A 72,089-nucleotide genomic window follows, 5' to 3' on the forward strand; every position below is an offset into this window, starting at 1 on the left:
TCAAGTACACTGACAACCTTGCTTCCAACAAGTTGATTCTGTCCCGCAGGAAGGCCAAACTTCTTTTAGTCTTTGAAAAACTGGATTTCTTGCTTTTACTTTTTTTTTTTTTTGGTGGTATTAGAGTTTGAACTCCGTTCAACTTTACTTCCGTGGCTGTGCTCAACTACTTAAGCCATGCTTCCAGTCCTGCTTTTTGCTACTTTTGAGATGGAAGCTTATGGAATTTTCTGGATCTTAGCCGACTGAAAAGCTGAAATTACAAGTATAAGCCTCCAGACATCTATAATATTGGTTTTATAATCAACATTTTTATGAGTATGCATTAGTTGAGCAAAGGGGTTTCCTTGTGATATAATCATGCAAGTATATAATGTATTTTGGTCATACTTGCTTCTGCTATTACATTCTTTTATCCTCTTCCCTGTTTTGCTTTCTGTTTCTTTTTTACAATTTTAAATGAGTGTCCTTATTCAACTTTCATACATGCATTATTTTTTAAATCAAATTTGCCCTCCATCATCCCCTTTCACCTTTCTCTTCACTTCTAGGTCTTCACAAACTCTTATGTCTTTTTAATCCATTCCAGTCTTTTCTTCATTTTATCAGGCTTAGATCATTCATAGAAGAGGAAACATACAACACTTCTCTTTCTTTATCTGGCTTACTATCCTTAACATGGTGACCTCTTTCTTCATCTGGCTTACTACCCTTAACATGGTGGCCTCTGGCTCCATTCATTTACCTGCAGATAATATAGTTTCACTCTTCTTTAGTACTCCATAATGTATGTTTTAATTTTTTCTTTCGGTCATGGGGTCTGAACTCTGGGCCTGTGCACTGTCTCTCACTTCTGCAGCTAAAGGTTAGTCTTCTACCACTGGAGCCACAGCTCCACTTCCAGCTTTTTCTGTTTCTGTGGTGATGAGGAATCAAACCCAGAGCCATGTCCATGCCAAGGCAAGCACTCTACCACTGAGCCACCTTCCCAGTCTCCAATCAGCTTTTATATTGCTTTCTGGCTCTTTTTAGGCTTGTTTTATGTATAAAGGCTAGAGTATTAGTTGTACTTTGTGGAGAAATCAGGAAAAGCACGACTTCCCCAATGAAGAAATGGTCCTGAGGAAGGTATTATTACTAGATGTAGAACTTCCATTTTAGAGAGGATGAGAGGGAAGTATAGAGAAAGATAAGAACTTGTCACTGGGAAGATTAGCTCTTCAGTGGCAAGATTGAACTCAGAGAATCTGGTGCCAGATTTTAGATTAATAGTTGGAATCAAATGAACAGGTGAAGTTCACAGTCTCAACCCCATTAAGCCTCGAAGTCACTACTGATCCAGGGATGAGAACAGATGGACTGTCAGTCCCACCAGCACTTGGGGCTGAAATTACTTTGCTGTGTTTTATCCTGGGCTGCGCACAGCTCTAATCTTCTCACCTTTGCTCTGTTGGTTCAGGATTGGAACACAGACTAGTATTCGCCCTTAAACTTCACTTTGTGATTTATAATTCAGCAAATCTGCAAGACTGACATGCCACAAGAAATTCTAACATCTAGCTCATCTTTGATAGTATTAATTCCCTACATACTTAATCCTGGGACTTTCAAGCCCCCCAAAAGGCCGTGATCCTGCTACAAGTCAGAGACATTAGTCAGAAGTCCTATCTAATCTACCATGCTGAATACCAAGATGGGGTGGGAGTCCTTAGTGATGTGAATTGGCCTAGGTAAGATCCCTGTTTGAGAAGTCCTTTGCCCAAGCATTTGACCCGCTGCTCTCACCATTTTCTTTCCCTGGGGCACACAAGAGAAATACAGCACTTGATTTTGGTTTATCTTCCTGCCCAAATAATTGGGCCCATTACACTAGATACCTTTATGCCACCAAATTCCAACCTATATATCACTGTTGGTTTTGTAATAAAGGCATAGATGGTCAAGGATAGAAAGAAAATTCTTTCATTTCACAAAAAAATAAGAAAAAGTTAAAGCCGGATGTCTGCAGCTCACACATGTAATCCTAGCTACTCGAGAGGCTGAGATCTGAGGATTGCTGTTCAAAGCCAGCCTGGGCGTGAAAATCCATGAGACTTTTATCTCCAATTGAGTACCAGAAAACCAGAAGTGACTCTGTGGCTCAAGTGGTAGAGTGCTAGCCTTGAGCTGAAGAGCTTAGGGAGAGTGCTCAAGCCCAGAATTCAAGCCCCACGACCAACAACAACACAAAGAAAGAAAGGAAGAAAGGAAGAAAGAAAGAAAGAAAGAAAGAAAGAAAGAAAGAAAGAAAGAAAGAAAGAAAGAAAGAAAGAAAGAAAGAAAGAAAGAAAGAAAGGAAGGAAGGAAGGAAAAAAAGAAAGAAAGAAAGAAAGGATGGAAGGAGAGAAAGAAAGAAAGAGAGAAAGAGAGAAAGAAAGAGAAAGAGAGAGAGAAAGAAAACTAAAGAAAAGATTAGTGGGTTTAAGAAAACTAACTACAATCATATTCAGATACTAGAGTTCCAGATACCTAGTAGCAACCTTTAATTTTTTAAATGTGCTCTCCTTATTAGAATGTTTCATCTCTTTATTCCTACAATAACCACAGAAATGGAATAGTACAATATCACCTATGTACAGTTATGTTAATATCACTTCTGAAATGTTTCTGCTTTTCCCAAGTCAGTATAATGTAATGATAAAGAGCATAAGATGGAATTTAGCCCTGAGTTCAAAGCCTGGTTTTCTTTCCATTCTCAGGGTCATTACTCATCCTCTTAATGGCAGTTTCCTTCCCAATTAATACAGCAATGACAGCTCCTACTAGAGGTGAGATTTAAATGATACATCTAGAGAAGTTTAGCATAATCCCCATGACTTACTAATGACTAAATAAAAAGAATTGAGTGGCAATGCCTTATATATATTTTCCCAATAATTAGCCTATGTTGCAAGCTTGAGAAAATAATTTACTATCCAAAGTGCAGTTAAGAAACACATATATGACAGTTGACAAGTGTATCTGCAGCCTTTCCACATGCATATTTTTGGTTATCACTCACATTTTCCATGTAGTCAATTATATTATTCCCATTTAGGGACACTAGCAATAGAAAAAGTGACAAGGCTAGTTTAGGCCAACTAGAATGAAAACTTAAGACAGGTGTTTTGAGTGTAACTCAACTATTAGAACAACAACTAGAATGAAGCATCTACTAAGAAATGTGTATTAAATAAAAACTCAAAATGTTGAAATGATTCTCATGTAACATTAAGTTCAATCCTCACTCTAATAGATTTCCCCAGTGATATTTCCTAGCATGAAGGGATTATTTTATCCAAAGGGAATATCTATAATTTATGATTTGCTTTAATCAATGTTTGGCCTTTAACAGATGCATGACAACTGTACTATATTATGTTCTGAATTCCAATTATTATAAGGCAGATGTCTGCCCTTTCTAACAAATCTCAGAGCTTTGTGAACTTTCACTGTAAATTACATCTTCAACTCATAAATGGCCATGTTTTATTAAGTGAACGAGTCTGTGCTGTGTATTTAATTTATTCAGCAAGCTACATAGTACTTGAGTTGGAAAAAATATCAAGCAAAGTGCACATATATTCAATTATATTTAGCATAGTGTTTTGACACTACAACATTATAACCATCAACACAAAAAATAAGAAACCTGAATTTTATCATTTAGTTATGACTGCCTTTTATCTTAGAAGATGGTACTTTTTTTTTTCTTTTTTTTTTTTTTGGGTCCGGTCATGGGGCCTAAACTCTGGGCCTGGGTGCTGTCCCTCAGCCCTTCAGCTCAAGGCTAGCGCTCTACCACTTGAGCCACAGCGCCACTTCCGGCTTTTTTCTTTTTGCTTATGTGGTGCTGAGGAATCGAACCCAGGGCCTCGAGCATGCAAGGCAAGCGCTCTACCACTGAGCCACCTTCCCAGCCCAAGATGGTACTTTTTGATGAAGATGTATTTAGCCCTATGACTAACTACAGACAAGTTCAACTATGACTCTATCCAGGGATATATTTTAAGCAAGTTAATTTTCTTGTTTCTCATTGTTCACATGTAACACTGGCTTACTATAAAGCAATGTTATATGTCCTTGCTATGCAGAAACATGAGAAAGTTTCCCATCTAATTAACACAGGACAACCTGACAGATAAATAGAATTAAACCATTATATGTATAAGGTAAAGACAATACATTCAGAGAACGCAACCCATTAATAGCTAGAGTAGCATCTTCACAGTGTCAATTCCATGGGCAATGGCAATTTTTATACAAATCTATTGAAACAGATCTAGTTTTAAAGTTGGGTGCCAGCACTTAAATTATATCCTAGTACTAGCACAAAGGCAAGTCAAGACGAAAAGAAAAAAGAAAAGAAACAAAGAAGGAAGGAAAAAGAAAGGAAGAAAGGAGCAAAGAAAGGAAGAAAGAAAGAAGGGAAGAGGGAGAGAAGGAAGGAAGAAAGGAAGGAAGAAAGAAAGAAAGGAAGGAAGGAAGAAAGGAAGGAAAGAAAAAGAGAAGTGAGAAAATAAAGAAGGAAGGAAGGAAGAAAGAAAAGAGAGAGACAGGAAGGAAGGAGAAAAAGAAAGAAGAAAGAAGGAAGACAAGAAGAAAAGTGGAAAAAAGGAAAAAGAAAGAAGGAAAGATGGAAGAAAAGAAAGAAATTAAAAAAAAGAAATGGAAAGAAAGAAAAAAGGAAGGAAGGACAGAAAGAAGGAAGGAAGAAAGGAAGGAAGGAAAGAAGGAAGGAAGGAATTCCACAAATAAGGAAATTAGCAAATACTCATGAACTTATTATCTAAATTTAGGCACAAGAGAAGATTTATTGAAGACCCAAATGAACTGTATCTTCAATGAAATAGTTCATAACTGCAGAAGAAATGAGATATTTAGCTCATCTCATTGGGGAAGACTTAGACTAATTCTGAAACAGAACTTATCATTTTTCTGTCCAGACTCACCTTTCTACTATTGTGTTCTTCAGTAAATGACTCTGGTAGTCACTTACTAAATGACTAAATTGTAAAGTTCGTTTTTCAACATGGTGTCTTCTACATCTCATGGTTACAATGGGTCAACCTGTATCCCTATTTAAACATTTTGTTTTATCCCCTCCCCAAATTATACCGACACCAAATACAGTGAAAACAGGGGTTATCCCGTCGGGGAGGAACAAAGAAACAAAAAAAATCACATGATATAAATACATTAGAAACAATAGCAAGAAAGAAATAAATCACTGGTGTCCCTATCTTGGGGTTCATTTCGCTTAACTTCATTTTATCTGGTCATATGTACATAGTTTTTGACCTTTTCTACTCTAGTTATTGCAAATAAGGGAAGCCATGGGACCTATGTTTTTTTTGGCCTGGCTTACTTCACTTAATATAATTTTTCCAAGTCTTTCCATTTCCTAACAAATGGAGCAATGTCATTCTTTCTGATGGAGGCCATTATATATACATATATATATATATATATATATATATATATATATATACATATATATACACACACATATATCACATTGTCTTGATCCATTCATCTACTGAGGGGCATCTGGGTTGGTTCCATATCTTAGCTATGGTAAACAATGCTGCAATAAACATAGTTGTGCTGGTAGCTTTAGTATGGTCTTGTTTGTGAACATTTGGGTAAATGCCCAAAAGTGGGATTGCTAGGTAATAGGGAAGCTCTATGTGGAGTCTTTTGAGGAACCTCCATACTGCTTTCCAAAGTGGTTAAACAAGTTTACACTCCTACCAACAATGTTCCTCACTAACCCATACAACAGATGAGGGTCTCATATCTAAAATATACTTGGAACTAAAAAAAATTAAATCCCCCAACAACAAATCCTTAAAGAAACAACTGCCCAATAAATAAGTGGGCTAAAGACTTAAAGAGAAACTTCTCTGAATAGGATATAAGAATGGCCAATACACACATGAAGAAATGCTCAACCTCTCCAGCCATAAAAGAAATGCAAATCAAAACAACATTGAGATTCCACCTCACCCCAGTTAAAATGGCTATAATCAAGAACTCTAATAACAACAGATACTTGGGATGTGGCCAGAAGGTAACCTTACTGAACACTACATTTATAAATCTGATGTTGTCTGATGAACATTTATAACAAGTATTACTCTCACATCTGTAAGTATACCAGGCCTTCTCAGAGAGCATCTGAACAGGTTTCTGGAATCCTCACTTATATTCAGCTTTGATAGCAAAATGCAGCCAAACATAATTCTCCCCTGATGGGGACTTACAAGAATATCTCTGCTCACAGTGCCAGTCTGGGCCCCAGATTCAGAAATAATGCCAATTTGTAGTCTCTCATGCCAGGTGGTTTTGTTTGTATCAACTGCATTGTACTTTTCGTGCAATCATTATTCCAGACTAAATCCAGAAAAGTTCCTATTTAAATCATTTGTAAATGGGGAAACTCTTCTAATAGCTAAAGCTAAGAATTTTGTGTTTTAGAGGAGTTGGGTGAGTATGGATAACATATATCCAGGAGTTAAATGCATCAAAATTGTTCTGTCTGTGATTTATATCACTTTATTCTCAAGACTTTTATTAAAACAAGACACAGATTAGAAATAACACACAGATTTGTTAAATACATGCATACGTGAGTGAAAAAAGTCAGAGAAGGAAAACGTTCATAAATCAAATCAAAGCAACATAAAGCTATATCGATGTAGCAATGAGGGAAGGCATTTTTAAGGTGTCATTTGAACAAGGCCCTCATAGCAAGAAAAAGTGAGCCCTGTGAACATTCAGAGAGGGACAAGAAGATGAGGCAGAATGTTGGGCTTGAGGTAGCATTGGGACCCTCAGCAGGACACGGAACATAATGGAGCGTAGTACAAGTGTGCTTTCATCATATGGTAGTAATTTTATTGTAGTAGTTTTATATTAAGTGCACAAGAAGAACTAAAGGATTTTTGGTTACTCTTTTTTTTATTTTATTGAGAAGATGCTCTGCAGAGGGGTTACAGTTACATGAATAAGGTAATGAGTACATTTCTTATCGAGCATGGTTACCTCCTCTTTGTTTTTCCCCTACTATCCTTTCAAGTGAAGAATGCATAAATGGAACTCAGCTTCTTATTCCTTTAATATAGGAAAGGGTTCTTAAACCTAAGAAATATGGTCAGGCTCAACAGTTACCATTCATGAGAGACAGGCAGAAGCGCAACAGACAGGCAGTCAACTGAAGGTGCCCTTCTCATCTGATTACTCTGGCTTAACATCTCCATGGCACATTCTGTCACATTATTGTATCTGTCACTCCCTTATCTCGTAAGCTTTTTGGTCCATATCTGCCAGAAGTCAGCAGAAGTCTGTACAATGATCAGGGCAGAAATATTTTACTTGTAACTAAGGTTCATTCTTGTCTGGAAATGGACCTTTTTCTCCCACATTTCCCCACTTTAATTCTGGTTTGAAATATTCTTAGTGATCTTCTGAATTTCAATGGTGTCTGTAGTGATTTCATTTTTTATGCTTAATTTTATTAATCTACTTTTCTCTGCCTTTGCATTAATTTGGTTAAGGATCTTTAAATATTGTTTGTTCTTTCAGTGGTAGTATCTCACTCTTAATTTTCACAAAATCTATAAATTATCTCTTACTTTTATTACTATGTCAGTAGTAAAGAAACTGGCCCAAGGTTGGGAATATTGCTTAGTGGTAGAAAGCATTGGGTTCAAGCTCCAGTGCTGAAACAAAGTAAACAAAAAAGAAGGAAAAAGAGACTGATCAAAAGCATTTAAGAATTTTACAAAATAATCAACAAGTAGAAAATAGACTCAAAATATTTTGACTTTAACTTTTTATTTCAGTAGAACATATTTCCACTATACACATTTTTGTATGTCTAAGAGTTTCATGGACATACTAATTATGACTAGTCTGAGGAATAGAAAAAGGGACTTAAGTAAGAAGGTAATACATCCAAGTAGTTCTACCTACTAGATTTTATAGTGTTTACTGAAGTAAGATTGCCATTATTATTAAATAGTAAGCTATTTCTAGATATACATTAATTCTAGAAAATGCAAATTAAACTTTTTCATTTAAATGATTGTATTCTGGGTGGCACAGGCCAATTAATTTGAACATTCTTTCTTCATCATCACCAGGCTAAACATTTGGAACAAAATTGTACACATAGACTCCTGGAAGCAGACTGACATTTACCTGAGACTCTAACTAAATACTAAATAAAGACCATTGGAACCAACAAGCAAAGGATAATTCAGTAAAAAAATGTTATAGTATTTTATTAATTAACAGAATATCAAGATTATCTTTTACTCTGTTCTTATTAGGATTGGACTGATTTTGTATAGATCAAATACTCTAATCTTTATGATAGTGTATGATTCAGGTGTGAACAGTTTTTGTACTGTGTGTTTAACATATGAGCCCAGTAATAAGAGGCAGCTCAAAGTGGAAAAAATAGCAAGTAAGACAACAGAATAAAAAAAGACTCATCCTGTCCTTTCAATAAAAATACATTATAGCCTGGTGCTGGTGGCTCACTCCTATAATCCTAGGTACTCAGAACGCTGATATCTGAGGATCACTGCTCAAACCAGCCTTGGCAGGGAAGTCCATGAGACCCTTATCTCCCACTAATCACCAGAAAACCAGAAGTGGTGCTGTGGCTCAAAGTGGTAGAGTACTAGCCTTGAGTTAAAAACTTAAGGACAGTGCCTAGGCTCTGAGTTCAAGCCCCATGACCAATGAAAAATATCTGTCTGTCTATCTATCCATCTATCTATCTATCTATCTGTTATAATGATATATAAATAAATTATTATATACATGCATTATATTATATGCATAACTAATTACACATGTTAATAAATGTATATAATATATAAAGTATAATTGATTATATATGTGTATTAATTAAAGTATATAATTAATTAATTGATACATATGTACATATGTATCCTTATAACAAAAACTCAAATGCAAATTTTTTGCCACAGCTCTGAAGCCCAAGTAAAAAGTTTAGAACAATCCAATAGAGATGGGAACAAGAAAAGATTTTAAAAAGACACATTTCTTTTTTTTCAAGTGGAGGTAGAAAGAACACTTGCTCCTTACCTGGGTAAGCTTTTTCATTGACACAACAGAGCACCAAAACAAATCCCTACAACTTATGAGTTGTCCGATGGGAAAATGAGAGTGAAATGAATATCTGACTTACTCAGCTCCAAAACAAATCCCCTTACCTTGTGAAATGTCCAATGGGAAATACTGAGTGAGCTGAGTATCTCTTCCCCAGCCTTTCACACAATATCTGAGAAGAGTTGGTTTGTTGCCTCACACTCAGAGCACTGAGGAAATATTCAGAATCACATAATGTGGTAGACACTATGAAAGAAGAGGGCATTGGCTCTCCAGAACCAGCATACTAACTTAACAATGAGTTATGCCTGCCAGCAACATGAAACTCAAAGCCCTGTATACATCCCTGACTGTTAGCTATTTCACAGTCTCTGTCTCTATTGACTAGTGAACACTTCATAATATCACACTACTAATTAAGACCTCATTGTAGAGAAACTTAAAAAGAAAACAGAGGGCATGGGTGCAATAGGGATTATCTAATGGATTTAACCATCCTAAAAATATATGCAGAACATTTCACCTAATAGTATCTGAAAGCTAGGCTAGAAAGTTAACTGCTTCTTCAAATATGCAGTCATGAACAGAAGCCTATAAGAACCTTCAAGAATCAGAGGAAAAGATACTACCAAGGGGACAAAATAAATTTCCAGTAACAGATCCTAGGGAATGATGGTGGTCAAAGCATATTATACATTATGAAGATATCACAATGAAATCTCAGATATTGTAATTAATATAAACTATTAAAGAGGAATGACTACAAAATACTCTACAAGTCTTATAAAAACTATTTTAAAGAAGCTGATGAGTTACAAGAACATATGGGGGGGGGCTGGGAAGGTGGCTCAGTGGTAGAGCGCTTGTCTTGCATGCCTGAGGCCCTGGGTTCGATTCCCAGCACCACATAAGCAAAAAGAAAAAAGCCGGAAGTGGCTCTGTGACTCAAGTGGTAGAGCACTAGCCTTGAGCTGAAGAGCTGAGGGACAGCGCCCAGGCCCAGAGTTCAGGCCCCACGACCGGACCCCCCCCCAAAAAAAAAGAACATATGGGTGGACAAAATAACTCTATTTATGTGTGTGTTTATGTATGTATAAATAGGATCTACATAAATACAGCCAATATTGACAGATTTGATGAGAAAAGAAGGCAATGATGTAAAAATAGTAGGAGACTTTAATACTGTACTACTAAAAGATCATTGGAAAGTAAATCAATAAGCAAGCAGCAGACATGAACAACACTGTAGACCAACAAATAAACTGAAAACCAAATATACATAAACTGTTTCACCCAGTAAGAAACATACTGTAAATTTTCTCCAAGCATACATAGAATATTTTCAGGGAAGATTTCAGACTAGTTCACTAAACAACTCTTAACAAAATAAAGATTAAAATCATACCAAACATGTTCTGGCTAAAATGGAATAAAATTAGAAATCAATAACAAAAGGAAAATAGAAAAATTAACAAATGTGTAGAAGCTAAAGCATAAACATTTGAAGAACAACGGGGCCAGTATTCAAAATGAAAATTAGACAATGTCTTTAAAAAATTAAACTAGAAATGCAAGTGGATTAAAACTTCTGAGATGCAGCAAAAACAATGAGATTAACAACAACTCCTATATAGTAATAAAAATTTAAATATATAGAATTACTTTAAATTTATAAGAAAAATTCTAAACTTAGTTCAAAGTAAGCATAAGAAAGGAAATAATAATGGTCAAAGAAGAAAAAAATAAAATGGAGAATGGAAAAGCAATAGAAAAAATAGTAAAAAAAAAAAAAAAAGCCTATGGTTTGTTTTTTTAAAGATACACCAAATTGACCATGTTTTAAGTAAATTCAGAAAAAAGACAAAAAACTCAAGATCATAAATGACAGAGAATATATTAAAACTGATGCAACAAAAATTTTAAATATAGCAAGGAATTCTTATAAACTATCATAAGTCAAGGGGGGGCTGGGATGTAGCTCAGTGGCAAAGCACTTGCCTAGCAAGTGCAACCTCCTGGGTTCGATCCCCAGTACCAAAAAAAAGAAAAGACAAAAAAATACAGTTAAAAAAAACCCAAACAACATAAGTCAAGGGGGATTTATCTAGCATGCAAACTAGGTTACAGATGTGTCATTCACTACATTTAAAAACTTGAAGGATAACAAACATGGGACATTCAATGCTGTTTTTGATTTACATTTCTTTTATGTCCAGAAATATTGAACATTACTCCATGTGTCTATTGGACATTCTTACTTCTTCCTCTGAGAAGTCTAAGTCATTAGCCTGTTTATTAACAGAGTTGCTGAGTGTTTGAGCATTAATTTTGAGGGGTTTATCTTTTTTGAACTCAAAATATATTTTAGATATGAAGGCCTGACTGTCTGATACATAGCTGGTAAAAAAAAAAAAATCTCCCATTGTGTCGGATTTCTACTTATCTTGTTAGCAGAAACTCTTTCTTAATATTTTTTATTGTACAAATACTGTACAGAAGGGTTACATTTATATGAACAATGTAATGAGTACATTTCCTATCAAGCATTGTTATCTCCTCCTTTGTTTTTCCCCTACCATCCCTTCCCTCCCACCTCCACAACTACAATCCTCCCTCCCCCTGCCTAAATTGTAAAGTTCATTGTTCAACATAGTGTTTTGTATATCTCGTTGTTAAAATGGGTCATCCTGTATCCCTATTTAAGCATTTTGTTTTTTTCCCTTCCCCTCCTCAAATTAGAGAAATATAAATGCAAGATGCAGGGCACCGACATCAAATACAGTGAAAACAGGGGTTATACCGTGGGCGAAGAAGAAACAAAGACAAAAAAATCACATGGTACATTATAAATACTTTCGAAACAATAGCAAGCAAGAAAGAAACTCTTCAGTTTGATGCAATGCCACTATTCGGTCTGATTTCTTGTGACTCTGGATTTTTATTTAGGAAGTTTCAATCTGTGCCTAGGAGCTTTAATGTTTCCTTTATACCTTCCTGTAATATTTTCATGGTATCTGGCCTTATATGTTCAACATCTCTGGGCATAAAAGAAATGTAAATCAAAACAACATTAAGATTCCACCTCACACCTGTTAAAATGGCCATTATCAAGAAAACTAACAATAACAGATTCTGGCAGGGATGTGGCCTGAAGGGAATGCTATTGCACTGTTGGTGGAGTATAAACTTGTTCAACCACTCTTGAAAAGAATATAGAGGTTCCTCAAAAGAATAAACAAAGAGAGCTCCCTTATGGCCCAGCAATCCCACTTCTGGGCATTTATTCAATAGAACACAAACCAGGCCACACTAAATTCACCAGCACAGCCATGTTCATTGCAGCATTGCTTACCATAGCCAAGAGATAGAACCAACACAGATGCCCCACAGTGGATGAATGGATCAAGAAAATATGGTTATATATACAATGGAATCCTACTCATCCATTGGAAAGAATGATATTGTACCATTTGCATGAGAATGGAAAGACTTGGAAAAAATTATAGTAAGTGAATTAAGCCAGAGCCAAAAAAACATAAACTGCATACTTTCCCTCATTTGTGGTAACTAAAATATGCCTATAAATCTACAAGTAGGTCTGGGAATATGGCTTAGTGGTAGAGTACTTGCCTCACAGGCATGAAGCCCTGGGTTCAATTCCTCCATATCACATAAACAGAAAAAGCCAGAATTGGTGCTGTGGTTCAAATGATAGAGTGATAGCCTTGATCAAAAGGAACTCAGAGACAGTGCCCAGGCCCCTGATTCAAGGCCCAGGACTGGCCAAAAAAAAAAAAAAAAAAAACTCTACAAGTAAACACACTGAACGGTTAAAACACAAACAAATAAAACACTGGAACATGAGATATTATACAGTTCTATAGACATTGGAACAGTGAGACCAAAAGGGGCTATACATAGGGACATATAACAAAGAATCAATTGCTATATTCATATAATCATATAAAATAATATTTATGAAATAAACCCCAAGAAAAAAGAAACAGGTGATTTTGTTGTTGTTGCTGCTGCTGTTTTTGCTGTCTTCCATTTGCTGTTGTCTTTAGTTAGTTTATTTGTTATTGGGAGGGTAAAAGGGAGGAGACACAGAAAAGGTGGAACAAAGGGTGAACAAATACAACAGTAGTACTCACTAGACACATGAGGAAAATGAACTATATATTTTGTTGCTGTGGTTGCTAGGGACAATGGTAGCGAGAGAGGGAAGGAGAGACATGGTTTAAATAGTCATGTACTCACTATCTGACTCATGTAACTGTAACCCCTCTGTATATAACCTTTACAAAAACAATAAAATATATATTTAAAAAGCACATACGCACAAAAAAACTACCACTAACAAAAAAAGGATTATGGGTCTATCTAAATAAATACATAAAATGAACTTTCACAATCAACAAACTATGAGTATAATAACTCATAACAAGTTAAGTATATGAATTAGGTAAATAACTTCAGTTCAACATGATATAAGCCACAGCTAACTTCAGTGGTGAAACTTGGAGAATGTTCACTTTTAGATAGAACATTGCAAGGGTGTTCATTTCACTTATATTTTTAAAATTATCTTTCAGTATTTCTACAAAAGAATTGCCTTTTAACAAGGCAATTTATAAAACCAGTGGTAAAATAAAGTCTTAGAGAAAGAAACTAGAAAAAAAAGAATTAAAAGGCATCTAATTGCACAAGAAGAAGTAATATTGTATCTTTTGTAAATAACATCATTTTTAAAATATAGTAAGTCGTTAAAGGTACCAGTCAAAACTATTAGAGTTAATAAATGAGTTGAGTAAAATTGCACAAATTTTACATGTAAAACCAATTGTTTTTCTATATATTAGCAATAAACGCAAAAAGAGACAAGAAACAAAGCCCATCGTAAGAGTATAAATATAACTATAACCAAGGATATAAAGATATCTCCTCTGAAAAAGAAAGTTGATGAATGAAAGTAATGGCTGGAACACAAAGGTGCAATACCTATGTGCATGTGATCATATAAAAAAATATTTATGAAAATGAGCTCTAGGAAATGGAAATAAGGTTTTATTCTTTGTTATGGTTTTTATTTTCTTTTCCTTTGTCTTGTTTGTTCATTCACCTGTCTTTGGGAGGATAAAATGGGGTACGGAAATGGAGGGACAAAGGGTGAACAAATGCAGCAATGATACTCACTAGACATTATGTTGAAATGAGCTATACAACTTGTGGGTGAGGACAGAAAGAAAACTGTGAAAGAGGCAGGGAAGGGGTGACATTGTTCAACTTGTACTCTTTATCTGACTTATATAACATTTTATAACTCTACAGAACTTATATACCTTCTATAACTATAACCTTTCTGTGCATTGCCTTTGTAATAACAATAAAAATGAATAAAATTTAAATTAATGAAAGCAAAAAGAAATGAAAAAGTAGCTAATAGATAACTAATAATTATGGTTTGGAATAATTAAAAGTAATTAATATATACATTTAATTTAATTCATTTGTTAATAAAATTAATTAGGTGAAATATTCATGCTACCCAAAGCAACCCACAGATTCAAGGAAAATCCTGTAAAAATTACAAAGACATACTTTTTCACAGAAAAAAAAAACAAACAAACACAAAAAGTCCTCATGATCTTCAGTCTCAAATGAAATCATAGAAGGTCCTGAATATCTAACACAATCTTTGTCAAGAAAAAAATCCAGAGATAGACACACTACCTGACTTCAAAACATCCTAAAAATCTACATTAATTAAAATAGCATGGCTGGTATAGAAATAGAATATATTGATGACTGGACTCAAATAGGCCAAAAATAAATCTATACATTTGTTGCCAACAGATCTCTGACAAATATGTCAACCCATACAACAGGGGAGGAATCTTTTATTAAGTTGTGCTGGGAAAAATGGATTAATCACATTAAGAATGATGAAATTAGACCTTCATTGAATCCTGTATAGGAGAAAGAATTTGAAATGGATTTAAAAGTTAAATATAACACCTGAAACTTTAAAACTTCTAGAAGTACAAATCTGGACAAAAACTTGTTGATATTTGTCAAGCCTGTAATGTTTGGTGATGATCTCAAAAGCAGCAGGAACCAAAAATGATAAATGTAATTTCATCAAACTACAAAGTTTCATCTTAGCACAGCTCTTTAAAACTTTCACCTATGAATAAACACTTTGGCAAATTATTTGACCTATAAGTTTATTTTCTCATCCAAAACATAGACATGATTATTTTAAGGATTAAACAGGAAACCATAAATGAAATGGTTGATAGTATCTGGATGGTACTAGTATCTAATGATTTTAGCTTTGAATATTGTTTACTAAAAATGGCACAATCATAAGTATGCCTAAGACATTTTATTCAAGTGGCCTCATCTGCATCAACTGTTTAAAAGTAATGGCTCACGCCTGTAATCCTAGCCACTAAGGAGACTGTGATGAGGATCAGGGCTCAAAGCCCCCTCAGGCAGGAAAGTCCGTAAGACTCTTACTTGCAATAAACCACCAGACAACTGGAAATGGCACTGTGGCTCAAGTGGTAGAGCTTTGAGCTAAAGAGCTGAGGAACAGCACCCAGGCCCAGAGTTCAAGTCCCACAACCACCATTACCAACAACAACAAGTTCAAGAGTAATTTGTGGGAGCTTTGAAATCAGGGCATCATACTGGTTAGACAAGCACTGTATCACTTGGGCCATACTCATAAAGCTTTTTATTTCAATGCCTTTTTTCAGAGATGGTCTCAAATAATTGTTCAGAATGACCTTAGACCTCATTTCTATTGCCTATACCTCTCAAATATCTGAAATTACAGATTTGTATCATCATACCCAGGTAATAGATTGAGATGAGGTCTTGCTAGTTTTTTTAAAATTTTTCCTGAGATAGCATCAAACTGTAACCTTTCTTTTTCTCTTTTAAATGTTATTGTTTTATTATCTTCAAATAGTTGTACAAAGGAGTTGTCACTTAACAAAGCAGTTAATGAATACATACATATCAATGCTTTCCATTCATCCATGCCTCCTTAACCCCCTCACCCATCCCTCTCTACCCCTTCTCCTACTTTTCTTAATTTTGTAGGATATACATTAATTTATCAACTGTATTCTCCCACCAACTACTCTTCATTTGTCTACCCTTTCCCCCTTGACATCAACCCTTTCAAGTACCCATTTCCTAGTGTTTATTATGTTGAACTTTGACTTTGGCTTTCTAAAGAATTACACTATTTGAATTTCCCCTTGAATCTACCATATTTCAATTAATACATTTATATAAACTTACATATCATCCAGTGTGTTTACATATAACTTTATATGCTAATTTCAACTGTAAACATTCTGATGTATACCTCCAAATTATCTTGAAGGATAGACATGTGTCACCACCCCTGGCCAGTTCAATAGTATTTTTTTAAAGAAAAATATGCGGCATACTGACAAATGTCATCCATACGAATCAGTTGAAAGTTGTGACATGTATCCTGAAGCAGAGTTGTGAAACATCATGTCATTTTTCCCCACATTCTATTTCGAAGGCTACTTTTTCTTATCCTATTGGCTCCTTAGACAGACTAGATCTTCCATTCTCTGATCACTGCTATTTTTTTCTTAAATTATCAGTTATTTTTGTAATTTTCAGGTAACAAGTACATTTCTTATTAAGCAGTGTTACACCCTCTCATTTTCTGCCACTTTTTCTCCTTAGACACCCCTCTCCCCACAAGTTGTAAAATTCATCTCCAACATAGTATCTTGTCAGTACCACTGTTGAATTGGTTCATACTTTGTCCCACCATTTCTGTGATTTCCCTTCCCTTCCGCAAATCAGATAAACTTATGTACAAGACAAAGAGTTCAGAAATAAAAAACAGTGATGTCAAGGAATAAACCATAGGAAAATAAGGAAAGAAAATAGAAATAACTGAAACAGTACAATGCAAAAAACTCTTGTTTCCATTTCTTGGAGTTCATTTTGATAAACATCATTTTATATGGTCATATACATATAGTTATTTATTGAGTCACTGTGATCCTTTCCTCAGAACATCTTGGGCATATTCTAGTTACTACAAATGAGGGAAACCATGGAGCCAATGTTTCTTTGGGTCTGGCTTACTTTGCTTAATATAATTTTTTCCAAACCTTCCCATTTCCTTATGAATGGGACACTGTCATTCTTTCTTGATCCATTCATCTACTGAGAGGCATCTAAGTTAATTCTATATCTTAGCTACAGTAAATAATGCTGCAATGAACACGGTTGTGCTGGTGGCTTTTAGTGCAGGCTGCTTTGTGGTCATTTGGATAAATGCCCGGGAGTAGGATTGCTAGATCATAGGGGAGCTCTATGTTTAGTCTTTTGAGGAACCTCCATACTTCTTTCCAGAGTCGTTAAACAAGCTTACACTCCCACTAACAGTGTAGTAGCATTCCCTTCTGGCCACATTCCCACCAGCATCTGTTAGTGATAGTTTTCTTGATAATAGTCATTCCATCTGGGGTGAGGTGGAATCACAATGTTTGGATTTGCATTTCTTTTATGTCCAGAGATGTTGAATGCTGCTTCATATGTCTATTGGCCATTCTTACTTATTCTTCTGAGAAGGTTCTCTTTAAGTCTTTAGCCCATTTAATAATTGGGGTGTTTCTTTGAGGATTTATTTTGGGGGATTTAATATTTTTAGCTCTAAATATATTTTTGATATGAAGGTCTTGTCTGATGCATAGCTAGTAAATATCTTCTTCCATTCTGTGTACTTTCTATTTATCTTGCTATCTATGTCCTTTGCCATGTAGAAACTCTTCAGTTTGATGCAATCCCATTAATCCAGCCTTTCTTTGAGTTGTGTTTCTGGATCTTTGCTTAGGAAGTTTTGACCCATTCCAAGGAGTTTAGTGTTTCCCTGATTCCTTCCTGTAATATTTTCAGGGTATCTGGTCTTACATTAAGGTCTTTGATTCATTTGGAATTGATTCTGGTGGATGGTATGATATGAAGATATTCAGTTTTCTCCATGCATATAGCCAATTCTTCCAGCACATTGAAGAGGTTGTCTTCTTTTCATCCCCTGTTTTGGGCTCCCTTATTAAAGAATAGGTGGCTATAGGTCTGTGTATTCATTCATTTCTGTGTCTTCTATTCCATTGACCCTCATGCCTAGTCTTCTGCCATTATCAGATTGTTTTTATTACTACAGCTTTGTAATAGAGTTTGAAGCTTGGTATTGATATTCCTCCAGGATGGTTCTTCCTGCTAAGGATCGTTTTTGCTCTCAAAAATAAGAATTTTTGCATTTCTTCTTCTATATCAGTGAGGAATGTTGGGATTTAACAGGTATTGCATTGAATTTGTAGATAGCTTTGGGCAGTATTGCCACTTTCATAATGTTAATGCTTCCAATCCAGGAGCATGGGAATTCTTTCTATTTCCTTAAATGTGATTTAATTATTTCCTTTTCCAAGTTTTAAATTTTTCATCATAGAGGTCCTTCTCATCATTGGTTAATTCTTAGGTATTTTTTTGAGACTATTACAAATGGAGTTGCTTTCCTGATTTCAGACTTGCTCTTCTCATTTTTGGCATACAGAAAAGCTACTGATTTTTGTGGGTTAATTTTCAACCCTGCTACTTAATGCTAGAGTTTAGATCAGCTCAAGTAATTTAAGAGAGGAATTAGTGAGGTTGTTTAAATACCGGATCATGTCATCTGCAAAGAAGAAGAGCTTTACTTCTTCTTTCCCTATTTGGATCCCCTTTATGTTTGTCTCTTTGCCTTATTGCTCTAGCTAGGAATTCCAATACTATCTTGAAGAGAGATCAGTGCTAATTATTTGAGACAGAGGAACAGATGCGAGGAGCATCCCTCTATGAGGAGAGTATGATCAGTTGAGAACCTCTGCCTGGGACAACTCCTTTCATGGATGGTCTCACTAGCAAGCAGGGAAACAGATAACAGAAAGCAGTTATATGCAAGAATCCATAGCAAGTACAATTTCTCTACATTGTTCCTTTCTTTGTGCTGGCTTCTTGTGAGCCAGTGAAAGTTCCAACTTCTTTATAGAATCATAGTAAAGCCCATGTGTCTAATTGGGCAGGAAGTAGATCACAGAGTAAATATTTGATTGATTATCCTAGAAGCTAATCCAAGAAACATTTATTTGTCTACAATGAGAAAGTAGACAGCACTGTAGGTAGGACTCAGGATAGAACTCATTTTATTACCATGCCAACAACTCTCATCATTCTAACTCCTGCAAAGAGACAGATTCATCCTTGGAGAAAACAGGAACATTTTCATGCAGCATGTAGATGAAGAGAGTCCTCTTTAAATCCCATGATTGTGCAAGGAACAAGTAAGCCATCAGAGCAGATATCTGTGTAAAAATACAAGGATTTTATATCTCCAAATGATTATCTATAAAAGGATTTCTGTGCAATGAATGTATTCAAGTTGTTAAAAAATGTCTGAGGAGAGGTGACAGGATAGAGAAAATGATCAGAGCCTTACAATTTGGTTGATAAAGACTAGTTCTTCTGAGCTGGAACCAGACAGTAACATTTCAGTTAGATGAAATTGAGATTTTGTTGTTGTCATTAGAACACAGTGGAGTGAAGGCATCAAATCATGTAAAATTTGGTAGTAATTTCTTTTCATGTGTTAATATACATATTTTGAATACGTTCTTAAATGTTTCTAGCCATTTGAATCTTTAAGGACTTTGAAGATTATATACATAATCCAAATATAAATAAATTCCTTCCTAATTTTATAAGAAAGCAAAGGAACCATTTCCAATCTAAAGCATTCTTTAGCATCATGATTCCTATGCCTAGAGTGTTAGCCCTTGTAGTACTTGCCTTTTAAAAAAATAAAGTTCAGGAAGTGGCGCTGTAGCTCAAGTGGTACAGAGCTCGCCTTGAGCTGAAGAGCTGAGGGACAGCGCCCAGGCCCAGAGTTCAAGCCCCACGACCGACAAAAAAAAAAAAAAAAAAAAAAAAAGTTCATTTCCTCTTTGAGTGATATTCAAGATACAGGAATCAGTTGGTGTCTGATTTTATTTTGGGGTTTCTGACTCTTAAATTTTAGTGCACTTTTCAGTGATAGTCTGCAAGGCCCTGGAAAAACACATTTTAAATTAATATTGTTGTCGTTGTTGATACTAGAGCTTGAACTCAGAGTGTAGGCACTGACCCTTAGCTGTTTTGCTCAAGGCTGGTACTTGAGCTAGAGCTCCACTTTTGGCCTTTTGATGGTTAATTGGAGATAAGACGTCAATAGACTTTATAGCCTGGTTTCAAACCACAGTCCTCCGATCTCAGCCTCCTGTGAGCTACTAGCATCTAAGTACAATTTCTTATTTGTACAGTTTACTACAGTACTTGGTATTTTTAAAGGAACAGCACACTTGGCAGATGTTCTTGAGAAATTTCTTAAAATCAGGTAGATTAGATTCAGCCTTAGCTCCTTGCTGCCCCCTGTTGATGTGGAAAAGCAACCGAGTGCAGCTGGTCATTATAAAAGTCTCGCATTTCCACTGGAGTGATAGGAGTAAAACAACAACAAAAAGTGATGTCCTACTATCATGAGCACCTTATAGGATAAGGAGACAATAGTTACAAGTTTTTGATAACCACATGAGATATTATGTTCAAGCTGATCATTTGAGTATCAAAATGAGCAGGCACTAAACATTTTTATTCTCATTTGACCCTAAAAGAACATAACAGTTCACTTTAGGCAGCAAGAGTAAGCATTTGAATCTACCTAGGCTTGATTTCCTTCTTATCTTTCAGAAACTCAGACAAGCAATGAAGTTGACTGACAATCTCTCCATGAACCCCTCAGAATTGTTCCATTAGGTGTTCCTTTTCCATTTCCATTTGTAATAGCTTACTGACAAAACCCTGAACTAGTTGAGTTTCTATTTCTGATATGCCGCTTCTATTCCTCCTACCATTCTCTTTCCCTAATTTCAGTCCAATAGTATGAATGATGCTAATGTCAACTTGGTCATTTTTGTTATATCCCTCCATTATTTTTTAAAAGCAAATAAAAGTGGAAGCTCATTACATTCTTGATTATGTTTATATTTCATATTCTGGTATTTAAAGTTTTTTTTTTTATAACATAGCCACAAAGTATGTTTCAAGTCTAATCTCTAAGCAAGAGCTTACATAAAACTATATGTCATTAAGGCCCTAAATATTCTCAGCACTTGAATTTTGTTCATTCTATAATCTTAGTGAGAGTTCCTTAATTTCCATTTCCATCCCAAATATTATTCCAAAAAGTAATACTCATTTGAAATCAGTATCTATTGTAATATTTACTGTGTACCATTCTTGCTGTTTTAAGTAAAATAATGCTTTATTTTGAATATTTTATCTTTGCTGAGTTGTATAATAATTGGAGAAACTGAGGCCTAATATGTATAAAATTTCTACTAATAGCTCTAGATATTTTACTTCAAATAATACATTTAACAGGTATAATGATCCTTTTGCTTTAAACCACAAATGAAGAAAGCGACACTTAGAGAAAACAAGTAGTTGCTGCAGTTTCTAATTTTTATAAGCAGATGTATGGTAATAAAATCAAGGCCAATCTTAATTTCAAGCCTTACCTGTAGTCCACATATGTTCAGCACAGGAACAATCACTTAATCTCTTAATCTCTCTTCAGACACATTAAGTCGGATCTGTGTGGTCTTTTCACATAATTCTATCTCCATCTATGTCTATAGATAGACAGACAAAACTACAAGTCAACTTGGGAAAAATTGCTTCAAACTTGGACTTTTTTTTTAAAGCTGCTCATTTAGAAAAGTCAGAAAATGGAGATAACCAGAGTTCATCTCACCTTTAGCTCTAGATGATAACTACCTCTCCTGGCAGATGTCCTTCAAGTAGCACCAATCTCTACTCTGCCTCACTCCAATCTGTTCTATTAGGGTACCTGTACATTTGCTATACTTTCCTTATAAGAGTTTATTTTCTCTGGCCAAGAGTCTCTCTCTCTCTCTTCTTTAATTATATATTCTTTTCAAATTTAATTTTGAAAGTAGATGAGTATATAAAAGCACAGTTTCTTAGTCTCATAGAGATCAATTTGTTTCTCCATATTTTTTCCACTAGATCATGGGTAGATTACTCACCTAATACTTGCCTCAGTTTCTCCTCAGTGCTAGTGTTTCTAATGTGTGTGCACACATTAGAAAATATGTGAAAAAATAATATAACTGGTGGGTAATAAGTGCTCAGTAAATATTAACTCTGATTGTGATGGTTATTTATTTCTTAAACTTAAGCAAGTTGAACTTATAAGCATTAGCATTAATAGAAAAAGCTAAAATGAGCCAAATAATAATTAATGGTCTGTCTTCCAATTGAATGGATCACGCAGAGCAATCTTTTTCTCTCCCTTCTCTTATTTTTCAAGGGAGAAAAAGTCAATCAGAAGCTGCTAGAGCAGAGAAAAGCAAATCACTTTGGCACCCAAACAACAAAGCAATGTTAGTTTATTTTCTTTGTAAAAAGTCATCTGTTCGCAAACCTCTTTTATGAAATACCTGTCAAAGTCCATTTTATTGAACGTTACTCACTCCGCATTCTTTTGGCCTCAAGGTCATTCCATTATCAGTTCCTGTATCACCTTCACTATTGGAAATGGACTGTGGGAGAAGGAAAGGAACACACACACACACACACACACACACACACACACACACACACACACACACACACACAAATACACAACACCCTCACCAGATGAACAGCTCAGATAATAAAGGTGATTTCAACCTATGTCAAGCAGAACGTGGATCTGTCTCTGCTACGGATGTAACTAGGACTGGTGACACTTAGTCACAGATCTGCAAAAATAGCTCCCTTTCCAGGGTGCCTGAAGCCAGAAAGCAGCTTTCAATCTGATTACCAAGTCTCATACCACATAACAAAAATATGTCGTACGTATTGCTTCTTTTTTAACCTATTTTTCAGTTTCTTTCATAAAAGAACAAAAGAGAGGAAGCAAACAAACAGCACTAATCACAAAAATATTCTGAATGCCTGTTCTCACTCTGAAGAGCAACCTAAGATTCTCAGCATCTTGTCTACTGTCCTGTCAGATTTTCAAAACCGTCATCTGTGGTTGTAATGGGCATGACTTAATTAACTACTTTCTCATATAAAACATCGGGCTGGGAAGGTGGCTCAGTGGTAGAGTGCTTGCTTTGCATGTCTGAGGCCCTGGGTTAGATTTCTCAGCCCCATATAAGCAAAAAGAAAAAAAAGCCAGAAGTGACGCTGTGGCTCAAGTGGTAGAGCGCTAGCCTTGAGGTGAAGAGCTGAGGGACAGCGCCCAGGCCTAGAGTTCAGGCCCCACGACCGGACCCCCCCCCCCCAAAAAAAATGAGAGTCTCATGTAAAACATCAGGAAACTTCCTTCTAAGGGATGACCAAAACTTAAAAACATATTAAAAATCAAATCTTGCTTTGTGGCACTCATCTTAAAAGAAATGGGGCCAGTTAGGTATAGTTTAATCATTCATATATCAGTATACACATATTCTCTCACCAAATTTGTAAACATCCTGTGATTTTTACAAACGAATCAAGTAATGATGATGTCAATGCTGAGCAGGAGAGATTAGGATTGTGATGGACAATAATGTGATGATGACTAAGATGACAATGGTGATATTACAATTTAGGAAATCAAGTCAGGCTGGTGGCTCATCATTTATAATCCTATCAATTCAGGAAACTGAAATCTGAGGATCAAAGCCAGTTCGGGGAGACAAATCCAAAAAACTCTAATGTCCAAATAACCAGCAAAGGGCCCAAAGTGGAGGTGTGTCTCAGGGAGTAAGGTGCCAGCCTTGAACAGAAAAGCCAAGGAACAAAGCCCTGATTTCAAATGAACAAACAAGCATCCCTTTCAAAAAGCCAAATGAGGAAATGGGAGCATACAAACAAATGAAGATCATACAACCAGTAAGTGTGTACCTAATATTTAAGTGCAGGTCAAACTCATATTCATCTTTAATTTTCTGTGCTGGGATTAAACTCAGGGCCTTGCATAAGCAAACTGTCATTGAGCTCAGGCTCACTTAAGCTAAGACCTATATGTCCATATGTTTTCTACACTCTTTCTATTTATTAAACATACTTTTTATCTGAAATTTTTATCATGATAATCATGTTAAAGGTCCTTGGAGAAAGAAAAGAATTGATGTATCTAGAAAGAATAACTGAATTAATTGCACAGGAAAGGTCAGGCACCTGTGCTTTATGCCTGCAATACTAGCTACTTAGAAGGCTGAGATATTAGGATCCAAGTTCGAAGCCAGCCCACACAGGAAAGTCTGCAAGACTCTTATCTACAGTTAATCAACAAAAAGTTTGAAGTGGAGCTGTGGCACACATGGAAGAGTGCCAGACTTGAACAAAAAAGCTAAGGAACACTAGGTACTGGTGGCTCACGCCTATAATCCTAGCTATTCAGGAGGTTGAGATCTGAGGATCTGAGCAAGGACAGGAAGGTCCATGAGACTCTTTAATTAACTACCAAAAACAAACTAACTAAAAGAACCCACCCCCCAAAAAAGATAAAAGAAACAACTGGAAGTGGTGTCTTATTTCAAATGGTAGAGCACTAGCCTTGGGCACAAAAACAGGGACAGCACCAAGTTCTGAGTTCTAGTCCTAGGACTGGCACCAAAAGCAAGCAAATAAGTAAACAAACAAATAAACCCCCCAAACAACTAAGGGACAGCACACAAGCCCTGAGTTCAATCACTAGTACTGGCACACACCTACATGCACACACACAGACACAGACACAGACACAGACACACACACACACACACACACACACACACACACACACACACACACAAATGCTTTTAAAACTCAAAAATAAATTCACATGAAAGATTGAACATTCTAAGCTCCTTTTCTCTCTACCTATATGAAAAGCAAAGCCAGGTTATAGATATCGAATGTGCACATTAAGACCCAGTGAGATCTAGGATCTATAGAAACGATCTTCAAAACAGCATGTGTGATCATCACAGGCTGAGTAATAGCAGCTGTGTGAGCAGACACGCCCTTCTTTTGAAGTTGTATCCCCCTGACCTGGTGCCAAATCTTCGCTAGGAAAGAAACATATGTCCTCAGGTACAGAGAGCCCTGAAGATCCTTCTTTCTTTCTTTTCTTTTTTAAATATGTTTTTATTTTTGCAAAAGAGGAGTAGCCTGTCAGTACAACCCAACCTGCTCACTAATTAGTGTCAAAATCAAAGGCTGACCACTATACAGTGAAAAGCCTCCTCCTTGTCACGTATCATAGCTAACAAGGTTGATGAATGATCATCCTGCCATCAAAGCAGATCCTTTTTTTATTAATGGCAGGTCTGTTTTGCAGTGATGATGCCATAGATCCAGAATATCTTCTACTTAATCTCCAAATTGTTCTTGGAGGAGAGAAACCAAATACCAGTGCTCATATCATCACACGACCCTGAAACTTCAATGCTTTTCAAAGCAAAACTGCCTAGGCATGCTTGCAATGTCTGCCTTCATTTAGACTGAAAATATACTTCGTCCATTTATTAATTATTTCAGTATCTTTGTGGTGATGAGGATCAAACCCAGAGGCTTGCCAGGCTAGGCAGGGACTATCTCAGGATCAAAGCTCTAGCTCCATTTATATATTAAAAAAAAAAAAACAAAAAACAAAAAAAAACACCGTTTTGCTACTTTGTCTTGATTTAACTGTGAAAGTACTAGAGTGAGACAAAGTGTTATTTTAAAAAAGTAATCTGTAATTCTTAGTGGGATACTCCTAGAAGCTTATCCTCAACCAGCTGCTAATGACAATAAAACTGAGGGTGCTGTCCCTCAGCTCTTCAGCTCAAAGTTACTGCTCTACCACTTGAGCCACAGCAACACTTCCTGCTTTTTCTGCTTATGTGGTGCTGAGGAATCGAACCCAGGGCCTCATGCATGCAAGGCAAGCATTTTACCACTGAGCCACCTTCCCAGTCCCCTAATTTAATTATTTTAAAAGAATTTGGTTGGCAAGGTATTTTTTATATAATTTTACTGTTATTATTAAGGTGCTGTACAGAGGGGTTACAATTTCATGAGTCAGATAATAAGTACATTTCTTTTTTTTTTTTTTGAACAATGGGACCACTTCATTCACTTTCCCCGTTTTCCCCTTCAATCCCTGACCACAAGTTACATAGGTCATTTTCCACATAGAGTATTCTGAATACATGATTGCATTTGTTCACCCTTCCTTCCTACCTCTCTATAACTTCCACATGCTCCACTAAAAAAGATGAAAAAAGCCCCAAAGTTAACCCAAACACTATCACCACCACCTCCTCCTTTACTCTCTGTGTGTGAATGTTTAGAGCCCTGTATAGGTTACCATGTCCAGTTAATCTAGCTTTCACGTAGGAGGAAAAGCACACACTATTTGTTTCTCTGAGTTTGACTTGCCTCACTTAAAATGATTTGTTCTAGGTCCATCCACTTCCCTGGGGTGAGATAGAATCTCAAAGTTGTTTGCTTTGCATTTTCTTTTTGGGCAGGGATGTTGAACATTTCCTCATGTGTTTATTTGTCATGCGTAATACTTCTTCCGACAAGTTTCTTTCTCTTAAGCTCCTTTGTTCATTTATTTACTGGCTTATGAGTTTCTTTTGTTTTGTTTTGTTTTTAGTGAAACATCATCTCATTTATTAAGTAAACATTTCAAACACCTCAAATATTTATTAAATCAAACATCTTCTGATCATCCCCAAAGCTCATGGTTGTCTTCCTAATGTGGAAGAAATGTAACTGGCTCTTTTCTTTTATATATTTTTTTGTAAAGATACTGTACAGAGGGGATACAGTTACATGAGTAAGGTAATGAGTACATTTCCTATCAAGCATTGTTACCCTCTCCTTTCTTTTTCCCCTATATCCCTTCTCTTTCCACCTCCCCCTCTACTCTCCTGTCCTGACCATATAAGATGATACTAAGCCAAATGAACCCCAAGATATGGACACAAGATGTTTCTTTCTTTGTTGCTGTTGTTTTCAGTGTACTGTGTGATTTTTTGTTTCTTTTCTATGTTCTTCCCCTATGGTATAACCCCTGTTGTCACTGTATTTGATGTTGGTGTCCTGAGTCTTGTATATACATTTTTCTAATTTGGGGAGGGGAAGGGAAATAACAAAATGCTGAAACAAGGATATAGGTTGACATATAGTAACAATGAGACATACAAGACACTATGTTGAAAACGAACTTTACAGCTTATGAGTTTTGAGGGGAATTGATTTCTTGAGTTCCTTGTATGTTTTTGATATTAGGCCTTTGTCAGATATACTACTGATAGAGATTTTCTCCTAGTCTATTGGCAGTCCTTCTAGTTTACTATGTCATTTGCTATGCACAAATGTTTTATTTTGATATAATCCCATTTTCAAGTCTCTTTCCTATTTACTTTGTCCCTGGGACTCCTCAGAAACTTCCTACCTTTGCCTGGAAGTCCTAATGTTTCTCCTACTTGATCTTGCAGTGGTTTCTAGTCTGACATTGAGGTCTTTGATCAACTTTGAGTTGATATTAATGTATGGTGACAAATAGAAGTCATAGTGTAAATTTTTCTAAATGGATGTGCAGTTTTTCTAACTTTAATTATTGAAGAGACTATTTTTTTCTACCAAACATTTTTGTTCCATTGTATGTATCAGATAACTGTTAGTGTATTGCTTACTTTGGGGTCTTCTAGTCTGTTCTATTAATCTTCAGGCCTGATTTTTTGGCAGTACTATGCTGTTCTTGTTATTATAGCTCTGTAGTAGAGCTTGATGTCTGTGATTATGACACTACTAGCATTGCTTTATTTTGCCTAAAACTGCTTTGGCGATCAAGATCTTTTGTTTGTTCATATGAATTTTTGTGTTGCCTTCTCTATTTTGGTGAATAATGGCATTTGGATTTTGATAGAGATTTCATTCACTTTGTAGATCATCATTGAGAGCGTGGCCATTTCAATAATATTCTACATTTCCAGATGTCATCTTCAATTTGTTTTTTCAGAGTTTTTTAAAAAAGTTTTCAATATATATTTTGCTAAATATTTTTGAGGTTCTTGCAAATGGAATTGTTTTCCTGATTTCCCTCTTTACGTCTACATTTTTGGTATACAGAAAGGCTACTGAAGTTTGTAGGTTTATTTTATATGCAGCTACTTTTCCAAAGTTATTGATGAGCTCCAGGAACTATGGAATTGAGTCTCTCAGGTCCTTTAGATATAAATCACTTGATATTTCTCATTTAAAATTTGAGAATATTGCCAGACACCTATGGCTCACACCTGTAATCGGATCTACTCAGGAGGCTAAAATATGAGAATCAGACTTCAGAGATAGCTAAGACTAGTAACTCTATGAAACGATTATCTCCAATAAGATACCAATATTTCAGAAAGGTAACTGTGGCTCAAATGGTAGAGTTCCAAAAAGAACAAAACAACAACAATAACAACAACAAAACCAACTAAGGTATAGCACCCAAGCCTCAAGTTCAAGACCTAGTATGAAAAGAATTGTCTTCTCTGATGCAATTTAGTACAGGATAGTTCTAGTTGGATGCCTTTTGTTCATTTTTAATAATGTTATATGCATATGTACTTCTATTAGGTCGATTTCTCCTAGTTCACAATTGCTATACCATCAGATAAACAATATCTTCCTGAAGGTGAAAATGGTAAATAATTGAACAAGATTTAAAATATTCACACAGCACCATATAATATTTTCTGTAGTATGATCTTTTTCAAAACTGTAGTCATTGATTTCATTAATTTAAAATGGTACAGCATTATTATTTTCTTTGAATTTATTATTCTAAAGTGATATTTCTGGTTTTTTTCCTGTAAGCTTTAATTTTTTTCTTAATTATTCAGAAATCTCATTTACTTTTAGGGGCATAAGTCCTTTTTTTTTTTATAGATTTCTCTATTGCAAATACCTCCTTAGACACTATGGCTTGCTTTATAATCATTTAATAACCAAAATTTAAAATTCAAATGTAGATTAACACCAATGTTATCCTTAGGACTAAAATTCTATTATCTTTCATATTTTTACTACACTGAGGTTCTGAAGATCTTTTCCTTTAAAAATATTTCTACCTGAGTTGTTTTTTTGTTCTTGTTGCTGTTCAGACATATGTAGACCACACCATTTATGGAAAATGTCACCTTACAGTGCTTCAATGCTGTTTTGTCAGAAATTGGGTGATTTGAAAGATGTGGATCAGATTGTGTGCTATCTAATCTAACATATCTTCCTGATCTATTTACTCTTGTAGTTATGTCACTCTTTTGCTCTAGTTCAAGGTAATTCTCATACATGGAAGTGTAAGTTTATCTTTGTTTCCCTCTAGATTTTCTTGAATCTACTCTATCTCTTTAATTTGCCACAGTAAACTTGATTAAATGATTAGATGATTTCCCATTGCAGTGTGGGTGGAAACCCAAATTCTCTAGCTTTGGGATTTCATATAAACTGGCATTTTCTACCTTTCAAAGTCTATAATTCCAATATTTATCCCTGACATCTATCTGACACTTAGCTTTCAACATCTCCAGGCATCTCTGCTCTCTGTTGCTACAATGCCTTTTCCCATGCTATTCCCTTGCCCTTTATCCCCCCTCTTTGTCTATGAATCTTTCAACTGTCATTCCAGTTATTACTTCTCCAAGGCAGCCTTTCCTAAGCAATCTGGCTCACATCCTTCCATCACACTTTTACAGACCTCTTAGTCACAACTATAGTTGACTATTTGGATTGTGTTAACAGTCCACCTTCCACATAGTTAATAACCATGTCACGTTCATTAGTCTCCAATACTTAACATAGTATATAATGCACAGTAGGAATTAATTTTCTTCCTTCACTAAAAATCTATATGGAATAAAACTGTATGGAATATCAAAAGTAGATTAGAATGTTAGAGGAAAATGTATAGCCTCTTAGTGTCAGACAGGTATAAGCATAAAACTAAACAAGAATGTCTACAATAGTATGACTTCAGGAAATTATCTTTGGTAGTCCTTCTGCTCTTCTATTTCCTTATGTAACATATAATACAAATAGCTATCTTTGACAACCTGGCACATATGGATAATAAGTCAGTGAAATTTTTCAGAGACCAGAAGTCAGATTACACCACTGCCATCTTGATTCACTTGTTCAGTGCTTTACCTTTTGTTTGGATTCATTTCAATCTCAGTAAAAATTCTAAAAGGCCAAGGAGACTGTCCTTTGTTGGATGAGTCTGTACTTTTTCCATATCTAGTAACTCGTTTGGAGGCTAGTTTCATGATCTCATTCGTTCATCCAAGAAACTGAATGAAATTCAACAGGACACACTTGAAGAAACCCATGATGTATCACAAATAAAATTTCTTGGTATTAAAAGTAAAGAGAAAATTTTGAAAGCAGACCGGAGTAAATAATACCCTAAATAGAGGAAGCATTTCAATGGCCAGAATTTTTTCCTCAGAAACCAAAGACATGAGAACAAAGGAAGCAGAGCATTTTTGCAAGGGCTCAAAGAAGAGAACTGTCCAGCCAGAATCATGTACCTTTGAAATGCTCTTCAGAAATGAAATAAAACCCAAGGCATCCTCATAGAAAGGGAAATGAAGAGAATCTTTCAGTTCATGCTGTTGTTGTTGTTCCAAGTATTGGGAGAATACAAATTAAACCATAATACTCTATCAACTCACATTTGTCACAATGATGAAACCTTTTATTAAACAGTGACAACACTAAATTCTAAAGAGAATGGGAAGAAACTAGGTTACTCCTATATTTTTAATGGGAATGAGAAAGGCAAATCCATTCAGTAAAACAGTTTGAGGATTGCTTTAAAAAATAATCTAAACATTTATCTTTAAAAGGATTCAACAATTGTACTCCTGTGCTTTTATGCTAGAGAAACAAAAACCTATGCTCACAGAAAAACTTCTCCACAGAGCAACCAGAATGGATAGACAATGGCATATCTGAAATGTAAACTATTACACAGCATTAAATTACTAGTTTAACTATCCAAGATTCATGCACAAATGGCACGAAACTCTAGAGAATAGTGCTGAGAAAAACAGTAAATCAAAAGAATTCATGTAATATATCCATTTATATTATATCCTTGACATGAAAAACAACAGAAATTAAGAACATGTTAACATTAGTATTTTCCAGTGGTTCAGATAGTTGGCTGGGCTGAAGAGGGTACGTTCTTAACAAGACCCATGAAAGATTCTTATGAAGAGGGAAAGTTCTATAACATTGCTGTATCTATCTCAGTGTCCTGATTGTGATATTTGCAACAGTTTTGAAGGGTGCTACTATTAAGTAAACCTGTATAAAGGAAACATGGATCTCTTAAATGAATTTCTTACAATTGAAAGTGTATGCACTTATAAATAGATAGATAGATAGATAGATAGATAGATAGATAGATAGATAGATTAGATTAGATGGAGATTGAGAGAGAGAGAGATAAGGAGGTAGAAATATTTAAAAGTAAAAAGCTTAAGAATATTTACTTACCTCAAAATTGTGATGATAAAGATTAAGTCATTATATAAAGCCTCATCCCTGAGTATATAGCTCTAAATATGCAAGCTATTTGTATTTTCATTCAGTTTAACAAATTAGTGAATAGAATAATAAAACAAATATGTGTCCCAAAATATTTCCTGGAGACCATGATTATTCAAATGAGATTTTGTAATAGGGAGCTTGAATCATAAGACAAAACAGTAAATGCTGTTCACAGAGCAAAGTCTGATTTTTCATACTGAATCCTTTCTATTTTATACTTGCCTATCAATATTTCTTGGGAAGGTATTTTGTGGAAGGTTTTTGTATGGAAGGAAGCATCAATTCTCTCTCTGATGGAATTTACTCAGTTTCCTCTGTGTGTGTGTGTGTATGTGTGTGTGTGTTTGGTGGGGATGCGTATGTTCTCAGGTGCTTAGGAAACATCAGTTGCATCTCTAACCCATAGTTTAACAATATGAATACCAGAAAGTTGACACATGGTGTCAAGACTGGGGTTGGCGAGCATAGGGAGGAAAAGAAATGGGGAGACAAAAGGTGGGTGAAATGTCAGGCATGGTGGCTCACTCCTGTAATCCTAGCTATTCAAGAGGCTGAGATCTGAGGATCACAGTTCAAAGCCAATCCAGGCAGGAAAGGCTGTGAGACTCTTATCTCCAATAACCTACCAGAAAACTGGAAGTGGTATTTTGGCTTAAGTGATAGAGTGCTAACCTTGAACTGAAGAACTGAGGGACAGTACCCAGGCCCAGAGTTCAAGCCCCATAACTACCACCACCAACAACAAAAGGTGGGTGAATATAGTAATAATATTCAGTGTATACAGGTGAAAATGGAACCACATAACTTCAGAGGGTCTATGGGATTGGAAGAGATGGGAGAGACCGATGGAATGCGTGACGTTGCTCAAGATGCATTGCACTCATAAATTTATATGTAGAATTGAAACCCCTCTGTACAACTACTGCTACTTAAATAAAATTAAAAAGTTAAAAATTTCCTTATGGCATAATAATAGATATATGGATATATGCACAAATAAATAAATAACAAGGAATATTAATGCTGGTATTGGATACTAGCCTGGCCAGAATGTGTTCCTGAGGAAGGCGTCACTGAAGACAGACATTGAAGGATGTGTAGAAGTTCACTAGGGAGCCTAAAAAGGGGACAAGCCTTTTATTTTTGTCAGTTGTGGATCTTGAACTTGGTGCCTGGGTGCTCTCCCTGAGCTTTTTTGCTCAAGGCTTTGAGCCACAGCTCCATTTCCAGATTTTAGGAGGTTGATTAGAAATAAAAGTCTTATGGACTTTGCTGCCTGGTCTGAGTTTGAACCACGATCCTCAGATCTAAGCTTCCTGAGTAGCTAGGATCACAGATGTGAGGGCACCAGTGCCTGGCAAGACAGGCTTTTTGAGGGCAGAAAGAAGCAGATACAGTCACAGTTATTACACAAAGTCAGAGCAGGTGATCAAAGTCAAAGAGCCAGGAGGGGAGCCAGAAAGAGAATAAGGAAGAAGATAGAAAAGCCAAGTAATAATCTGAATATGGAAGAGTTTTGAAGGTCATCTCAAAAGAAGGCATTTTAAATTGATTTAGAATGCAATGTGGAGCCAATGGAGCACATGTGGCAGGGATTGGGCAGCCACTATCAAAAAAGCTATAAAAATCTTTGGGCATGATTTGTTCTTAATAAACCTGTGGTACATGAGCTGGGAAGGTGGCTCAGTGGTAGAGCACTTGCCTTGTATGCCTGAGGCCCTGGGTTCGATTCCTGAGCACCACATAAGCAAAAAGAAAAAAATCTGGAAGTGGCACTGCGGCTCAAGTGGTAGAGCACTAGCCTTAAGCTGAAGAGCTGAGAGACAGTGCCCATGGTCCAGAGTTCAGGCCCCAATACCAGACCCAAAAAACAACAACAACAACAACAACAACAAAAACCTGGGTACTTTCAAGCTGTGATTTCCTTTGTCCTCAAAACAGTCATGGATTTTGTTGGTTGGTAATTGTCCACTGAGTCTCTAATTACTGATCTCACCCAGAGTCATTCTATAGAGACATCCCTGTGGACAGTAAGAAATGGGCTGATGTATGGTTGTTTGTGAATGTTCTCGGTCTCCATTTCTATGTGGTTATTTTGGGGACATTATTTTTACTGATCATAAGAAAAAAAAATACTTTAGAAGCTATCATTTTGTAATAGATTTACTTTACCCCCATCTCTAGACTTTCTTTTGAGGGTAATGCTTTGTACTACTATCAAACCACAAGGTTAAGTGCTTTTCTAGGTGCCTTTGAACCAAGTTTTCTGAAAACTTGAAATTTTTACTCTGTATTTTTTTACTTAAGAGTCTCATCCCAAGTACTAATGTTTTGCCATAAAACATCATATTCCTTCATCCAGTCATCACTCACAGACATTTTCTGAGTGCCTCTTCGATGCTGGATTCTGTGCTACCAGCTTGTGTTACCTGAAAAGAAAATGATCTTATTTCCAAAAGGTTTAGTACATGAAAAGAAAAAAACCAAACAATCTGCTATAAGATGTGCTATAAGAAATTTTAGTTCGTGTTCTGGAGCCCAGACTTGGGCATCTGTGTTTCTGTGAGGGGTTTGGAGAGACTTTGCAGGAGGTGAAATCTCAGAGTTTGCCAGGGGAGAAGGAAGACAACAACAATTCTGTGCAGTCTGGGCATGTTTGTACAAAAGCCAAACACCCCAGGAAGTTGGGCAGCTCGGAAATCTATAAGAAGCATCTGACTGATGAGTTGAACTTGGGAATAAGGGAAGAAGAAAGGAAACAGACTCAAGAGGAAAGTTAGGATGAGCTGTTCCAAGAAAATTACACTCTACATTTAGTATCTTGTATATTGTCCAAATGGACACAAGCAGTTATCGAGTGATTCTGATAGGAAATATGAGGAGAGTCGGGTGTTGGGGAAGCACCATCCCTCTTTCTCCATCCAGTCTGTATTCTGTTCATGTCTCTCTGTCATTAGCAACCCCAGTTGACTCTCTCTCCCAAGGACAAGTTCCAGTGTCTTTATATTCTGGTACCAGATACTTTTCCTGCAAGCTTCAGCATCCTTCTCACTGAACAGCTCTGAGCTCCTGCTGATTGTAGAGCCTGGGAGATCCCGATCTGCTGATTGATTTGATTTCATTCCACAGTAGTGCGTGCAATTTCATGCTTCTAGTGAAAGAAATTTTCTGAAAAGTCTCCAATCTTCCCCAATTACTTAACTTTATATATTTATCCGCAGCTTCATTGGATTCTAAGTAACCCAGACTGAAGGAAACTGCTTGTCACATGAAGCTCTGGTCATCAAGATTCAGCCATTTCTTTGATTAGCACTCACAGACAGTTAAGAACTATCCTAATGAAAGAGAAAAAATTAAAACACAAATGTGTTAAATTAAGATAGAATGAAAAAAATGCTTATTTCTGTGAGTGTTACATAGCTGTCTGCAGGGAAAGAAGGGGCTGATATTAGGAAGTAATAATATGGGGGAAATTACATTTGAGTAGCAAAACAGCAAATGTTCCTAAAGGCTATGCTTTCGATTGGTTGATAATGGACAGATTGCCATTGAAACTAAATGTCACATATTTTAATTAAATACAGTGATAATCAGACCACAGGATAATTTAATGAAACACTTTCCCAATTTATATTGTTTATAATTCAAAAGCATACTTTAAGATGTACATACATGTGTGTACATGTACAAACACATATAGACATGAATATATGTGTGTGGGTATATCAGTGATAAAAATGTTATGCAGGTAGACGTGCTTTTACATGCTGTTTATCACAGTAAACTTCTGTTCTTTAGAATATCTTGGGATTTACAGGAAAATTAGAAAGGCACAACAGATTTCCTACATATCCCATAACTAGCTCCCACCATTAATTCCATTTTAATTGTTAGAATAGTATATTTTCCCCAATGAATGAAGTTATATTGATAGATTTTTATTATCCATGTACTAAAGTCTGTACTGGGCCATTTTATATTCACTCATTATGCTCATTTTAGCTCTTTTGGCTATGAAAATTTTCAAATTAGAGAGAACTTGACAGCTTTGAGCAGTTCTGTTAGATATTTTGTACAATATTGTTCAGTTGAAAATCTGTCAGCATTCTTATTAGACTAAGTTTGGAGGAAGAATATCACAGAAGTAAAGTGCCATTTTTATTATGTTCTGTCCAGAACACATATTTACAACATTACTGATCACTGCTGAAGTTAACCTTGATCACTCAAGTGAATATTCTGTACAGATCCATCTACATCTCAGTATTTCTCTATATAACCTCTGTCTTATCTCTACTAAAATAATCTGGAGTTCATACCAATGTCTCCAACCACATAGATCATTTCAGCCTCCTAGTTTGCTTATGTGAAACCTTTATCTGCTATCCATTTACTAGAATGATTAGTTTCAGTGGCATGAAGGGTGATGTTAATGCTTAGGATCCTGGAACAACGAAAACCCATGGAACCTCTTCCATGGTGGACCATGACATTTAGGCTAGTTCAAATCCATGTTCTAAGGCCGTAGTCCCTCAAATGTAAGTCAAAATAAATCATTTCCGTTTATCCTACATTTTAATTTGCATCAGTTAGCTATACCGAGGGATTTCATTTTGACATTTCCATATATGCACTCAATATACCTTAATGAGTCTCAACCTCTTTATCTTTCTCCCTTATTCTTCCTTCCCAAACTAGTCTCAACAGACTTCCTTGTTCTGCTTTCATATGTGTGCATAATGGGGTTTGACCACACACCCTCTTTCATTCTCTCCAGGTACCCATTCCCTCCTACTAGTAGCCACATATCCTTGACAGGGACTATTTTACACTCCTGTGATTCAATTTTTAGTGTGTGTTAATTGTTCAAAGGGGTTTCACCAAAGCATTTCACACATGCCTGTACAGAACATTAATCAGATTGACTCTCTACTGACTCTCACACTACCTTTGTTATATAACAGCTCTCAGTGATTATGTTTCTACTAAGGGAAAAAAAAGAAAACATGGACCATTATCCCCATAGGAAAAAATGCTATTTTTTCCAGTTGTAGGGCTTGAACTGGACCTGTGTGCTATTCCTGAGCTTTTTTGGGGGGGGTGGGGGGTGTCCGGTCGTTGGGCCTGAACTCTAGGCCTGGGTGCTGTCCCTCAGCTGTTGAGCTCAAGGCTAGCACTCTACCACTTGAGCCATAGCGCCACTTCCGGCTTTTTTTCTTTTTTGCTTATGTGGTGCTGAGGAATCGAACCCAGGGCCTCAGGCATGCAAGGCAAGCACTCTACCACTGAGCCACCTTCCCAACCTTTCCTGAGCTTTTTTGCTCAAGACTAATGTTCTACCATGTTGAGGCACAATAACACTTGCAGTTTTCTGGTGGTTATTTGGAGATAAGAGTCTCATGGACTTTCCTGACCAGGCTAGCTTCCAACCTCTTTCCTCAAATTTCAGCCTCCCGAGCAGATAAGATTACAGATGTGAGGCACAGCTCCTGACCAGAAACAACTTTCTTAATAGATTGTCGTGCTTATATAGCTTTTATATATTATGTTTCATTCATAAGTTGTATTTTACAATGCATTTAAATTATACAAATAAATGATTTTTAATGTAAGCTTGTTCTAAATGTATATAATACCCTTAGATGATAGTCATTTTTTCTTAAATAAAAATGTACATTGAAGATATTTTTCAAGACAATAGATATAGACATGGTATTCTAATAGATATGGGTAAATTGGGCCATTTCTTATAAATAGTTTTAAGAATTATGTCCTTTTTTTCCAAATGAGGTGAAAAGACTGTGCAGAAAAGAGTGGTCTAGCAGAAGTTTTAAGATGACTACAGCTGCTAGATTTAGAAACGAAAACAAGACTGATGGGAAGCAAGGGAAGATGTTAAAGACCGACCAGAATCTACTGCTTACAGACAAGAAGTGATGTTGAATTAGGCCAGATTGTTAATAGTGAGAGATTAAGAAGTGGCAGTACTATTATTGTATCTGTTTACCCTTTGTCCCTCCATTACTATGTCTATGTATCCCTTTACCCTCCCAAAGACATATACGTAAGCAAACAAAACAAATAAAAATAATAATTAAAAGAAGTGGTGGTATATAGAAATTAAACCAACAAAATTTGCTGAAGGATTGACTATGATGTAGAAGAGAAATAGAGAAACCAAGGACAACTGGGCCTCAGCTCTAGGATGATAAGAATGTTGATGTTCGGGAAAAGCAGGTATTGATTTGTCTTTTTTGGCTGTGTTTTGGTGGTAGGAAGTAGTATGGATCAATAAATAAGTTTTTGGTTTACTAAGTTTGAAATATTATATTGTATATCTAGACAATTTAATTTGTATTCAATACATAAATAGAAACTGAAAGGATCCCTCACGTCTATCCCAGGGGACCACACAGAGGCAGGCAGTCACAAGGGAAAGATTATTACAAGGTTTATTAGAGGAGCCATATTTGCCCCAGAGAGAGAGCACAAGGTGATCTCCACTATCTAGGTAGCAGCAGGATCTGGGGGTAGGAAGTGAGGTAGATGGGAGTTCAGGTGGGTCTGGGCAGAGAGAGGGATGGACCAGCTGTGTGGCAGGAACTCTAGGGCAGGGAGGAGCTCAGGTCTGGGTGAAGCTGAGGACCAAAGGTGGGCATAATGCTTAGAGAAACAAATAGAAAATATGAGGACACAAATATTCAAATGATCTACTTTATTGATCATCACTGAGAACACCTCAGTGAACCACTGAGCAGGTCTGCAGAGGTCTCCTCTGGAGAGTTCAGTAGGCTCTTCATTACAGCATCTTTAACCCTTTGCAAAAATCCCTGGGAGTTTTTGTGTCCTGGGCTCTTCATGGATTCTCCTTTGATCTGGATAAGCCACAGAAAAATATGAGGTGAGGTGGCAAGAGAGCTCATGTTTATTTGAAGCACCCTGTCCATAGATTCACCACTCATGGTAATAGTGGCCACCACCCATAGCATAATATCTCACTACTCACTGACCCAACCTAGCAGAGACTTGCAGACTGGATGGCAGCTCCAGCTTCATTCTTATCACAGGTACACCCCTAGACCCCTCACCTCCAGTGACAGCACTCTGTCAACAGAAGTATCACCCCATCATAGCCTCCTGCCTTTCAGTGGTGCCTAGTTATGCTCTTTCTAGACACAATTGGCATTTGGCCAAGGAAGGCCACAGAAGGCCATGCACGCACACACCCAATCTCAAGGATGCATGTGGGATTATCTAAAGTAACACACAGGTCTGTGACTCATCATTACACAAATATGCTGAGCCAGTTGAATCTTGGTCCTTGGGAAATGCCAGCCTCAAGCTCTCTAGAAGTGAGACTGTGGAATGCCTGATTGATTCATTTACCTCAGAGTTTCCTAACAGTCTGCCTTTGGTGGTGGACCTCCAGAGATTGACCATATACTGCTTTGAAGGTCAACCTGCATTAGGAAGGTGATTAAAGTGGGGTGGAATCCCTTCCCTAAGGCATGGAGTGGTTCAGACCCAGATCAGACTTAACCTGAGGAATTAGCTGCTCCATCTGCTTTCCTCTGTTCTCTGTTTTTGGTTCATGGCACTCTGTGAGATCCTTTCTCATTATATTTTGTCACTGAGTTCACATATTCTACCTCACTAACTTGAAAAGCTTTTCCCTTCTTTAAAAGAGATCATGCTCCATGCCTATTTTACCTAAATCATACTTTATACTTGAAGATAAGGAGATTTTTAAAAAAACTATTTCACGCTAGTAGTTGCTACATTTGGGTATTCTACTGACCTAACTGGAATTAGGGTTTTCTTTGAAACAATGGGTTAACACCACTTTCTCTAAGTGATAGCCACTATCTTTTATTTTGTTGTTTTCAGATGACTCAACCTATCATCTTATTTCCACCTCAATTCCATATAATATCTTACTCAAAATTGCCCAGAGATACTTAGACACTTGCACAAGGACATTTAGTTACTCAGTCAACAAGCATGTCTTCATGCTTATTAATATACTAAGATCTATGCAAGCTATCAATGATGAAAGTTAAATAATGGCAGAAGTTATCCACTGCCACATTTGCCAATGGTAAAGAATACAGGTGCAGATAGAAAACAATTCAACTGTAACATGGACAGCATTTAGCCATCCATTTATTGGTGATGTTATAAAGATCTGAGACATATGCAAAAGCACTAATCAAGTAGAAAATACTCCATAAGTGTCAATCTGTACAAGGATTTTTCGAGTAATGGCAGTTGAGGTAAGTATACTTATTCCAATTGTTTATATATCATGCTTACTCTAAAATGATTACTTTCTATCAGGAGATTACAGTCATCAGATCATTATTACAGGGTCTACTATGGTTCCTCTGTACTTTCATATAGTAGTTAGCTCTAATTCTTTAGTTGCAAATAGTAGACACTAAGCAGAATGAGAAGAGCTCATTATGAAGGATGTTCTCATGTGGAAGCAGCTCAAGGGCAGGCAGGCAGCCAAACATTACAAAGGCAAGAGAACCAAAAGAGGGGAAGCCAGAAGGAATCCAGAGGCTTTTCTTTTCACATCTCTGCACTGGCTTCTCTCTGAACATCTGTGCCATTGTTTGCATTATCCGTATATCAACTTTCTCTATTACTTGGTGTAAATCCTGGTGAGCATCTGCTCTTTGCCTCTTTAATTTTAGTTTATGCTTTTGTTTTTGGTGTGTGAATCCTATTGTTGTTGTGCATGTGTGAATTCACACTGGAAGATGAGTCAAGAATGAATTGATGCTCAATTCCAAAGTTCTGAAGAATGGCCCATGATTGGCCCAATGTGGGGTCTAGCCAGCTGTAGTCTCAGTATACATGTGACTAATGAAAACATACTCTCATTGGAATCTGTCTTTTTTTAAAACTAATACTGACATCATAATGTAATGCACGGAAAATTTATGCTCTCTAAAGTTTCATCAATTTATAAAATGTGTTTTCTCAAAGAAAAATTGTATATAATATTACAACATACCTAATCCCAGCATGTGATAGGAGTGAGAGTTACAGACTAACCCAGGCAACATGGTAAGATCCTATCTCAAATAAATATTTACCTTGATCTGGAGGTGTTGAATTTGTCCAGCATACATGAGGCCTTGAGTTTGTTCTTCAGTATCATCAAAAAAAAGTTTTCTTCAAAGAAAGCTCTACTGTTGTTAAGGGGTCATTACATACTTAAAGCTTTCTCCAATGAAGTAACCCGTGAACTTTCATTGATTATGTAACTGTTGATTCTGAAAATTAACTATTGTCATTACTTAGGATAAATTATTCACACAAGGGCTCTTTTTCCTTTATGCATTGAAAAATATTTTGGGAAGATTTTCCATGTTTTTTTAAACCTGTATATAAAATGAACTATGAAGTTCCTTCAACTACTTTTTGTTGTATCAAAATGATTTTACCAACTGAAAATTCAGCATTTCCATCCACTCATTTCGCAACTATAGGTGATTATTTTTATTGATTGGTCATGAGACTTGACCTTAGACCTTGGGTGTTGTTTCTGAACTTTTTTTCTTTATAAGAACCTATTCTATAAAGAGAAATAATTTTTAGAGGAGCAGGTGTCATCATATTAGCACAGCTGTGTTGTATCTGTGGGACTTGTCCCCACAAGGTACAAATATGCACATCAATTCCCATTTTACAGATTCAGAGTTCATACATTTAACAAGTACTTTTTGAGTGTTCATTGTGTACAAGGTATAGCGCTAAGTGATGAGGAATGTCATGTTTTGTCTTATGAGTTAGCCTTCAACAGATGTGATAGCAGGCTCAAGCTTGAAATTCCAAGGCCAGCCCAAGCAAAAGTTGGTGAGACCTGGTTTCCAAAGGATACTTGGCCAGGAAGTGTGTATCTTTCATCTCAGCTATTTTGGGGTAGTAATAAGAGGATCATGTTCTAAGCCTGGCTTTGCAAAAGTTGAGAATTGTAAAAAGGAAACAACACCAACTAAAAGCAAAAGGATTGGGGGTTATAGTTCAAGTGTTAGAGCAATTTCCTAGCAACCAAGAAGCCTTGAATGTTCAATCTACATTATAGCCAGGAAAAAAGAAAGATGGCTGCTACCTGACAGTATGCTCATTAGATAAATGATCTTACTACATACTTAGTTTCCATTTTAATAGGTATGACAAAGAAGTCTGGGGCCTTTGAGACCCCCATTGTAACATCACAACTATTCTAAAAGAGTTGTGTAAGCACGAGAGAATACTGCCACAAGGGAATGAATTTGAATTGAGCTCTGAGACATGATGAGCAACTAATTAATGGGTGGAGGATGAATCAGGAAGCTATCAGGAAGAAGGAGTAGCTCAAGAGGATGACCAGTTTGGACAGTTCCCAAAGAAGAATTCAGGATAGGAAACACCGCAAATTATTAACAGGGGAAGCAGACAGTGACTACACCCTATAGACATAGAAGCAGTTTCAAAAATGGTCCCCATTAAATACAATCAAACACTACCTTCCAAATCTTTCAATGAGAAGAGTAACATGGCAAACTCTTTTTTTGTGACAAAGAGGTTGGCTAAAAAGTGAGAAGAGATGAAAGGGAGACAAGAGAGACTGAGAGAAATAACTCAGAAAGGATTTTAGTGGCCCCAAAGGAGTGAATGGGAGGTAGAATAATGGAAGTGAGTAGTAACAAGCTCTCTTCCCTCTTCCCATTTGTATCTGGGGAAACAGCTCATTATAATGGCAAGGATAAGACCCAGGGCAAGGATGGCACTGGATCTTCAATCCAGGTTGCTTTCTGTTTGACTCAGGAAGAGTTTCAGATCGAGATAGTGCCCGTAGTATTAGTTATTATAATAGAAAGACATGGAGGTATAGAGAAGGCAGGTGATATGTTTAATAATAGCAAACTGAGATGGAAACACAACTGCTCTCCTGGGACAGAAAATGTTGAATTCAAATTCAAAGACAAAATGTTTTGTACTGCCTCAATATTCTCCTCTCTGCTATTTTATTTACTTTACCATGAAACATTATGTATACACACTGATTCTCTATGAAAGACACACATTTTTTTTTCCTTCTCAAAGAGAAATTTCTTTTCAGCTTTTAAAAGAAAAGTGTAGATGAAAGACTGAGAAAAAAATTATTTGCCCAACCACAGAATACTCAAGAGCAGGTGGATGCAGAGGCACGTACGGTATCTTTTATTTTTCAGCACAAGCCAACGGTTTTATCTCTGCAGGAGTCTGCTCAGAAAAATCTCCTGATCTCTAATGAAAGCCACCCCACTCCTGAGCCTTCTATCAGAGGAAAGCTAGCAGAGGTAAAATTGCAACCTCTTGGAAGCAAAAAATGGAAATCTCAAATTCTCTCAATCTGTGCTTTTTCCTTAGAGAGTGAGAATTTGTGTTGCATGTGTGATATAATTGTTTAAGTCCTTGACGTCTTAGTTTCCTCAGCTATTAAATGAGGGCTAAAATGAGCTTTCCTTAGGAAGTTAGTTAAAAACATATTGACACCACCAATGATTGCAGAGATGGAAGGAACGTTACCTTCAAATGCCGGTTTCTTGATAGCATGGAAAATGATGGAGAGAAATATGATAATTTATAGATGATTCCCAACTCCAACATAAATTCACATGCCATGAGTAACTCATAATCCATATAATTCATTACACACAACATATACAATCTTCCAGGAAAAAAGTGATTATTGAGATATGAAATGTGACCACAAATTCATCCCTTACTGTTCTCATTCCATTCTTTACAAAAAAAAATCCAATTCTACTCTTTTGCCAGCACTAATCCTGAAGGCCTGGGTACTGTCCTTGAGCTTTTGTGCTCCAAGCTAGTGCTCAACCACTGAGCCACTGCTCCACTTCCAGCTTTTTGGTAGTAATTGAAGATAAGAGTCACTTGGGCTTTTCTGTCTGGGCTGGCTATAAGCTGCCATCTTCAGATCTCAGCCTCCTAACTAGTTAGGACTACAAACATAAGCCACTGGCGCTCAATCTCCACTCTTGATCAAAGTAGAGCATATTGATGGCACTGAGAAGTATGATGCCTATAAATCCAAAGGCCAACTCTTGGTCCTCTTCTTGAGCTATTCATAGCAGTTGATACTGGCTATTACTCTCTGTTCCTTGGAATATTCACTTTAATTCTCTTCTGGAGTCTTGTTTACTCTGCTCTCTCTTCACTTACTTTGTTGTCTAGTGACTCTGAATCATGTCCTAAATTTATCAAAATGGGACTATTTAGGGCTTATTCCTCATATTTATTTTATGGGTTATAACTACTGGGTATCTAGTGGGTGTCATGTGGTTTATGTAGTTTTTAATGCTATCTACAACATCCACAGCACTGTGTAGTTCAGATGTCTCATTTGCACTCTAGACTTGTGAATTTGATGTCACTAATTTTACCATTGACTTCTTTCTAATAGGCATCTCACAATATTTGAACTTCTTACGCCCAGCACTTCAAAGGTTGGCTTATTCCACAGTGTACCTTTTCCTTATTAAACTTCAATTCTATCTTCAGAATGTATTCTCCCTCTTCCCCCACACTATGCCTTTTCTTCATCCCATCTCTTATTCTTGCTCTTCTTCTTCCTGTCTCTTTCTGTCTGTCTGTCTGTCTATCTGTCTCTCTGTCTCTGTCTCTGTCTCTCTCTTTCTCTCTCTCTTCCCCTCTCTCCATCTCCCCCCCCAAATTTCCACATTATCCCCATCAATGATACCTTCATATAAATTTTGTCTTGATTCATGGACAATTTCTTCCTTCAATCTATTTTGAACACAATTCTCTATAATGCACAAATTCATTATTTTAACGTTATTTATTTATTGTTATTATTATTGTTATCTTTGAGAAGTTGTACACAGGGGTATCAGGTCGACGTGTTAATTGGTAAGTACAAAGCACTCTGATCATTGTCACTCCTTTCATCCCCATTCTTCCTCAAAAGCGCTTTGATCACTGGCAAAGTGCTTCTCTACTTTCTCCAGCCTCAGAACCCATACTGAGGAGCTATGGTTCCTCCTTAGCTGGAAATGCCTTCTCAGCTCAGCACACATAAGCAAATGGTATGTGTTCAGAATCACAGATGATTGTCCTGTGAGGATTTCCATGTTAATTTGATGAAAATAAAACATATAATTTAAAAAATTAAGCAGTAAAGGTCAAAGGTCTTGTGGGACCTGGGTACTCACATTTCTCATACTTTCGCATTCTTCCTCATCCTCCCTGGCTCATTCTGCTCCAGCCACACTGGTGTCACTAAGCTGCCATTGCCCCAAGACTCTGAGTTCCTTTTGCTTGAGATTTCCCCAAATTTTCACATGCCTTGCTCCAGTATTGGCTTCATAGTGCCAATGAAATGCCTTAATGTGGCCTGTCTAAGCACCTCTGAGTAACTTGTCCTTAGACTGGCTACCCATTCTCTCATTCATTTTCTCCACAATGTTTTTTTTTAACCATTTAGGTACAACATAGTTATTTGTACATTTCTTTTATTACTGGAAGTGTTTTTGAGAAATGGGTTTTAGCTAGCATACGGAAGCCATACAAGTAAGTAGTTATTAAGTCAATTACTGAATTAACAATGTCTCCCTGATTCTTACAGACATCATGGATTTTATTCAATAAGCTCAACCAATGTGCTTAACCTCCTATGAACTCCTTGAACTACTGTGCCAAGCCTGGTTATTAGAGCTGAGGAGGTATCTACTAAGGCAGGACACCATTTCCCTCCCAGAGCTTATAACCAGGCTGATGAATGGATGAGTATTGGCTTAGGTTCTCTTATTCTTGCCTACCACCACCACCACCAAAAATGGAGTCCTGAGAAACAATTTGCTGTAGGTAGCTTATTTTGTGAAGTGACCCAAAGAATAGAGATAGAATACAGTGAAATAAAAACATAGAGAATAAAAGCTAACTGGAATAAGGCAAATTTGTTGTTCCTGTGAGTAAATGGAGCCCAAACATGCTACAACCCACTGAAAAATGGGATAAAATGGATATCAGAATTGCCAGGCGCTGGTGGCTCACGCCTGTAACCCTAGCTACTCAGGAGGCTGAGATCTAAGGATCATGGGTCAAAGCCAGCCCAGGCAGGAAAGTCCTTGAGATTCATATCTCCAATTAACCACCAGAAAGTTTGAAGTGACGATGTGGCTCAAATGGTAGTACGCTAGGCTTGTGCTGAATAGCTCAGGGACAGCACCCAGGCCCAGAGTTCAAACCCCCAAATGACAAAAATAGAAAAAAAAAATGGATATCAGAATCATGAATCTGAGAAGCAGAAGTGTCCATCCACCACTTCCTGTTTCCCACTGGCTAAGGGTTCTTTATGTGTGTGTTCACTCCTTCTAGCTTCCAGGGTATGTGTGAGTGAGTGTCATGAGCACAAGAGGAGCCCAAAGACGGCTTTAATGTAGTTTCAGGATTATGAGGAGGGCAAGGTATATGGAATGAGTATGGCAGTATCAATAAGGTACCATGGTGGAGAACTAACTTCCATGCTGGGACTCTTGATCCTCCTGTGGTTAGTTTTCAGTTTCAAATTCCCAGAAGATGGGCTTTTAGAGTGGGTTTGAAAGATATATCTGTTTGGTGTAGTTTTTGAAAGTCTTCATTGCCCATTGGCATTTTAAAGCTGCTGAAAAGTCTGCTGTTTTTACTTTAAAGATATGTAGCCATTTTCAAAAGCTGCAAAAGCATGCAAACATTTATTTTCTTCCTCCTTCCATGTCTATTTGAATCCCATGAAACATCACTTCAGGGAACTGGAATTGAAGGATTCAAGCAAGGAAGTGATGTGATCAAATTTTGCCTCTTAAAATATTCATCTGGAGGGCTGGGAAGTGGTAGAGCGCTTGCCTTGCATACTTGAGGCCCTGGGTTCGATTCCTCAGCACCACATAAGCAGAAAAGAAAAACCGGAAGTGGCGCTGTGGCTCAAGTGGTAGAGCGCTATCCTTGAGCTGAAGAGCTGAGAGACAGCGCCCAGGCCCAGAGTTCAGGCCCAACTACCGGACCCCCCCCCCCAAAAAAAAAATTCATCTGGAGCCTGGCACCAGTGGTTCATGACTGTTAATTCTAGCTACTCAGGAAGCTGAGATCTGAAGACAGAGTTTCAGAGTTAGCATGGGAATGAAAGCCCAGGAAACTGTTATCTCCAATTAACTACTCCAAGGCCAGAAATGGAGCTGTGGTACAAGTAGTTAAACATCAGCCTTGTTCCACAAAGGACAATACCTAGGCCCTGAGTTTGAGACCCAGTAGTAGCACCAAAAAAAAAAAAAAAAAAAGAAAGGAAGAAAGGAAAGAAAGAAAGGAAAAGAAAAAAAAATTGATCAGGTGGTAGTATGGACTCTGGAGGGAGCCCTTCCATAGGAAAACCAGGAGATGACTTTTGGAGCTGTGGCAGCTTCTTTGCTTAAAAGGTTGCTGTGGGAAGTAGGAGTTGGCAAGAGACATGAGCAAGGAGCCAGAGGGGATGTGAAAAACCCATTTGAGGAGATGGGTTGCTGCAATCTTATGGGTTTAGAGGGTAGAGATCAAAGCCATGGGCTCCAGTTTTTCAGACTAAGTAAGTGGTACTCTCCCATTATAGTGTAATTGGCAGATAGGAAAGCAGGTAATGAGTTGTGGGTGCCTACCTAGTCAAAAGACACACTAGGGTGGGTGTTTATCTGAAAAAGAAGAAATCTCTTTTGTCTCCTCCTCCATCTGAGAAAAAGAGTCTGTCTTCTTTGCCTTGCTCTAAGTTATTCTCATTCAAATCTTCCTGAGATCATGGCAGCTAATTCTACAAATGCCATCACCATGAGCATATGTTCCCACAGTTTTGATGGTTTTGACTACATGACTACATGAGATAGAAATGGTTCTAACTGGTAATTAGCAGAGACTGAAATAAAGTGGCTTAAATGTGGAAGAGTTATTTCCTCACATTTAAAAAAAATCTGATTAGAATTACCTGAGGATTTATTTATGACCTTACACATTTTCAAAAAATACTATTATTTTCCATTGTTTTACTATAGTTTTAGCAAGGACAGAAAAATAATAGAGTGGTGGACATCCTGGTATCGTAATATACATTTTAGGCTGAAATAAGAGGGAAGCAAAACTATATAATCTATACATTCTCTACCCAAGTCCCAATAAGAAGTAATCTTCAATGTTCTTGCTAACAATCCATCCTTCTATCTCATTGGCTAACCCAAGATAGAAGGGGGCTATAACATGTAGTATAGACCTTTTCTGGGTTACAGTGCTACCTAGGTAGTATTTTTTTGTAAGTGACATAATGAAGGTTGTGTTTTTAAAAGAAAGAATTACCTACAGAAGATTGATTTCTGACACAGTGACTTCTACCTTTGTAGTTTTGCTCAAGGTTGACCCAAGGTCAAAATTAGTCACCATAAAAAAGTAGTTCTCCTGCCAGAGAGCTCATTCTTCCAGAATATGTGCAATGCCTTTTGTTTAGCCTTTTATACAAATGTTTCCTTGTGGTTTTTTTCTCATTTCTGTGAAATATTTGGAAATAGGATCCATTGATTTAGTTGCTGTGTGTCCTCAGGGTATGATACCACTTCTGGCTCCTTCCAGAGACTTACGAGAAGTTCAGGGCAATGGAAAGTTCTGAAAATGAGCTGTAGTGGTACCTCACTTTTTATCCACTTCAATAGATCTTGATACAGGGCCTAAGAACATGCATTTCTCATAGAATGCTGGAGTGCTAAGGCTTCTGGGCTGGATAGTACATTATAAAACTCTGATCTAAAGGCATCCCATGAAGCACTCATTTACTGGATTTCAAGATAGTTCCTTAGTCCTAGCCTGTCTTTCTCTCAAGGTCTCTATGTTTTCCTCTACTCTGCTTCCCTGCCGTCTTCCTAGTGGAGTAATTTGGCAGTACATGAACGGATAAGCCTTGCATGATAAATAGGTGATAGGCTACTGAAAGCCAAGTTCATAGTTCAGACTCGTCACAAGACAGTCTACTCAGCCTTGTCATTGGCCTGTTTCTTGCTATAAAATGCCTTCATGATATGCCTCCTTCACCTTCTCACCACTCTCTGTAGCCTGTCCCATGCTACTGACTCTCCTGTCAGTCCAGCTAAGTGCTACTTCTCTTTTGGGAAGTCATATTGGTCCTGGTAATACCCTCTTTGCTAGGAGAACTGCTAGGTCCACACAAATCCTCCCAATGGTGTTTATGAAATAGTTCTGTTGAACCAAAAGATGTTTCTCCAGGCCAATAATTATTGTCATTAACATTTAGATAAGTTGGCCGTTCCCTAACTCTGTATTTCTCTTTGTTCCATTGCCTCATAATGGAGTGAGATAAAGAGGAATAAAGAATTTCAGACCAAATGGCCTTTGCTAATGAAGTTGACTGCTTCATTTAGGATGGTTTCTATAGACCATGAAGTTAGCATCAGCTCTATTCCCATCACCCCATTGCCTTCATTCCTCTGGGATGGGGAGGTGGTGATCCTGAACATTTTTGATTCTCATTTAGGCTTTTGAAAAAGAAAACTTAGTCCTGCTCCTTCTCATGAGCAAGAATTGGCTCAACTGTGGTCACAATCCTACCTGCTTTCTCTATGTGGCTTCCTTTTTCTTCATATTTACTCACTGTCAATCTGATCTGGAATCAGGGATCCCTAGGTGCTTTTACATTGCTCCTAGAGTATTTCAGTATCCCCCAAGATTTCTCAAAGTCCAGGAGAAATGTCTGGATATGTATTCAGTGCCAACCCCATTTGCATCTTTTCAACCAGGCCTCGATATATTACAGCCAGTGTATTCTTATCAGACAGTTCTGATCCAGTGATGTGCAATGAGCATTGCCATTAGGAAAATGGGTCCTAGTGCTATGCATGTTAGGCACTGCATGTTGAGAGCCAATAGAATTGGATGCAACCATTCAGACTGAAGGAGGTTCTGCATGAAGTTTTTTTTGAGGGGGCAGTGTGTGTTACAGGAGCAGGAAAATTATATGTGTCACTTAGAGGGCAACCTTTTACAGACATGATAGGCACCAAGTTCAGCAGGCAAAGGAGCAGGACAAAGGGACAGTGTGCTCAGCTTCTGATTGTCAGCATTACAATGGAGGAGTCCCACAGAGCATACTTCTTTGCCACTAGAACTTTCAGCCCATTGTATTCCTAATTGCTTATCTCTTGCTTTCTGTTGTAAAATAATTGAAATCTACAAAATTGAAAAAAGTGCACTTCTCTAATTGCTAACATTTTGATACATTTGTTTTAAACATCTCTTTTGTCACTGCTCTGTCTCTTTACCTCACAGCATAGAGACCCCCGCAATGTACAGACAAAAAGAGTGTAAGAAAGAATGAGATTATGAACTAATTGAAATAACTTGCAGAGTCCAGAATCAGTTGATGCCCATCCTGTCAGAAACCCCTACTGTCTAATGAAGTATATGAATGGTTATGAAACTTAATTTGTATTCACAACCTGGTACACAAATGTCTCCCCACTCCGTTGGGAGTGACTAGAAATCGCTTCCAGGAAGGTGCAGTCTGTGTCTACAGGCTAGTATTCCTTATCAACCACCTGTCCTAAAAGACAGGAGGAAGTTACATCTGCAGAGATAATTTGAGAATTTTGTTGGCCATCCAGGACATACTTACAGATGTCCTGAGATGTCTGTGTAAACTAGGGATATTCTCTCTAGTTTATAGAGAAGAACGGTCATTCACAGACCACTGTGTTTTTTGTGGCCACAAGATTTTAGGTCAAGCACTAACAGGTATGCACTAAAGGAGTAAATTTGTTATTAATTTGTGGCACTGGGCATTCAGTCCTTTTAGACATAATTCCTCTACGTTGGTGCAGAATAGAAAACAAAATAAAACAAAGAAAAGTCCTGTTAAGGAAGTGTTTTGAACACTGTCAGGTGCTAAACTATTAATCAGGCTTCTTTTAAAAAATTCATGTACAAATCAGTAAAAAGGACTGGTTCAATGTTTTCTATTTCTTATTTTTGAGTACAGTCTATAACGCCAAGCACAATAGCCAGGCCTTCACCGTTTTCATGGAAATTGCCTAGTATGTCCTAGTCTTCACCCTTTCTGAATTAATTTCCCCTCTGTCATGCCCTCAATTCTGACATCTTTCTGAAGCAACACCTCCTCTAGAAAATCATCTTGGATTTTCTTTCATAAAAAGAGACTTTTCTCTCTCCTCCAAACTATGAAACCAATCTTCCCTTGACTAAGGAATATGTCTGTATTGAAGCAATCTTTCTGTATGAACTATCTTACACATGAAAGTAAATAGTAACTTGGAAGTAGTAGCTATATTTGATTTTTGTCTTAGCCTGTACCTACACCATTGAATTACAAATATCAAGATTACAAATGTCTTCTCAACTACCTTTTAATTTTAAGCAACAGAAACCAAATCCTAAACAGCTGAAGAAGTTCTAATATAGTTCCACCTAGGGTTCATATTCTGCCTTAATTAAGGTTAGACTTCCACTGAAGGTCACAATGGCTACCAACAGCCATTAGTTTGTCACTCGACAACTAATTGGAACATTTGTCACTAGCCAACACAGAGGAAAGTTCACTTCTACTCAAATATGATATTTTAATCTTTAACCAGGTTAGGCCAGTAAACTGAAGAGCTCATGTGAGAGTAGATAGTTGTTGACAGAGGAATGTCATGCTCTTAGAAACAGCTTTTTGAAACTCAGGGGTTGTTTTTATGGTTGATCTATACTTTGAGTATTATCCAGCAGAAGTTCCTGCAAGCAGGAAATACCCTACTCTGCACTAGCCAGTACAAGAACTACTGCCAGACACAATGGATGATTGCTTTGCACTTGAGACCTATAGGTGCTACTAGAGAAGAAAAATCTGTATTTTAATTCATTGTAATTAATTTAAATTTACACAGCACATGTGGCTGGTAAGTTATTCTTTCAGACAGGGCAGAAGAGTGATGGAGCCATAAATTGAAGAAGGCGATAGAATCAGAATTCCCTGAGTTACATGAGTTATAGGACACAGAGGGGAGGAAAGGGGAAGTTTGGTTTCTTCCTGGAAGAGGTGGGCATGTGTATTTTTATATCATCGCTACACAAAATATCCATACACCAAAACATAGGTATTACCTGGTAGCTTGTAAGACAGTCTCATCCTTATGTCACATAATCTATGGGAATCTGAAATTTAAAAAGATTCTCATCTGCTTAAACTTATGGCTTGGTGTAAAGACTTGCAATCAGAAGGACTCAGATTCCTGGGCTTTCTTTGCCATAAACCAAAAAGAAGTGAGATAGCCCACTTACTTTCCCCTTCTCTAAATCTAAGTTCCCTACCTCTACTTGCCTCCTATAGTTAGTGTGACTTTTAAATGAAGTATTATACATAAACTGCACAATAGTGTAGAACTGAGCATCTACTATCAGGTCATAGAAATGGTTTTTCTGTCCTCACTTCAAAAACAGCTTGCCTTCACCAAGCTCTACAATTAATAGCTTTAAAATAATACAGATTGATTTTACTAAGATAAAAATTAATAACTGATTGAAGCTGGATATCAATAGTTTACACATAGAACCTTAGCAACACAGGAGTTAAAGATATAAAAGATTATAGTTCAAAGGCAGCCCACAAAGAGCTCCATCTCCAACTAACCCAAAAAAGACACAGCTGGAAGCATGGCTCAAGTGGTATAGCACCAGTGGAATAAGCATGCAGGTCAGTATTGCCAGTAAGAGAGAGACAGAGAGAGAGAAGGAAAAGAGAGAAAGTATTGAGTTATTGAATGAATTACTAGTTACCTCGAACCTTATTTCAATGAGTAAATATATTTTATATGGAGCATCAGGACATGTTACTTAAATAATTTTTGAAATGGACCTCTTTCCCAGAACCTCCTTCTTAAGGTAGGAATCAAAACAATACATGTATTTTTTATAATGTCTTTCAGATTGTTGGACTTGGGAGCTTTCAGAGCACCACAAGTGTCCTCTGATTGCAGATCCTTGCCCCCCGGCCCCCCGCTACTATCTTTGGAAACTTTTGCAAAATAAAAACAAACAAAACAAACAAAAATACCACCAACATGTGCACACTGTACCTGGTGACAGCCCTTGCATTCCTGTCTTGATCGTCTAAGTTTTGTATCATCTTCCCAGGCTGACTTTCATCTCACCAGCTCTAGGCAGCCAGAATTAAAGCTCTCCCAGTGCCTTTTTTGTTCCTCTATAGTGAAGACAGATGACATGTCACTTTGCATTTACGTCCCTAGGACATTCTGGAGAAGCTCAGTATGTGGAGAATTGTTGTGGATGGCCTGTGTCCCAGGAATAAAACAGGAACATATTCTGTCCCTCTAACCTGGAGTGATCTGGGGTATGGTCTTGTGTTATGAGCTTCTATAACATTCTATCTCCTTATCTGCAAATCAAACAAATCTCTTTAACAATGTAAAATTTAAAGCATTCTAGAAATGTAAGATATTATTTTCATTCCATATTGTTCCTATTTTTCTTTTATTCCTTCACAAATGCTTTTGGCCTATTTGTTGTAAAGTTAATTAGGGTTGGAGGAGTGACAAAACACACAGTCCCTGTCCACTCAATTTGAGAGTCTATGATTGAACATGAAAGAGAAGATTGAGAAGACTTAAAGCAACACAAGGCCATTAGACTGTCCTCTATAGGGAAGTAGCCGAGATCTGGAGAGATGAGTAGAAATTTGCCAGACAAATAAGGGCAGGATGGTTCTAGACAGGATGAAGAACAGTGTACCCACAGCAAATATCACTTTTATTTCGATTTGTTTAAAGAGGTGAATAAAGTGTTTTACCCATGTTAAATACAAAGCAGAAAATGCCCATTTCCAATCCCAGGATTCGTTGTTCATAGTGCAATCTACTTATTTCAGTTGACAACTGACAGAAGAGAAATTCAGAAACAGGGCACCAGTGTCCCCAAGGTCACCAAGGATATTAGGAGCAAAAACTAAAATCTACTAAAGCCCAAGTCCATTGCTTTCTTCCTTAAATCATCCTGTCTCCTAACTGCCAGAAGCCAGGTGACAATTCTGCATTCCTGGTAGCAAAGCCTCCTGCTAACACCAAACACAAATGCACAACCAGTACTCCTCTGCTGGACATGGACCATTTGTCAACAGATTCTGTGTAATAGATGTTTGCTGTGAAGGAGAATTTTTAAAAAATGAGATCTGGGAGTTCTTGGCATATTCCCACTTGGCACCACATTCATTTAGCCTCCCAGAACACTTAGGCTTAAGGAAAGCTTAATTAAAACCAAGTCAATGAAGCGCTCTCTGAGAAACTAATAAGACAACATAAATAAATTAAGCTTTTTCCTCTTCTCCCCTTTTGCTATTCTGCCACTCTCAACCTAACCTTTGATTTCTTTATACCATGACTATTCTTGATCACCAAGTTTTCCTCATTCCCTTGCTGCCTACAGGTTGATAAGATGCTTGATATTTTGGAAAGTTAATGGTTTATATAATTATGACTTGTCATGACTGTTAGGAGGTGGTGAGTTGAAATGATTGATGGACATAAAATTCGACCCTACATCAAAGTCTTTGTGCTAGAGCTAATAGTATGTGACAATGATAAGCAAGTGCCAATGGGACCTTCACAGTAGGTGGGATGCTTATGATTCTCTGTTTTTACTGCGCAGACATCCCTCTTACCCTCATTTTCCTTCGCAATCCAAATGGAGATATTGCCTGTTACGTCTGCTCACCAAAGAATTGTATAAACTCTCTACGGTAATGTTGTTTCAAAATGATGGCATCAGTAGCCATGTGGATTAGGAGAAAGTGTTGTGAACTGGTTTAGCTTGAATGCCCAGAAAGGCCTTTCCAAGCAGGGGAAGTTTTAGCAGAATTCGATATAAAAGAAGAGTCAGCAAGGTAAACGCCTGAGGACATAGATGTTCTAAGGAGAGGAACCAGCACTACAAATTCCTCAGGGAATGTACTTAGGGGAAAAGCAGGAGTGAAAACTCTCATGCTGCTAACTGGTATGATCAGAGCACAGTAGGCAAGGAGAGAAGCAGCTGAAGACCAGATCAGTAAACTTTTCCTTAAGAACAAAGTAGGGAATTACGGTATTACTGGAAGGCAATGGGAATCCCCTGGGAGATTGACCCCAACTTGGTTTCTATATGAATCTCACCAAGTTTCTTCTCCTCTCCAAATATGCTGCTTCAAAAAAAAAAAAGTACCTAATGATATCAATGGTAAATTTTTATTTGTGAACTATGTTCTATAAGCTCTTCTTTACTACTTGATCACAGAAAAAGAGGGAACCCATTTCTGACCATGTTGCTTACGGACCCTGACCTTAGTTTTCATGATTATTTACCTCAATTCAGTTAACTCCAAGTGGACCTACTGGGAAGGTAGAGAGATAGCAGAAGAGATAGGCAGGCATGACAGCAAAAACAAAACAAAACAAGAAACCCAGTAGTTCTAGTTCTACTAAATATTTTAGTTCTGTGAATCAAATAAGCTTCATCATTCTCCAAGTATTTAATTATTTTCTAATCATCAGCTATTATAACCCCTTTGGCCCTAGAAGCTTCTGTTTCAGTCCATGTCAGAGAGCCTGGGTGTCATATTACACTGTACTTACATCTCCTGGCTCTGAATCCGAAAGTCAAGGCAGAAGCCTTCCCCATTAGCCTGTGTGCCAAGCACCCAGATAAGTATCCAGGAGGTCAGAAAACCCTTCTGGAAGCCATCGGGACAGATGACTAGTGTTAGAGGTGGATAGCAGGTATTTTAACTCATCTCTCTTGAAATAACAGTAATAGAACAAAACGCATTTACTTTAGGTACACTCACTATGCTTTTACATCGAATGCCTGGCAGCCGTGCCTGAAGTGGAAAAAAGTAGAGAAGGTGAGCAGGGTACATATGAGGTATAATAAGGCCCCAAATATGCTTTGTAGACACTAAGTTTCCCTTCTTCTTACTTGTAGAGAAAGAAGCCAACTGACAATGCAGACATGCCAATCCCAACATAAACTTCTTGAGTGATGATCTTATGGCAACCTATTGTTACGCTTTTACTTCCCCCTTTCTGCTTAACTCATACATATATATTTATTTGTGTGTGTCTGTGTGTACATGTGTGTACGTGTGAGTGTATTTCTTTTGTCTCATCATCCCTTCTCTTTCTCTTGGACTCCATTCAACACAGGCTTGAAAAATTTACTAGGTGCCTATTGAAAACCAGATATTTTCTAGCTACATTAATGTCACTGGATGACTACAGATACACAAAGGATAAAGTGAAATGTCTTAGATTTGGAGAAGTACAAGAGAAGAAGGATTAAATTTCATTGGGGATATCAAAAAAGTTTTATTCCTATACTAATTTTGACAGATAAGTTGTCCAAAGCAGACAAAGAAATAAGTGTATAGTAAGGTTAGAAGAAAGCTAGAGAAAAGTCCAGAGTGTAAAACTTTAGGATGGATAAAAGTAAGACTCCAAACCAGCAGGTCAGAAGGCTTGCAACCATGCTAGGGAAGATTGACTTCATTATACAGGAGGTGGACACCCACTAAGGAATTTTAAATGTGGAATAGCATAATTAAAGCTGTGCTCCACAAATAGCACTCTGTGGTATCTGGATTGTGAAATCAAACAGGCCAGTTAGGATTTCCTTGAATTGTGGAAGTGAGCAGTGATAGATATGAGTCAAGCTAGTTGCATAGGAGGTAAAAGAAAGAAAACATTAAGGAAGAATATATTTCAGTGATATAAAATATTTATAAAACATTGTATTTGCTTAGTTAGAAGAATCAGTGTGACCCCAGAGATGCACTGTGATTACAAACTTTCTGACCCTAGGATTTTTGTAGAGGTTGGAGATAACCACCAAAATGGAGAATGAAGAATGAGGAAACTCTAATCAGAGAAGGTAGAAATTAGGTATATCTGTGTGGCATCAATAAGCAGATTGCTCTATTGTTCTGAGACTTTGGAAATCCAGAGTGCATTTGTCATGTGTGAATAATAGACCTACAAACTCTTCCAAAGTATCATATATATGTATATATATGTGTATGCTATATAAAATATATCATATATTTTAATGATATATGATATATGTGTGTGTGTATCTATAGTGCCACATTTGATTTCATAAAAACAGGGACTATATATGTATCTTCAAACTTTTGTCAAAATGAGGAGAGATTATCTATTGAGAGTAAAATTAGAACAGAGTTAATATCTTGGATCCTTGGTTTTATCTATTCATTCATGTATTTATTTTAGTTTTTCTTTATCAGAAACTAATTTTTGTGTATAATTAATGTCTTCTGCCATTAATGCCCCAAAAGGGTAATTGTTAAGACCACCAGGTAGAGCAAAGAGGTAAAGATAAATAGAGAGACATTTCAGTTCTAGTTCTGAAGACAAAAGAAGAAAGATAAGAGGAGGAATTAAGCCAAGTTCAGGATACTGGCTGATTTCATCAAAGAGCTCTCACTAAAGTAGAGCCTGAGGTGAAAAGACAGGAAAGAAACCCTGGACTAAGGGGTAGGAGAGGAGGGGGCCAGGGAAGATCTATTCTGTTGCTTTTATTTCCTGAATCATCAAGATGACCTAGGACAGAGAGGACAGCAGGGAGAGAACCATTTAGAGAGAGGAGCCACTGCATAGAAGACAGAAGAGTGAGGTCTCAGTTATATGACAAATGAAAACAACATTCTTCTGCATACCTAGGTAATAGCAGGTGTAGTTTAGGTATCATTACATAATTATAATAGGATCAAATAACAATAATGGCGTGAGTTGTTAGCAGTAGGACTACAGCAGTATAGATGAGATTGGAAGGAAGAATTCCAACTGGTCTGAGCTATGTCTGGGTAGGAAGGCTCAAGTGTCCAAGGGGCAGGATGCCCATCTTGGTGATGAAATGTTCTTAGGATGGACATGATGGACAGAATTGTAGCTACTGAGCTCTGTCATGACTGTTCTTACTATGAGAATACTGAGAGGGTCTAGGTTGCCTGGTGCTAGTCAGAACTCAGTTCATTTAATTCTCTTATTCAAATCCTAAGCCTACCAGATACCTTCTTGATTATCTCTTGACTCATCAAGTTTGCCTCCAAGAAATCACGCCATGGTTACAAGTGTGTCAGATCTTATCAAAGCATTCATTTCTAGTAAACTTTGATGTGGTCCCTGATTACAATTTTGCTCTCTATGTAGTTGAATTCAGGGAGAAAAATTTATTGATTATTCCTCATCACAAGAGCTCTCATGTGGAGTGAGGTTTTATTTCACACACTTTTTTCCATTGCTTCTGCTATTACCTGGTCTGAGTCACCTATCAACCCTTACCTAGAGAGATGTAGCATCCTCCTGACTTCTGAGCCAAGAGAAGTGTCTAAAACTTATATTCTGTCGCAAGCAATCAAAAATGAAAGACACACATTCAAAATGAATCCCCAAAGCCCATTCACCTCTGCAGCCTTCATCCTCTTACCCACTCCAACACTCTTTCCTTGAACTCATCTTTCTTGCCAGGTTGGCCACATACCTGGCTCCCATAACAGGTACCTCCCAATGGTCAATTGTCTCCCCAGGAGTCATCTTTTCTTACAGTCTCTCTTAACAAAACTGTAGTTACATGTTATTGTTGGACAAATACCCTATTACATATTTTGCCAAAATATTCATCACTGCTTCATGAACTACATACATACCTTCACCTTTCCATTATAAGTCAAACTTAACAAGACAAAGTATAACACTGTATCTCTAACTCCTGGAAAAGCATTTGGTACATAAAAATAATCCATTGCAACTAGTATAAGTCTAGGACAAGCAGAAAAGATCAAAAGCTATGTACATTTGACCATATAAGATGATGTTAAAGATAGGGACACAATTGATTTTTTTCTTTCTTGCTATTGTTTTTAACATATTTATAATGTGATTTTTTTGTTTCTTTTGTATGTTCTTCCCCCACCGCGTAACCCCATTTTCACTGTATTTTTTGTTGGTGCCCTTCATCTTGTATGTAAATTTTTCTAATTTGGGGAGGGAAAGGGAAATAAGAAATTGCTGAAGTAAGGATACAGGTTGACCCATTATAACAATGAGATGTACAAGACACTATATTGAAAATGAACTTTACAACTTGGTGAGGGGAGGGAGGAGTTGGGGAGATGGGGAGGGGAGAGATGGTAAGGGAAAAGAAAGGAGGAGGTGACAATGCTCAATAGGAAATGTACTCATGACCTTACTCATGTGACTGTAATGCCTCTGTGCAGTATTTATACACTAAAAAAAATAAAAAAGAAAATAGCCATATGCATGATTATTGAATATATGAATGAGTGGATTGATAATGTTTGTCTTCTGATCCAATTGTAATCATCAACACATGTAAATTAGATTCTAGGACTGAGATCCTAGAATGCATCAATAAAGTAAAGTTGTTTGTATGTCTTTTGCTCTAGATTTGAAGTCATGGTGAAGCATGATGGATTTAAGTACCAACCCTAAGACTTGCTAGTAAAAATTGAATAAATATACACACACACATACACACACACACAAACTCATACATACACACATCAGATAGCTTCACTTTGGATGATACCTTCACACCTAGTAAAAAAAATACACCCATACACATATATCTCAGTTAGCTTTCCTTTGGATACCTCCATATCCAGCTTTGCATGACTCAATATTTTTACATCTACAATCATGCAGTCATTATACAATCATCAAAACAAGAACTCTGTCAGAAAGTTTATTTACTGAAACACGGTATGAGGCCTATAATATATCCTGAGAGAATAACTATTCCATTCAATTGACTGTCTTCTTATGTTCTTATCTTTCTCTTTTGCTTAACGAGATGAATATGTTTAACTCTCCCCTCTTTTGCTACTTCTTCCTTTATTTATTTATTCATCTTTTTTTTACTGTGTGTCTCAATGATAATAGATAACCCAAAAGTCAAGGGAAGGTAGGGTGTTAAGCTTTGAAACTGACTGGGTCTAAGTTAAGTGAAGCTCCAGTTTATTCTTGGATGACCTTGCACAAAGCCATTCTCTTTTCAGTATTCTCCATTGTTTTGAGAAACAAACCAGGAGTAAGCCTAGCTACTTTTTAGAGCTTTGCTAGGAATTAAAGATAATGTATGGAAAAAATCTAGCAAGTGCTCATAAGTCAGTTTAACTTCCTATCACATCCTCGCTATGTTGTGAGCATAGCTGAATAGATACAGTGTCTGTTTAGCACACAAACACAAGTCCTGATTTCAAACTCCACTCTCTCTCTCTCTATATATATATATATAAATATATACATATATATATAGAGAGAGAGAGAGAGAGAAATGTCTATAGATATTTCTATCTATCTCTATATGTACACACACACATGTGTGTGTGTAATCAGATAGCCTGGATGTATGTGTGTGTGTGTGTGTGTGTACACACATATACATATATATGCAGATACAAATATATACAAGTGCCTAAATATGTATACACACACATCTAGATCTCAGAGCTCCAGTTATTGTTGCACGAGTGTCAGATGCTTGTATGATTGGGAATACATGAAGCCAGATTGTTTTGTTTGGGGTCAAAGCCTATGGGCACCATACATGAGCTCAGGAACTCCTATAAAAAAAATCACTTGATTTCTCTTTGCTTCATTCTGGTATGAAAAAAGAGGAAAATTCTACACACTTCACAAATAGACACATATAGGGAAATTCTAGTTTCCTATGTACTGAAAACTATCTTCCTTCGTTTTCCCATCTAAATTTCCTCCTTCCCTATTTTTTAGCCTTTTTCATCTATTTAATATCTCTTTGTAAAATATTACTTTCTTCTCTCATCCAGTGTTTCTTCCATTATGTGCTCTTCCATTATGGCTTTGATCTGTGTGAATAATTCTTTATCAAATAAAGCTAGGTTACATTGTACTCTTGGGAGCAGCAGCTGAACTTTAGTATCTTCTCTTCAAATGATATTTATTAAGATCTTGTGTTCTTCAGATGACTGTTCTTAAAACTACTTCAAATATAAGAATCCCCAGTTCTTTACTGAAAGAGATTGGAAGGAGATATAAGCAATAAAAGCAAAAGAAAACAGAACTGTGTTATACCAGTGACCATGTAGAACATTTTATTTAAAAGTGCTCTCTATGTGGTTGAAATATGATGTCATTAATAAATTGGGTAAAATTGATTGAGGTACTTCTGGGTCTCTTAAGCTCTGGCACTTCTACAAGGAAATAACAAGGCAAATCTTTTTGTTGATTGCTTGCTTTTGTTTTGCTTGGAGATGAGTTCTGGCTATATAACACAAACAAACCTCCCACTCCCAACCTTACCTCTGCTTCTGGGCTTCTAGGATTTCAGGCCAAGTGTATAATCTGGAGCTAATTCCCTCTCCTTCCCTCTGCAAGCAGACTTTCCTCTCCAAGCTGAGTTGCTTGAAACTGGGGAGGAGTGATGCAGTCAATTCTTTCCTTTCTGTTATCTTCAAGGATTATTTTATTATCATGCTGACTTCTTCTACTATGATTTTTCCCCTAGTTTTCTTAGCTGCCATGAAGGTAGTAGATTGGTGTGTGGACAGATGTTCCATTTGATATTTCTGGGGGAGACAATAACTGAAAGATATCACTCTGCCACCATAATGTTCTACTCACCCTCAACTCAGTCTCCTGATCTTGATTGTTATAAACACACAGAGGTGATGTCCACCTAGAAAGCCATCTAATTGCTCTTAAAGAAACGCATCAACACAGCGAGTTCATTGCCTCCCGCAAGGCCAGTTCCTCTTTTAAATCAGAGCATCACCACTTTCCAAATCTGACTACTTTTAGTCTTTTATCATGACCTATGAATTATTTCAATTTTCACTAGTTTTCAGGAGATCGGGTCTGGATTAGACAAGTCTTTTTTTCCCCCTGGTTTTAGGGCTTGAACTCAGGGCCTGGGCTCCTGATTGTATTTGCTCAAATGGCTCTACCATTTGAGCAAAGCTCTACTGCCAGCTATTCTTGTGATTAATTAAAGATAAGACTCTCATGAACTTTCCTGCCCTGAATATCTAGGATTACAGGTATGAGCCACTGGTGCCCAGGTTAGAAAAGTCTTTTTTTTTTTTTTTGGCCAGTCCTGGGGCCTGAGTTCTGGGCCTGGGCGCTGTCCCATAGCTCTTCAGCTCAAGGCTAGTGCTCTGCCACTTGAGCCACAGCATCACTTCCAGCTTTTTCTGCTTATGTGGTGCTGAGGAATCGAACCCAGGGCCTCATGCATGCAAGGCAAGCACTCTACCACTGAGCCACCTTCCCACCTTCCCACCTTCCCAGTCCTAGAAAAGTCTTTTAATGCTTAGCTTTCTAGCTAGGCATTCTCAGCTTTCTTAAAGCTTAAATGATCAAGTATGGATTATTTCCTAATTGTTATTTAAGAAGGAGGCCAGTATGATTAGGTCCTTAGGAAAGAAGATCTAGTTGCAAAATAAACACTGCCTATATTCTTTTATTAAATCTTTGTTAAATGATTTTTCTAATATAACACTGGGTTAATTAAGAGATATAATCTTGTTCTTGCACTGGTCAGTTTTATATTCCTATACCTACATACTTAAGGCTGAGAACTTTTGCCCCCTCCCCCTCAATATTGCCACACTGCCGAACAAGCTTCTAACTGAATTCTTCAGGTACAAGCCATATTTAAGCCATAGCAATTATCATAATAATAATGATCATTTGGCAAGGAATTATAAACAGTAATAGTGTTCTCAGAGATTGCTGGTTGTCTGTTTATTTGTCCTATGCTATCTAGGGTACAATACAACCTTGTGGTCAAGGAGTTATGATTCTGAATCTTAACTACCCTACTCACTTAGCTGTCTTGCTTTGGACACAGCTCTAACTTGCTCTCTCTGTAGAGTGGATATAGTGCCTAATATATCAGGGTTTTTTTGAAGATTGAAGATCAGGAACAATCTACATCATCTAAATCATCTAGCAGATAAATAGTGGAACTCTTTTAGTATTGCGTATATTGTTACACCAAAGTATGAAATACAAAAATACCTCCCAGAAAACCTTGTTCATACTAAAACACTTCTAAAGTACAACTAATGTATAAGAAACAGAAGAGAATACCTGTTGAGAAGAAGGGAAATATTCTAGTGCAAAGAAATAAATATTGAAACTAATTCTTTGCTTTCAGGTAGCTAGAACAAACAAGAATTCTCATGAATTCACACAGAATTTAGAAACAATTTGAACATGTAGGGATGGATAGGTTTCATGTATATGGATGCATATGTGTATGTATATATATAAGCACTTTATATATAATATATGTATACATACACACACATATATATGTATACATACATACTATAATCCTCCATTTGATGAAAAAGTCACCTCATGCTAGTATCACTAGAATTCCTTTTGAAAGATGGAAATACTCACTTTGAATTTAGGACTGACTCTGCTTTTTTGAAAACAATTAAAAGTGACATGTGATCTTTTCTCATTTTCTTAGTACATTTTCAGTAAAAGCAAAAATATGATTTAGAAAATTCTCCATGTATAAAATTCTGCACTGAAGATACAGCTCAGTGTGCTAGAGCATGACCATGAATGTCAGGTATTGAAATAGATGTACATTCCATTTATTTACATCACATGTATTCATTGGGTACCGATTATGTTTGCTTCCCTCTTGTAAACCTAGAGGGTGACGCAATTGGTGACCAAAGTATATAAGGGACCTTCTGAAAGACATCACAATCTGGTTTAAAAGAATATAGTGATGGATAAATGAACAGGTTCAAAGTATGTTGATCTGTACTAGCTGCTAAAAGTTTATACTTTGTAAGATGTCTATTGCTAATTTCACAAAATATCTAGATTTAGTCTAGGCAGATAGTTCAGCAACCCCAAATAGCCACTAGAGACCATTTCAGTCCTTTTGGGGCTTCACCAAGAAGCAGACTTTAGAATAGATTTTCTGCTTGTAAAAGATTTACTAGAGAGTGTTAGAGATTACTATATTCGAAGGGAATGCAAAGGAGGTAAGGCAGCATTGAGCAGAAGAAGTATTAACCTATGAGAAAAGTTCAAGGACAATCTCAGTTGCCACCCCAAGGAGTCTGGAAAAGATCAGGTGATTCTCTGGAGCTCTGTTCTATTGTGATGGAAAAGCTTTCAATTTACAGCTCTTGACTCTGACTTAGGACATTGGCCACCAAAGAAAAGAGTCAGGACATTAGGCAGAAAACATCTGTACTTCTGAGACAATCCCAGAAGGGACTGATCATTGAGGGCTAGCTGTCCATACATTCTTTCAGTGAGAGTTGAAACACTTCACAGCAAGTTGGGTTATGTCCTCAACAGACTCCTTAATGCTGACAGGATAGCTTGTAGACACCAAATGGATGTGTCCCAAAGAAGAAAATATTGACTAGGAAAAAGTAAAGGGACCTGAAAGGGACTTTAATTTCACACTATTCACCCTCATCAGAGAAAAGCCTTTCTCAAAGGATGAAGGGAAGACTTCTCTCTACTTGCTACAGGTCACATAACTGCCAAGACACAAGAACGTTTATTATCAAAGAATACAGGACAATGTCCCTGGGTAAGTACCACAGAAGAATGATTGGTGCACAGGGGAATGCTGAGACAGGACTACATGCAGAATACTGAGAGATAGGGAAGGATGTTGATGTGGTACACACTTAGGGATAAAGATTCATGTTTAGGTTTCTTATTAGGGCTGTTATTGTTGGGCAAGTTTGTGACAGGTATTGTTCTTGAGCCTCCAGTTTCCTTAGCTATAAATTGGGAACAATAATAAAAATATGAGAGATGATATGAGAGATAATGGGATTAAATACATGCTATATTCTTAAGAAATTATATGAAAAACAATAGTTGCCTTATAATGCCTACTGAATGCATAGTATAAGTTCACAAAAACAAGAGAGGCTTAACACAGATAGATGCCAAAAAAGAACATTCGTTAATTTAGAGACATGCTAAAAAAATCACTCCCCAGTATTTATTTGCAATGATCTTTGCCGAACAAATTGGATCTGGTTTTCTTCTTAGCTAGATATTTTCAAAGAACCCACAATTCTCATTGACAAATGGCCAACACCTCACACAAAGCAGACAAAGGATTACTGGTTATCCCTTTCACTTTATAGTCCACATGTCTCCTCCACCCTCCTACCTCAGATGCCCACCTTATAGCTACTTATCTTAACCCTACCCAAGAGTCTTCCTTTGACAGTCCTCTCTGGCCCTCTCTTTGCACTCTAGAGTGCTTTCTGAATGTCATTGTTACAACACACTCCATTCACACTTTGCCGTTTTTGTTCCAGAATTCTTGTCACGAAGTATTGATCTCTTTGATAGTAGGGTCTATTTCTCACTCATGTCTGTGCCATCAGCATGGACCAAGATCTCTGTCCATGTCTATAAACGGACTGAAGAGATGGCAGGAATCATCACAGCATATTCTGTAGATACACAATCCCATTAAAAGCAAAGGATTTTGGAATTAAAATGCCCAAATCTGATTCTGACAACCATTTCCATGTTACTATGTAGAGAAAATCTATAAGTATCCCTCTGGCAAATAGTTAACTTTTCTGAGTAATGGATACTAAATAAAACTTCAAAGAAAAAATAGTGAAAGTTATTCAAAATAATGCCAGGCATAGAGCAAACTCTCAACATATGTAGTCATCATCATCATCATCATCATCATCATCATCATCATAGAAAGGAATTCCATGGGTAAGATTATTCTTTGATAACATTACATGTTAGATGATACTTTGAATTATCCTTTAAGAACAAGAGCATGAGCAGGATTCTATTATGTCTGACAGTGGATAGTATGGAAATTACTATTGAATACTAGCAGCTAATGTATATATAGCTAGCACATACAATGTGCCAAGCAACATGCTAACAGGTGTAACCTAAGTTAACAGATTTATCATCATACATCCTGTGAGGCGCTTACCAGAAACTGTTCCATTCCTATAGACAGCCAGACTGAGGCTCATGAAAGTTTAAATGCCTTATCCTGCATATAAGCGACAAAAGCTGGGATTCAAATGCAAACAGTTCAACTCCAGAATCTGCCTTCATTTGCTTCATTTGGTCTTCCACTTATAGTATTACAGTATCATGAAAGTATGTAAATGAATAAAGCTCATCAGATAAACATACTGAAAAAAGCTTATTATCAAATCCACTGTATTTTAATACATCTACACCCCATATATACCATGAAATAGAAATGACACCATAGTTAAGATGCAAAATTGTACCATTGCGAGTGATTTTTCCATCTTGAGTGTTGTTTGCTTCTTTCTTTGTTTGTTTATCACTGGGTCCAGAATAAGGCTGACCTGGAATTTGCTATTCTATCTCAGCCTCCCACATGTGGATATTACAGGTGTGCCCTACTTTGTCCCCAACATCATTTCTAATTTTGACAATTAAGAATATAGAGATTGGAATATTGTATGGTCTGGGGGGTCTACTTTTTTGCCAAGCAAATCTCTTAGAGGCCATGCTTGTGGGATTCTGTGTAACCTTGAGATAGGATGACCAAGTAACTATGTTTATGTCAGCCAAAGACAGCAACATCAAAAAGAAAACTTTAAATGTGGTAAGGATAAAGAGCTGAAGAGTAAGTTGGTCAAATGAAAGCATATGTGAGATAAAATATAACCATATGTAGACAAATGAATCATGATGACTGGTGAACTGAGGCAAGTCAGGAAGGGAAATGTTCAGCCCACAAGGATGGATTGTAATGTGATATCTAATAGAAACATTAAAGAAGTTTCCAAGCATCCTAGTTTCCCTTAATAGCTTATAATACATTTGCCTTCAATGAATTCATCTTAATTGTATTTGTAAATATTAATAATTTAATCACCAACTGCATATCAGAGGAAAACCCCTTAGCAAACATCTATCTATTCCTTTCATTTTAAAAATAAATCACCCTGAGCCGGGCACTGGGGGTTCATGCCTATAATCCTAGCTACTCCGGAGGGTGAGATCAAGGATCACGATTCAAAGCCAGCCCAGGTAGGAAAGTCTGTGAGACTCTTATCTCTAATTAAACACCAGAAAACTGGAAGTGGTGCTGTGGCTCAAGTGGTAGAGCACTAGCCTTGAGCTGAAGGGCTGAGGGACAGTGACCAGGCCCAGAGTTCAAGCCCCATGACTGATATAAAGTAATTAATTAATTAATTAATAAAACTAAATCACCTTATGGCAGGCACTGGTGGCTCACACCCATGACCCTAGCTATTTAGGAGACTGAAACTTTAAGATCATGGCTCAAAGGCAGTTGGGAAAGAAAAACTTGTGACTGTTTTGTTTCCAAATAAATACCAAAAACCTGGAAGTGGAGGTGTGACTCAAGTGGTTGAGTGCTAGACTTAAACAAAATAGCTAAGCAAGAGTGCCCAGGCCCTGACTTCGAACTATTACCAATACTAAAATAAAGTAAAACAAAATAAAATTCATTTGATTAAATAAACCAATGTGGACTACCAAAATAAAGTAACCAGGTTCACAGTTACCCAATTAAAATAATATACTTACATTGTAGCTGCTCCAGAAACTTGAGATTTCTGCTTTTCCATCCTACATTTAATATATTTAATCTTTCAATGATGCACTCCCTACCCTATTTGGGGAATACTATAATCGAGTAATAAGTCAAAACTCCCATGTAGATATAATCTGCAGTCTTGCATGTAGAAATCTTTAATATATGGAAAATAATTTTTCACTGTTATGAACAGAAACTATTTCACAGAAAAGCCATCCATTCATGAATGAATGATTGAATATAATTTCAGCTGTCTGAACATAGTGGTATCATTCTTAGCTATCTTCTGATTTCTGTGGCAGGTTTGCCAAGTGTGTTTGCTAAGACCTGGCAGCCCAGGAACCTGGACCTGGGTTTGTGCTTTCAGAACTACAAGCTCAGCCTCGTAGATGGAGGAGTTAGAGGTTAAATGACTTGATATCACACTGGTTTCTACTTAGGAGAGGCATCATCCATGGATTGATTGGGGAGGGGTAAATTTAACTGAAACAAATCATAAGAAAAACAACCAAGGCAAGGCCCAGGTGGCTCTTCTTAACTACTCAGGATGCTGAGAACTGAAGACTGAGGTTCAGATTCAAACATGGCAGGAAAGTCCTTGAGAGTCTTATCTCTAACTATCAAAAACAAAAATAAAGCTGGAGCTTTATTTTTTGAGCTGGCTCAAGTGCTAGAGTGCAAGCTTCAGAGCCAAAGAGACGGTAAGAGGGGAGAAGAAAAGAGAGGGAAGATGCAAGAAGAGGAGAAGAACAGCTTATCAGCTGGAGGGATATTCTGCAATATATATGTGTATATGTGTGTATATATATATATGTATGTATTTATGTATGTATGTATGTATTTTTTTTGTCGGTCTTGGGGCTTGAACTCTGGGCCTGAATGCTGTTCCTCAGCTCTTCAGCTCAAGGCTAGTGCTCTACCACTTGAGCACCACTTCTGGTTTTCTGGTGGTTTATTGGAGATAAGAATTTCACAGGCTTTTCTGCCCAGGCTGGCTTTGAACCACGATCCTCAGCCTCCTGAGTAGCTAGGATGACAGGGGTGAGCCACCGGTGCCCCAGCTCTGCAAAATATTTTAATCAATGGCTTAAAAGTTGAAAAAAGAAATTGCTTGACTTCTCTAAAGTAAAAGAAAGTAAGGCTTAACACATGTTTTGTGTCTCTTGATTGAGTCTAAAATGGGGGGAAGCCTGTAAAAATAACATGAAGGAGATAATTGGGAAAATCTGAATATTGAGGCCATATTACATAGTGGGTTGCATTGATATGTCGTTTCTTAAATGTGGTTATTGTTTTGTGTTCATGTAGCGCTTTCTTATTCTGAAGAAATAAAGGCTGAGGTGTTAGAGTCAAATGATTCCCCAGCTTGAAGTCCTGGATGCCTGAGGACTCCTCTTCCTTCCCACGCCATTACACATCCTGAACTACTTGTCCTCTGTTCAGCTGAGTCTCATGCTCCACCATGCCTCCTTAGTTCTGAAAACTGACTAGAGTGAAAGACTCAGCTCAAAAATACCCAAATAGGAGAGATGCCTAGGGACAGGCTTGGACAGGAGACAGCAGATAGAATCTCTCTGACCTTTCTGAGCACACTACTCTTCCAGTACTGGAGCTTTTCGGTACATTCACCAGTCTGAAGGCACAGAAAAGACTATAGTTTGAAGGTTTGCCTAACCCTATCTCCATCGTTTCCAGCTTCTCAGAGTTCAGGGAATAAGGTGAAGAGTCTTCAACCTCAAGTCCTTGGTTAGTTGTCAGTTGAGTTTTCCTCTTTCTAGGGACTCAATTCCCAACCGATGTCCTCAGTCTCATTAACATAAACTCAGGTATAATAAGAAAGAAACTTGTTCCTAAAAGACAATCTTATCAAATCAGGAATTTTCAAAGGGTCTTAACAGCAGGAATGAAGGACAAAGAGCAAATCTAATTCTTTTGCTAGAGCAGGATTCATAATATCATATAATGAAATCCTGGACTCCTGCAGGATTTGTATCTCCAAAACATAACATCTGATAGATAAATTCTGAATGCAGAAACACAGTCCTGAAGCAATTAAAATAATCTTAGCCATATACATACATATATATATATATATGTATTCTATATATATATATATATATATATATATATATAGAATTTGCAAGGTTGTTTATTTTAGAATAATAAGATTCAAGCAGGAACAAATAGAAAAGGAGAGAAATGCTTCCTGTCCCTTTTCCAGAAAATGGGATTTAAAGATTGCAGTCTTCTAGCCCTTTATCAAGAGATTTTTGTTGTTGTAGTTTGTTTTTCTTTTTGAAGTATCGTTATGCAACAGTCTTGAGATCTGCATCTTCAGTGGAAGTCTTTGTAGCTGCCAAGGGGCATATTAGGGCAACTGTGTTTCCAGTTACACCTAGATGCAGTTTATTGACTACTCTACAGAATGATGAAACATATATTAGAGACACGATCCAATAGTCATTGAATAGTGAAGGTTGTCAGTTTCTAAGAGGGGCACTCTGAACAATTAAATGGTTTAGACTGAGCATCTCTTCTAGGTTTCCCTGCTACTATCCCCCCACTTTCTCCCATATACTTCTCTTGTTCAAAGTAATAATCTTCTCACTGGCCCAGCACCACCTAAAATTAATCATCTATACATAGAAATGCAGAGGTGAATTCTTACTGAATTGGCATGGAAAATATATGCTTAGGATTCAGTCATCCAGAAAGGATGACTGAAAAATATTTACATAAGGCAAATGCTACACGTGGCTACACTAATATCTTTTTTTTTAAAAAAAGTAGAGATTAACTTTATGAAATAATATTTATATTATTTGTGAGGAGAGTGAGGGAAGATGATTTGGGATTGTATCTGCTTTATAAATAGCATGTGTGAGAGAGATTAGATGTGAATGTGAGCTCATATGTGCATTTGTGAGTTTGGATGATTATAAACTGATAGACAATACTACATTTCTAGATTATTTTTTGCAAATCCATTCTATTTAATCTGTTGAGTCAGTTCAGGCTAGTGTTATTTTTCTTGTAGATGGCTTCCATTGGTCAGAAATTAATGGCAAGAGAAAGCACTATGGTGGATGATAACTTTCCAAAGATAGCTTTTATGTTACTTGGCCAATTGGACACCCCACCCTGGTCCTGTTGAGCTTATTACTGCTCATTCAGACATCTGAAAAATCTCTTGACAATTCTCTGTCATACCAAATGGAGCCAGCACTTTCAAATGGATCTCATTAGACACCATATAAAACCACTGCACATTAGAAAGAGTTTCCATCCCAGAAGGGTTTCTGCATTCAAACTTATCAAGCCTCTATACAGTTCTATTCCTGATTAGCAATTTGTCCTCCTAAGAGCTTTAAAGATACACCTTTATATCTCAGTAATTTTATCCCTTTCCCATTTTTCTTTCATTGGCACATTCAAATGTATTTTACTCTTATCTTGGATCTGTCACTCAGCATATGTCAACTTCAAGAGCGCTGGACTATAGCAGTGACTGTCAGGAATGTTTCAACGTAAAGAAAGGGATAAGAAAAAAGTGTCAGAAAGCACACATCAGATCTCAGAAAGTACTCCATCTGGATAAATAGTATCCCAATATAGTCTTCTAAATTATCCATCAAAAAAGCAAATGCCAATCTACACTTTTGTCTAGTTGAAACACAGAAATTTTCTTTGACTGTATGTTATCAAATACCATGTCTAATCCATCCATATCATCTTCTTTTTCTTTTCATGCTGTAAAGATTTTATTCAAGGCTCCTTTCTTACTGATCTCCTCCTCCCCCAAATCTTACATTCCCCAGCCCTACATCTATTCTGGGACATTTTCTGTACTATCCTTATGACATAGCCACCCCTTCTCCAATTTCTCTTTCACTCTCTTGGCAAAGCACTACAACTGTCCTTGCTACAGGTCTCTGAAGGTTCTAGTCAAATACCTGATCCAAAAGTCAACTTCCAACTTTTCCCTGGAGACAAAGACTGCAACTTACCACATGCACCGGGGTTGAGTTCACATGCCAAATGACCAATTAGTGTTCCACATAGACTTGCATATTTAATCAATATTTGGATAGATAGATAGGTAGATGGATGGATACAGAACTACAGTCATGTTTCATTTAATGACAGGGATACCTTCAGAGAGACACGCCCTGAGGTGATGTTGTTCATGTGTGTCAATGTTACAAAGTGTACTCAATCAAACCTAGGTGACATGGCAGACTAGGTATGAACTTGTATAGCAAATAAATCCACTGAGTACTGTAGGCAATTATGTAACCCATGATGCTAATTTATCTAAACATATCTCAAAATAGAAACTGTACAGTATAAAAGATGAAAGTGGAACACCTGTATGAGGTGCACTGGAAGTTGTTTGGGATGAGTCAATAAACCAGAGATGGCAGCTGAGAAGACTCAGTCCCTTACCAACCACTGCCACAGATTTTATAATC

Source organism: Dipodomys spectabilis, unplaced genomic scaffold (genome assembly GCF_019054845.1).
Source record: "Dipodomys spectabilis isolate Male_0828 unplaced genomic scaffold, ASM1905484v1 ptg000003l, whole genome shotgun sequence".
NCBI classification, from domain to species: domain Eukaryota; kingdom Metazoa; phylum Chordata; class Mammalia; order Rodentia; family Heteromyidae; genus Dipodomys; species Dipodomys spectabilis.